The 64,721-nt window shown below is 46.4% G+C and overlaps 2 protein-coding genes across 2 annotated transcripts; one reads left to right on the top strand and one right to left on the bottom strand.

Annotated features, from left to right (window-relative positions):
* The first annotated feature begins 4,370 nt into the window (after nucleotides 1-4,370).
* Nucleotides 4,371-18,663, top strand: LOC138768054 (uncharacterized). Its single transcript, XM_069946062.1, has 8 exons — nucleotides 4,371-4,382; nucleotides 7,508-7,581; nucleotides 7,818-7,981; nucleotides 13,936-14,012; nucleotides 16,961-17,620; nucleotides 17,747-17,884; nucleotides 18,044-18,214; nucleotides 18,472-18,663. The coding sequence occupies exons 1-8, from the start codon at nucleotides 4,371-4,373 to the stop codon at nucleotides 18,661-18,663; spliced, it is 1,488 nt and encodes a 495-aa protein (XP_069802163.1).
* Nucleotides 18,664-22,153: 3,490 nt separating this feature from the next.
* On the bottom strand, nucleotides 22,154-51,988 carry LOC138767127 (acidic mammalian chitinase-like). The gene is made up of 11 exons (XM_069944403.1): nucleotides 51,912-51,988; nucleotides 51,791-51,820; nucleotides 41,617-41,818; nucleotides 38,003-38,059; nucleotides 34,162-34,333; nucleotides 33,589-33,713; nucleotides 33,382-33,505; nucleotides 32,711-32,896; nucleotides 24,629-24,745; nucleotides 24,276-24,417; nucleotides 22,154-22,443 (listed from the first exon to the last, which is right to left on the bottom strand). Exons 1-11 carry the CDS (start codon nucleotides 51,934-51,936, stop codon nucleotides 22,211-22,213), a joined length of 1,413 nt encoding a protein of 470 aa, XP_069800504.1. The 5' UTR covers nucleotides 51,937-51,988; the 3' UTR covers nucleotides 22,154-22,210.
* Between the last annotated feature and the right edge of the window lie 12,733 nt (nucleotides 51,989-64,721).

Raw genomic sequence — 64,721 nt, 5'->3', positions numbered from 1 at the left:
GGGGAGAGTGACCCGAGGCCGGGAGCTGTGAGGGGTGACCCGGGAGCTGTGAGGGGAGAGTGACCCGAGCCCGGGAGCTGTGAGGGGAGAGTGACCCGAGGCCGGGAGCTGTGAGGGGAGAGTGACCCGAGGCCGGGAGCTGTGAGGGGAGAGTGACCCGAGGCCGGGAGCTGTGAGGGGAGAGTGACCCGAGGCTGGGAGCTGTGAGGGGGGAGTGACCCGAGGCCGGGAGCTGTGAGGGGAGAGTGACCCGAGGCCGGGAGCTGTGAGGGGAGAGTGACCCGAGGCCGGGAGCTGTGAGGGGAGAGTGACCCGAGGCCGGGAGCTGTGAGGGGAGAGTGACCCGAGGCCGGGAGCTGTGAGGGGTGACCCGGGAGCTGTGAGGGGAGAGTGACCCGAGGCCGGGAGCTGTGAGGGGTGACCCGGGAGCTGTGAGGGGAGAGTGACCCGAGGCCGGGAGCTGTGAGGGGAGAGTGACCGGAGGCCGGGAGCTGTGAGGGGAGAGTGACCGGAGGCCGGGAGCTGTGAGGGGAGAGTGACCGGAGGCCGGGAGCTGTGAGGGGAGAGTGACCCGAGGCCGGGAGCTGTGAGGGGTGACCCGGGAGCTGTGAGGGGAGAGTGACCCGAGGCCGGGAGCTGTGAGGGGAGAGTGACCGGAGGCCGGGAGCTGTGAGGGGAGAGTGACCGGAGGCCGGGAGCTGTGAGGGGAGAGTGACCGGAGGCCGGGAGCTGTGAGGGGAGAGTGACCGGAGGCTGGGAGCTGTGAGGGGTGCCTGGAGGCCGGGAGCTGTGAGGGGAGAGTGACCCGAGGCCGGGAGCTGTGAGGGGTGACCCGGGAGCTGTGAGGGGAGAGTGACCCGAGGCCGGGAGCTGTGAGGGGAGAGTGACCCGAGGCCGGGAGCTGTGAGGGGAGAGTGACCCGAGGCCGGGAGCTGTGAGGGGAGAGTGACCCGAGGCCGGGAGCTGTGAGGGGAGAGTGACCCGAGGCCGGGAGCTGTGAGGGGAGAGGGACCCGAGGCCGGGAGCTGTGAGGGGAGAGTGACCGGAGGCCGGGAGCTGTGAGGGGAGAGTGACCCGAGGCCGGGAGCTGTGAGGGGAGAGTGACCGGAGGCCGGGAGCTGTGAGGGGAGAGTGACCCGAGGCCGGGAGCTGTGAGGGGAGAGTGACCCGAGGCCGGGAGCTGTGAGGGGAGAGTGACCCGGGAGCTGTGAGGGGAGAGTGACCCGAGGCCGGGAGCTGTGAGGGGTGACCCGGGGAGCTGTGAGGGGAGAGTGACCGGAGGCCGGGAGCTGTGAGGGGAGAGTGACCCGAGGCCGGGAGCTGTGAGGGAGAGGGACCGAGGCCGGGAGCTGTGAGGGGAGAGTGACCCGAGGCCGGGAGCTGTGAGGGGAGAGTGACCCGAGGCCGGGAGCTGTGAGGGGAGAGTGACCCGAGGCCGGGAGCTGTGAGGGGAGAGTGACCCGAGGCCGGGAGCTGTGAGGGGAGAGTGACCCGAGGCCGGGAGCTGTGAGGGGAGAGTGACCCGAGGCCGGGAGCTGTGAGGGGAGAGTGACCCGGGAGCTGTGAGGGGAGAGTGACCCGAGGCCGGGAGCTGTGAGGGGTGACCCGGGAGCTGTGAGGGGAGAGTGACCCGGGAGCTGTGAGGGGAGAGTGACCCGAGGCCGGGAGCTGTGAGGGGAGAGTGACCGGAGGCCGGGAGCTGTGAGGGGAGAGTGACCGGAGGCCGGGAGCTGTGAGGGGAGAGTGACCGGGAGCTGTGAGGGGTGACCCGGGAGCTGTGAGGGGAGAGTGACCCGAGGCCGGGAGCTGTGAGGGGAGAGTGACCCGAGGCCGGGAGCTGTGAGGGGTGACCGGAGGCCGGGAGCTGTGAGGGGAGAGTGACCCGAGGCCGGGAGCTGTGAGGGGTGAACCGAGGCCGGGAGCCGTGAGGGGAGAGTGACCGGAGGCCGGGAGCCGTGAGGGGAGAGTGACCCGAGACCGGGAGCTGTGAGGGGAGAGTGACCGGAGGCCGGGAGCTGTGAGGGGAGAGTGACCCGAGGCCGGGAGCTGTGAGGGGAGAGTGACCCGAGGCCGGGAGCTGTGAGGGGTGACCGGAGGCCGGGAGCTGTGAGGGGAGAGTGACCCGAGGCCAGGAGCTGTGAGGGGTGAACCGAGGCCGGGAGCCGTGAGGGGAGAGTGACCGGAGGCCGGGAGCCGTGAGGGGAGAGTGACCCGAGCCCGGGAGCTGTGAGGGGAGAGTGACCGGAGGCCGGGAGCTGTGAGGGGAGAGTGACCCGAGGCCGGGAGCTGTGAGGGGAGAGTGACCCGAGGCCGGGAGCTGTGAGGGGAGAGTGACCGGAGGTCGGGAGCTGTGAGGGGAGAGTGACCCGAGGCCGGGAGCTATGAGGGGAGAGTGACCCGAGGTCGGGAGCTGTGAGGGGAGAGTGACCCGAGGTCGGGAGCTGTGAGGGGAGAGTGACCGGAGGCCGGGAGCTGTGAGGGGAGAGTGACCCGAGGCCGGGAGCTGTGAGGGATGAGGAGTTACCTGAGGCCGGGAGCTGTGAGGGGAGAGTGACCCGAGGCCGGGAGCTGTGAGGGATGAGGAGTTACCTGAGGCCGGGAGCTGTGAGGGGAGAGTGACCCGAGGCCGGGAGCTGTGAGGGGAGAGTGACCCGAGGCCAGGAGCCGTGAGGGGTGACCCGAGACCGGGAGCTGTGAGAATTAACCAGAGGTCGGGAGCCGTAAGGGGTGACCTGAGGCCGGGAGCTGTGAGGAATGAGGGGTGACCCGAGACTGGGAGCCATGAGGGGTGACCCGAGGGCAGGAGCTGTGAGGGGCAACCCGAGACCGGGAGCCATGAGGAGTGAGAGGGTGACCCAAGGGCAGGAGCTGTGAGGGGTGACCCGAGACCGGGAGCTGTGAGGAGTAACCAGAGGTCGGGAGCCGTTAGGGGTGACCTGAGGCCGGGAGCTGTGAGGAATGAGGGGTGACCCGAGACTGGGAGCCATGAGGGGTGACCCGAGGGCAGGAGCTGTGAGGGGCAACCCGAGACCGGGAGCCATGAGGAGTGACCCAATTCCAGGAACAGTGAGGGGTGACCCGAGGCTGGGAGCTATAAGGAGTGAGGGGGTTACCCAAGACTGGGAGCCGTGAGGGGGTGACCCGAGGCCGTGAGGGGAGAGTATATGATCATATATTTCCATCTGTTTACTTTGTTTTGGCATTAGTTTTGAAAAAAAAATGTACTCAAATTTGAAAACTTACAAAATTAACCCCTTAAGGTCCATTTTATGTTTAAAAGTCCATAGCGCTTGCATTTTTTCACCTAGAGACTTATATGAGCGCTTATTTTTTGGGACACCAATTGTACTTTGTAATGACAGGCATTATTTTTCCATAAAATATGCTGCGAAACTGCTGTCAAATTGAAAAAAAAAAACAATTTGTTTTGATTTCGGGGAGTTTTGCATTTACGCCGTTCGCCCTATGGTAAAACTGACTTGTTATATATGTTCCTCAAGTCGTTACGATTACAATGATATATAACATGTATAACTTTTCTTGTATCTGATGGCCTGTAAAAAATTCAAACCATTGTTACCAAATATATGTTCCTTACAGTCGATCTATTCCCAGGGTTATAGCGCTGTTATCCTTTGGTCTATGGGGCTGTGTGAGGTGTCATGTTTTGCGCCATGGTGCGTTCTTTCTATTGGTACCTTGATTGCGCAAATACGACTTTTTGATCGCTTTTTATTACATTTTTTCTGGATTTGATGCGACCAAAAATGCGCAATTTTGCAAATTTTTTGCGCTTACACCATTTACCGTGCGAGATCAGGAATGTGATTAATTAATAGTTCGGGCGATTACGTGCGCGGCGATAGCAAACATGTTTATTTATTTGTTTATTTATTAATTTATATTTATAAAATGGGAAAAGGGGGGTGATTTGGACTTTTATTAGGGGAGGGGATTTTTTATTAATTAAAACACATTTTTCCTTTTTTTTTTACATAAACTAGAAGCCCCCCTGGGGGACTTGTATATAGAGAGCACTGATCTCTCATAGAGATCAATGCTGTGTATATACACAGCAAAGATCATTGTAATCGGTGATAGATTGCAATGGCCTGCTGCAGGCCATAGCAATCTATTGCCGAGCCGGGATCAGCGTCATTCCGACGCTGAGACCCGGGCCGTCCAGAAGAACTGATCTCCCCCCCGCGATCAGGTTTGACAGCTGCATTGAAGTGCTTAATTAGCCGGCGCGGGTCCTGTTGCCGCGTCGGCTAATAGACGCACTGCCCGGCTGCAGATTGCAGCCGGGATCGGTGCTGTTCAGAGTGGGGTCCCGGCGGGACCCCTCTCTGAACACCCCCCACGGCACTATGACGTACCAGGTACGTCATGGAACGCTAAGGGGTTAACCATACTTTTTAAAAATTTTATTTCCTGCATCAAGCCAAGTTTCAGAGGTTCATATGTGTCAGAACAATAGAAAACCCCCACAAATGACCCCATTTTGGAAACTAGACCCCCTAAGGAATTCATCTAGGGGTAGAGTGAGTATTTTAACCCCACAGTTTTTATTCAAAATTAACGCAAAGCAGGTGAAAGTGACAAAAATATTCTTCTTTTTTCTTCGACGTGTCATTTTAAAGACATGTTATCCATCTTTCACACATAACAATGAGAAAAGGCACCCCCTAATTTATCATTCCATTTCTTCTGAGTTCAAATATATAACTATTGTGGCCCTAAATGTATGGACACACAGCGGGATCCAATGATTTTAGGGCGCCCATTTTGCTTAAAAAAATCTATTAGGCCACATTGTTCACTTGGAGGGGTATAGAGCTGCTAGAACAATAGATTACCTCCAAAAATGACCCCATTTTGGAAATTAAACCCCATAAGGAATGTATTTCGGAAAAAATCCATGCACAACAGGTAAATTAACAAACACATTTTAAAAATCAACAGGTGTAAAAACTGTGAATTCCTATTGGCAACAAAAAGTAGAGAATTAAAGCTGAGTACCCCTAAGGGGGCATGTCCCTAAAACAGCAACTACCTGTAAATATGACCATGTCTTTCCACAGAAGCAAATATCTTGCATTTGTGTCATTCTGATGACATCAAGAAAAACATTCTGGTCTGACATGTAATTAGTTGTAGCAGGAAAAAAAAGTTCTTTAGTGAAGGGAAATATATATAAAATAAATTGAGGCAGATCCAACTGTGTGGAAAACTGGACTTTTTTCCAAAATATGAAAGAACACTTGTAGGGCTATGATGACAAGTATATTACTTTATAGTGACTGGTCATACAACACCTCTGTAGCCACATCAATCCCTATATGAGGAACCAATGTGGTAACACCATAACAGGTCCCTGTCCGGGGAAATTAGGAAACAACCAATCACCTTCAAAATATATAAAGAGACAGTGTCCAAAACCATTCATCTGAACAGTAAAGTATCACTAGTCCCCATAGTGAAAACAGTATTTCAGTATTGTTGGGTCAAAAGTCCAGCCAAAACCCAAACAAAATTGTTAATAAACCCATAGTGTATTGATATTAAACAGCTTTATTATTAGATATCCTTAACCCTTAAGCGACCCTGGACGTACCTGTACGTCCAGGGCCGCCTCCATGTGTTCAGAGCTGCCATGTGACAGCTGCATCCGATTACTTGAATGTAGCCATCCCTGGTGCATCCATCCCTGGTTGATGTCGAGACAACGTCCCGGAGGAGCGATCCACACATCCTTCTCCGTCGGAGCTCAGCGCCGTAATGGCGCTGATCCCGGCTCGGCACTCGATTGCTTCCGGCTGCAGCAGCCGCAAGCAATCAATGTGCCTATCTTATAGATCTATGCTGCATATCTATGCAGCATAGATCTCCATGAGAGATTAGTGCACTTATACTAGAAGTCCCCGAGGGGGAATAACCATAACCCCAGGGGGGAATAACCCTAACCCCAGGGGAAATAACCCTAGCCCCAGGGGGAATAACCCTAACCCCATGGGGGCTTCTAGTATAAGTGTAAAAAAAAAAAGTGTTATTATCAATAAAAAGCCCCCTCCCCTAATAAAAGTTTGAATCACCCCCCTTTTCCCGTGTTATAAATAAAAATAATTAAATAAATATGTTTGCTATCGCCGCGTGCGTAATCGCCCAAACTATTAATTTATCACATTACTGATCTCGCACGGTAAACGGCGTAAGCGCAAAAAAATCCGAAAGTGCAAAATTGCAATTTTTGGTCACATTAAATCTAGAAAAATTGTATTAAAAAGCGATTAAAAAGTCGCATATGCGCAATCAAGATACCGATAGAAAGTAAACATCATGGCGCAGAAAAAAAACAAAGGATAAAAGCGCTATAAGCCTGGGAATGGAGCAATTGTAAGGAACGTATATTTGGTAACAATGGTTTGAATTTTTTACAGGCTAAAATAAAAGGCTAAAGGCTAAAATAAAAGTTATACATGTTATATATCATAGTAATCGTAACGACTTGAGGAACATATATAACAAGTCAGTTTTACCATAGGGCAAACGGCGTAAAAACGAGAAAGCCCCAAATAAAAGAAATGCGTTTTTTTTTTTTTATTTTACCACACATATAATTTTTTTCTGGTTTCGCAGTGTACTTTATGCATTCAGCCTGTCATTGCAAAGTACAATTAGTGACGCAAAAAATAAGGGGTCATGTGGGTTTCTAGGTGAAAAAATGCAAGTGCTATGGCCTTTTAAGCACAAGGAGGAAAGGGTTAAAACAAAAAAAGAAAAAAAATTATCCCAGTATGAGAATCCAGTATTAAGAATGTAAATTACAGACTTCTGTGGGTGGACATAGTCATAAGACCAGTGGAAAGATGATCAAATGATCACAAATGCTACTTTTCCAAAATAATGTTGCCTTTAATTGTAAAAATAAAATATGCTCAATTGGCTGTGCCATCAAAAAGGTGCACTGACATTAGGGGTGTAAGAATTAAGGAATTCAGGAGCGTGATCAATGGGTTCATTTATGTAGGCAATCATAGCCTGGGTCACTTTTTGGGGGTCCCTATGGGCTGTTACTAAAGAGAGTGGGATCAGATTACTGATGACAGTACAGGGATTGTGTGGCCAGCAGTTGGAGTCTAGTAGAAGTGGATAGTTTTTTTTTGTTTGTTTTTTTTTTACAATAATTATTTAAAATTTAATGCCATTTGGACAAAAATATAAGACCTCTCCTGAAAGAATAAACCACAAAATAAAACAGAAGTGATAAAGAAATTTAGTCCTTACAGAGTATCACCCCCACCCTTTTTGGCGTCTCCGAAATAAATTTAATAGTGGGCCACACTTTGATAACTTTTAAAAACGGGGGTAAGCACAGAGGCCTGGTTGGGATGGACACGTGAGGGGAAATAAAAGCGGGAATCACTTTTTTGGGGATACCTTCAGACACCAGTGGCAGGGACCGGGTGTGGGAAGTGGCGCTCTGTGAGTCTGCGCACATCCTCAGACTCAAAGGACTGCTGAGGGGCAGGAGAATCAAACAGGAGACGCTCAATCACCTCCTCCTGAGATTGTAAGAATGTGAGCGCCCCCCTGTGCCTTCTGGTAAACAACAAAAGTGTTGTAGGTGGCAGTCTGTATAAGGTAGACTGCCACCATGGTTGCAGTGTCTGGTCTGACTGGATAATAGGGGTCTTAAAGGGGTATTCCCCCCCCCCCCCCAAATTATTTTTGCATTAATACATTGCCCACCCATAGCTTTCCATGTTTCCAATATAAAGTTATTATTGATTCTGCACAGTTTTGCTCTTATCTAGATGCATTCACCTCCACCGAATGCCTAGAATCATCAAACCTCAGTCCAACCCGACACGCTCCATGCTCCTGGACCGCACCCTCCGAGACGGCATCACATGTCCTTCTTCTCTTCAATGGGTCGGGTTAGCACTTCTAACCCGGCTCATTGAAGTAAGGGAGAACAGTGAGACACTGACAGCTGCTGCAGCTGATCACTGTCTCCCTCCCTCTCTGATAGCAGGCCCCCAACCCCCCCTCCATAGTGTTTGCTCGCCCTCACACGCCCTGCACCCTGTATCCCCCCACCCGAAGCGTACCCACTCTCTCTGCTCACCCGGTGGTCGCTCCTGTGAGTGCAGCTCCCCCCCCCCTCCCCTCAGTACAGCCGGCGCCCCCCCTTCCCCCGGGGGGGCAATCTCCCGGTGGCTGATCGATATAAGCCCTCTGTCCCCCGGCAGTGCGATCTCCCGGTGGCCGCTTCATATCCTGCCCACTATCATCGCCCACTATTGCATCTTTTACACTCACTTTAATATCATTTCTGACATACAGACATACTCCTCCTCCTGCCCGCCCTGTCCTTATACCATACAGACATATTCCTCCTCCGCTTCTGCCCGTCCTGTCCTTATACCATACAGACATATTCCTCCTCCGCTTCTGCCCGTCCTGTCCTTATACCATACAGACATATTCCTCCTCCGCTTCTGCCCGTCCTGTCCTTATACCATACAGACATATTCCTCCTCCGCTTCTGCCCACCCGGTCCCTTCTGAACAATGCAAATCCCTGACTATTGACAGCCCAGTCATGTGAGGAGTCCAGCCATGTCTCAGTCACACCAACCACATCAATGGACTCCTCCAGCACCCAGGCCTCCAGCTCCCCCATCTTGCTGGCTAGACTTCTGGCATTAGTAACCATACACTTTATATTACCATCGAGTTTTCCCGCTACATTATAAGAAATAGGATTTATTACAGTGCTGTGACTACAATCATCCTCACTGTTCATCCGCAACATATGGATCTCCCTATCCACTGCTCTTATCCTCCCCCCACAGGACCCTTCTCCCTATCCACTGCTCTTATCCTCCCCCCACAGGACCCTTCTCCTCCCACCTTAATGTTCTGTCCCCTCTTTAACCTATCCGCCACTATATTACACACTACATTGTCCTCCCTCCACATCCCTAGTTTAAAAACCTCTCCACCCCTTCTAGGATTCTCTCCCCCAGCACAGCGGACCCCCTTTCATTAAGGTGCAAATTATCTGCGGAAAACAGATTGTACCCCAATGAAAATTCAGCCCAGTGCTCTAAAAACCCAAACCCTTCTTCTCTACACCACGACTTGAGCCATGCATTTACCTCCCGCAGCTCCCGCAGTCTTTCCTGCGATGCGCATGGCACAGGCAGTATTCCAGAGAATACCACCTTGGAGGTCCTTCCCTTCAATTTAGCACCTAGTTCTCTAAAATTATTTTTAATAGACCTCCACCTACCTTGTATCCTGTCATTGGTTCCCACATGGACCACGACAGCTGGGTCATCCCCAGCCCCCCCAAGTAATGAAATGGCCTATTTTTTCACGGAATGGATTGGGGATCCGTCAAAACACTGAACATCTGAATAGCCCAATACAAACCAATGGGCTATACATATGTCCGTGCACACAGACAACTTCATGGAACATGTGAATGCAGCGAGCTTGGAAGCTCACAGCTGCATATATGTGGAGATCATAGTGGAACTCACCACTAGAGCCAATTAGCATTTTTTCCTCGTGATATTTGAATTCAGCACATAAAAATCATTAAGAAATGGAGAATTTTATTTCTGAACCAAACAAGTTTTGAAAATTTGTTGACCAGTGTTATTGGCCGTTATGGCCGATAATCATCCCACGTAATAGAAGGCAACGATCAGCCAACATGAAGGATGTCGGCTGATCATTGCTGTCATTTGTCTTTCAACATGTTGAAAGACAAACGACAATGATAGCAGCGATCTGCTGCCGTCGCACCGTGGAATAAATGGAGGCAGACATCTGCTATGGACTGCCCGGACGATCGAGCGATCACCTGGGCAGCTCTCCGCAAAAAGGCTGATTTTACAGCAACCAAAAGGACTGACCAAATGGAACTGTCAGGGGGTGGGCCTGTGATGTCATACTGCTTGTGATGTCATAATGCTATGACATTTCCACCAAAACAGCAAGCACTGCCCAGACAGTAGCAGTGGCATGGTCTGCCTTTATTGACCTTCGACATTTACTACATACCGCATGTACCACTAACATACCCACTACATACCACATGTACCACTAACATACCCACTACATACCATATGTGCCACTAACATACCCACTACATACTATATGTGCCACTAACATACCCACTACATACTATATGTGCCACTAACATAACCACTACATACCATATGTGCCACTAACATACCCACTACATATCATATGTGCCACTAACATAACCACTACATACCATATGTGCCACTAACATACCCACTACATACCATATGTGCCACTAACATACCCACTACATACCATATATGCCACTAACATACCCACTACATACCATATGTACCACTAACATACCCACTACATACCGCATGTACCACTAACATACCCACTACATACCATATGTACCACTAACATACCCACTACATACTGCATGTGCCACTAACATACCCACTACATACCATATATACCACTAACATACCCACTACATACCATATGTACCACTAACATACCCACTACATACCATATGTACCACTAACATACCCACTACATATCTCATGTACCAGTAACATACCCACTACATACCATATGTGCCACTAACATACCCACTACATACCATATGTGCCACTAACATACCCACTACATACTATATGTGCCACTAACATAACCACTACATACCATATGTGCCACTAACATAACCACTACATACCATATGTGCCACTAACATAACCACTAAATACCATATGTGCCACTAACATACCCACTACATACCATATGTACCACTAACATACCCACTACATACCATATGTACCACTAACATACCCACTACATATCTCATGTACCAGTAACATACCCACTACATACCATATGTGCCACTAACATACCCACTACATACCATATGTGCCACTAACATACCCACTACATACTATATGTGCCACTAACATAACCACTACATACCATATGTGCCACTAACATACCCACTACATATCATATGTGCCACTAACATAACCACTACATACCATATGTGCCACTAACATACCATATATGCCACTAACATACCCACTACATACCATATGTACCACTAACATACCCACTACATACCATATGTGCCACTAACATACCCACTACATGCCGCATGTACCACTAACACTAACATACCCACTACATACCATATATACCACTAACATACCCACTACATACCATATGTACCACTAACATACCCACTACATACCATATGTACCACTAACATACCCACTACATACCGCATGTACCAGTAACATACCCACTACATACCATATGTGCCAGTAACATACCCACTACATACCATATGTGCCACTAACATACCCACTACATACCACATGTACCACTAACATACCCACTACATACCATATATGCCACTAACATACCCACTACAAACCATATGTGCCACTAACATACCCACTACATACTATATGTGCCACTAACATACCCACTACATACCACATGTACCACTAACATACCCACTACATACCGCATGTACCAGTAACATATCCACTACATACCGCATTTACCACTAAAATACCCACTACATACTGCATGTACCACTAACATACCCACTACATACCACATGTACCACTAACATACCCACTACATACTGCATGTACCACTAACATACCCACTACATACCATATGTGCCACTAACATAACCACTACATACCATATGTGCCACTAACATACCCACTACATACCATATGTGCCACTAACATACCCACTACATACTGCATGTACCACTAACATACCCACTACATACCATATGTGCCACTAACATACCCACTACATACCATATGTGCCACTAACATACCCACTACAAACCATATGTGCCACTAACATAACCACTACATACCATATGTGCCACTAACATACCCACTACATACCATATGTGCCACTAACATAACCACTACATACCATGTGTGCCACTAACATACCCACTTCATACCATATGTGCCACTAACATACCCACTACATACCATATGTGCCACTAACATACCCACTACATACCATATGTGCCACTAACATACCCACTACATACCATATGTACCACTAACATACCCACTACATACTGCATGTGCCACTAACATACCCACTACATACCATATATACCACTAACATACCCACTACATACCATATGTACCACTAACATACCCACTACATACCATATGTACCACTAACATACCCACTACATACCTCATGTACCAGTAACATACCCACTACATACCATATGTGCCACTAACATACCCACTACATACCATATGTGCCACTAACATACCCACTACATACTATATGTGCCACTAACATAACCACTACATACCATATGTGCCACTAACATACCCACTACATATCATATGTGCCACTAACATAACCACTACATACCATATGTGCCACTAACATACCATATATGCCACTAACATACCCACTACATACCATATGTACCACTAACATACCCACTACATACCATATGTGCCACTAACATACCCACTACATGCCGCATGTACCACTAACACTAACATACCCACTACATACCATATATACCACTAACATACCCACTACATACCCACTACATACCATATGTACCACTAACATACCCACTACATACCGCATGTACCAGTAACATACCCACTACATACCATATGTGCCAGTAACATACCCACTACATACCATATGTGCCACTAACATACCCACTACATACCATATGTACCACTAACATACCCACTACATACCACATGTACCACTAACATACCCACTACATACCATATATGCCACTAACATACCCACTACAAACCATATGTGCCACTAACATACCCACTACATACTATATGTGCCACTAACATACCCACTACATACCATATGTACCACTAACATACCCACTACATACCGCATGTACCAGTAACATATCCACTACATACCGCATTTACCACTAAAATACCCACTACATACTGCATGTACCACTAACATACCCACTACATACCACATGTACCACTAACATACCCACTACATACCATATGTGCCACTAACATACTCACTACATACCATATGTGCCACTAACATACCCACTACATACCATATGTACCACTAACATACCCACTACATACCATATATGCCACTAACATACCCACTACATACCATATGTGCCACTAACATACCCACTACATACCATATGTGCCACTAACATACCCACTACATACTATATGTGCCACTACATACCATATGTGCCACTAACATACCCACTACAAACCATATGTGCCACTAACATACCCACTACATACCATATGTGCCACTAACATACCCACTACATACCATATGTGCCACTAACATACCCACTACATACCATATGTACCACTAACATACCCACTACATACCATATGTGCCACTAACATACCCACTACATACCATATGTGCCACTAACATACCCACTACATACCATATGTACCACTAACATACCCACTACATACCATATGTGCCACTAACATACCCACTACATACCATATGTGCCACTAACATACCCACTACATACCATATGTGCCACTAACATACCCACTACATACCATATGTGCCACTAACATACCCACTACACACCATATGTGCCACTAACATACCCACTACATACCATATGTGCCACTAACATACCCACTACATACCATATGTGCCACTAACATACCCACTACATACCATATGTGCCACTAACATACCCACTACATACCATATGTGCCACTATGGTGAATATAAAGCAGCCATTTTGTGCGATATTGTTGCATTTTCCCGATTATTTCTCCCTTCCATGGTTTTATCTGTATATTAGGCTCTCCATTCCAGGAACTTATTATAACACCTGTGACTTCTACTATAGGTGAACGACTAGAAGAAAGAACGGGCAAGGAGATGGACATTCCCATCAGAAGCTGGAAGGGAAGAATCTCAGGGCAGGTAATTCATATACGTAATATTTATATATATATATATATATATATATATATATATATATATATATATATATATCTGCAGCTATGATAATATGCTCCGGGCCTATGGACAGTCATGTTATTAATGACCTATGCAGCGACCGCCGCGACCAGGCCCGCCACGAAGGGGGGCCCCGCGAGGCCCTCCCAATCAATCACTCTTGTGACCGCAAGCATTGTTTTGCTTGCGGCCACAAGAGTCCGGCTCCGTCTTCCCCCGGCTGCTGCGCGGCTGCCGGGGGTGTTGTGTCTTATCCCCGGCAGCGCGTGCATCCCAGAGCTCCCTGCGCGCCTTGGGCCCTGACTTCCGGTTCCGGCGTGCAGGGAGCTCTGGGATGCGCCCGCTGCCGGGGATAAGACCCAACACCCCCGACAGCCGCGCAGCAGCCAGGGACAGACCAGGAGGAGAGAGGATCAACGTGGGAGCGCGTTGTCAGGTGAGTTAAGTTTTGTTTTGTTTTGTTTTTTATCAGCCTGCACACGGGGGGGGGGGACCATCTATGAGGGTGGGGGGAAAGAGGGGGGCATCCATGAGGGTGGGGGGAAAGAGGGGGGCATCTATGAGGGTGGGGGAAAGAGGGGGCATCTATGAGGGTGGGGGGAAGGAGGGGGCATCTATGAGGGTAGGGGGAAGGAGGGGGGCATCTATGAGGGTGGGGGGAAAGAGGGGACCATCTATGAGGGTGGGGGGAAAGAGGGGGGCATCTATGAGGGTGGGGGGGAAAGAGGGGGGCATCTATGAGGGTGGGGGGAAGGAGGGGGACATCTATGAGGGTGGGGGGAAAGAGGGGCCATCTATGAGGGTGGGGGGGAAAGAGGGGGCCATCTATGAGGGTGGGGGGGAAAGAGGGGGGCATCTGTGAGGGTGGGGGGATAGAGGGGGCTATCTATGAGGGTGGGGGGGAAAGATGGGGCCATCTATGAAGGTGGGGGGGGGGAAGGGGACCATCTATAAGGGAGGGGGGGAAAGGGGACCATCTATAAGGGAGGGTGAGGAGAGAGGGGGCCATCTATAAGGGAGGGGGTAGAGGGGGCCATCTATGAGGGTGGGGGGAAAGAGGGGGCCATCTATGAGGGTGGGGGGGAAAGATGGGGCCATCTATGAAGGTGGGGGGGGGAAGGGGACCATCTATAAGGGAGGGGGTAGAGGGGCCATCTATAAGGAGGGGGAGAGGAAGCCATCTATAAGGGAGGGGGTAGAGGGCGCCATCTATAAGGAGGGGGGAGAGGAGAAGGGACCATCTATAAGGGAGGGGGTAGAGGGGGCCATCTGTAAGGAAGGGGAGAGGAGGCCATCTATAAGGGAGGGGGTAGAGGGGGCCATCTATAAGGAGGGGGGAGAGGAGGCCATCTATAAGGGAGGGGGTAGAGGGGGCCATCTATATGGAGGGGGTAGAGGGGGCCATCTATAAGGAGGGGGGAGAGGAGGCCATCTATAAGGGAGGGTGGGGGGAGAGGGGGCCATCTATAAGGAGGGCAACATGGGGGGAGAGGAGCCATCTATTTGGGGGGCCAACATAGGGGGAGAGGGAATACACAGAGGGGGGCATATACTATTAGGGGGTCACATAGAGTCAGGGCTACCCACTAAATGAGGGAGTAAAGGGGCCAATACAGATGTGCAGTGTGTATATAGATGAGGATGGTGCCGGAGTGAGGAGACTAATATGTCTGTCTGGCAGATTCTGTGGATTCGTGGCTCGAAGAAGTTCTCATAACGGCCCAGGACGGATGGAGAAGATGATGAAAAGGGAAGAACTTTGATCAGAGAAGACGTCTCCTGTGAGTCACCTGATATAACTGCACTGTAATGTATATGGTGTATAGAGCCTGTGTAGAGCTGGGGCCACCTCTATATGACTGGATGAGGTGATTTAGTATACTGGATTTGGTCAGTAACAATATGGTGGTGATGGTAGTGGTTGTGGTGTGGCGGTAATGTTTCCTTCCTATATACTGGTATTACTGGTAATATAGGTCTCAGTATACAGGATTTGGTCGGTAACAGTATGGCAGTAATATGTACGGTGATAATACTTTCTCTTCCAATATGCTGGTGTTATTGGTAATATCTGTCTTGGTGTGTATGTATATATATATATATATATATATATATATATACACCAATAGCATCACTTGGTCGTGAAAGGGGGGGCCCAAGTTGGCCTCTCGCACCAGGGCCCAGGAGACATTAGCTACGCCCCTGGACCTATACCTTCTATGGCCACCTAATATGATAACTTTGACATGAGGGAGGAAGAGAAATGTGGCACCTCTGACTGTTCTCTCCATTCATGATGGTAGTTTGGTAGTGGGACCTGTCGTTCCCTCCCCACTCCAGTCCACACCTTGTGCTCAGGTGCATTCAGGGGCTAATCGCTCCAGAACGATGGAAGCTGTAGGAGTCTGTGCCTGTTCACACACTGCTTGATAAAGGAGCCTGGGGCCTGTTCACACACTGCTTGGTAAAGGAGCCTGGGGCCTGTTCACACACTGCTTGGTAAAGGAGCCTGGGGCCTGTTTACACACTGCTTGGTAAAGGAGCCTGGGGCCTGTTCACACACTGCTTGGTAAAGGAGCATGGGGCCTGTTCACACACTGCTGTTATTTGAGTGAGGTGATAACTCTGTATAGTTAGAGCCCAGCCGGGCAGGTGGTTATTTGTATCCTGCTTTTGCACGGTGTTGCTATGCTTATGTTTGCCGGAACCTTCGTATGCCAACAATAAAGCCAAGTGGGAGTTTTACATTTAAGTGGCTTATGGACAGTGTCACTATATGCTACCCCCTACTGAAGAACCCTACAATTGGTGTTTTGGATGCGGCAGATAATGGTTGCTAGGGGCAACGGTGGAGTAAAATATTGACTGTGTTTGCTGATGCTCTGGGTTAAGCCTGCTGCTGTGTTGCACAGTCAAACACCATAGATGAGCTGGTAAAGCTGTTGCTACAAGCTAGCATACAGCAACAACAGTCTCCAGTAGAGGCTAATGCTCGGCAACAACAGGCTCCAGTAGAGGCTAATGCTCGGCAACAACAGGCTCCAGTAGAGGCTAATGCTCGGCAACAACAGGCTCCAGTAGAGGCTACTGCTCGGCAACAACAGGCTCCAGTAGAGGCTACTGCTCGGCAACAACAGGCTCCAGTAGAGGCTAATGCTCGGCAACAACAGGCTCCAGTAGAGGCTAATGCTCGGCAACAACAGGCTCCAGTAGAGGCTAATGCTCGGCAACAACAGGCTCCAGTAGGGGCTAATGCTCGGCAACAACAGGCTCCAGTAGGGGCTAATGCTCGGCAACAACAGGCTCCAGTAGAGGCTAATGCTCGGCAACAACAGGCTCCAGTAGAGGCTAATGCTCGGCAACAACAGGCTCCAGTAGAGGCTACTGCTCGGCAACAACAGGCTCCAGTAGAGGCTACTGCTCGGCAACAACAGGCTCCAGTAGAGACAAATTCTCGGCAACAACAGGCTCCAGTAGAGGCTAATTCTCGGCAACAACAGGCTCCAGTAGGGGCTAATGCTCGGCAACAACAGGCTCCAGTAGGGGCTAATGCTCGGCAACAACAGGCTCCAGTAGAGGCTAATGCTCTGTAACAACAGGCTCCAGTAGGGGCTAATGCTCGGCAACAACAGGTTCCAGTAGAGGCTAATGCTCGGCAACAACATTCTCCAGTAGGGGCTAATGCTCTGTAACAACAGGCTCCAGTAGAGGCTAATGCTCGGCAACAACAGACTCCAGTAGGGGCTAATGCTCGGCAACAACAGGTTCCAGTAGAGGCTCATGCTCGGCAACAACATTCTCCAGTAGAGGCTAATGCTCGGCAACAACAGGCTCCAGTAGAGGCTAATGCTCTGTAACAACAGGCTCCAGTAGAGGCTAATGCTCGACAACAACAGACTCCAGTAGAGGCTAATGCTCGGCAACAACAGGCTCCAGTAGAGGCTACTGCTCTGTAACACCAGGCTCCAGTAGAGGCTAATGCTCTGTAACAACAGACTCCAGTAGAGGCTAATGCTCGGCAACAACAGGCTCCAGTAGAGGCTAATTCTCGGCAACAACAGGCTCAAGTAGAGGCTAATGCTCGGCAACAACAGACTCCAGTAGAAGCTAATGCTCGGCAACAACAGGCTCCAGTAGAGGCTAATGCTCGGCAACAACAGGCTCCAGTAGAGGCTAATGCTCTGTAACAACAGGCTCCAGTAGAGGCTAATGCTCGACAACAACAGACTCCAGTAGAGGCTAATGCTCGGCAACAACAGGCTCCAGTAGAGGCTAATGCTCTGTAACAACAGGCTCCAGTAGAGGCTAATGCTCGACAACAACAGACTCCAGTAGAGGCTAATGCTCGGCAACACAGGCTCCAGTAGAGGCTACTGCTCTGTAACACCAGGCTCCAGTAGAGGCTAATGCTCTGTAACAACAGACTCCAGTAGAGGCTAATGCTCGGCAACAACAGGCTCCAGTAGAGGCTAATTCTCGGCAACAACAGGCTCAAGTAGAGGCTAATGCTCGGCAACAACAGACTCCAGTAGAAGCTAATGCTCGGCAACAACAGGCTCCAGTAGAGGCTAATGCTCGGCAACAACAGGCTCCAGTAGAGGCTAATGCTCTGTAACAACAGGCTCCAGTAGAGGCTAATGCTCGACAACAACAGACTCCAGTAGAGGCTAATGCTCGGCAACAACAGGCTCCAGTAGAGGCTAATTCTCGGCAACAACAGGCTCCAGTAGAGGCTAATGCTCGGCAACAACAGACTCCAGTAGAGGCTAATGCTCGGCAACAACATGCTCCAGTAGAGACTAATGCTCGGTAGGATAAGACTAATTGTCTGCTTATGGAGCAAATTGCAGCCCTACAGTCAGCAGTTTTGTCTGGTTGTCCACATTGTGTAGGGGATGAAACCTCTGCACCATCCAAAATCAGAAAGGATGTGCGCTGTGCTCTGCGAGAGATGACGGCTGCTGATGATGTTGAGGCCCATCTGATGGTATTTAAGCGGGTGGCCGAGCAAAAGGGGGCAGAGGCCATTGCTCCACAGATGACTGTTGAGCCACAAAAAGCTTGCTATGACCTCGGTGAGCAGGGGGTCAAGGACTATACTAGCTGAAATTGGAGATTCTTGCCTGGTTGGGAGTGACAGCTGCTGTCCGTGCCTGGAGGGGCCACAACTGGGGCTACAGTCTAGACAAGCCAGCCAGGTCCCCGATGTATGACCTCATTCACCTGGCAAGAAAATGGCTGGAGCCAGACAACTCTACTCCTGAACTATCCTGGAGAAGGTCGTAGTGGATACCTCCATGATGTCCCTGCAGCGTCTGCACCTTCTCGGAACGCCAGATCTGTGCCATCAGCAGGTAAGAAACATCTGGGGAGGCGGAGTGCAGTAAAAAGGAAACAGGTTTTAAAGGTGGGCAACATAATAGCGATGGTCCCAAGTGTTTAATTAGCCCCCCTCTAGACTAGAGGAGGACTAGTTAACTAGAATCCCTGCCAATGAGTCCAGGGCAAATCCAGCGTTGTAGATGCCACAAGGAAGGACACATGGCTGCCTATGCCCCCCTTAGCCAGCATCAGCCACTGTTCATGGAACCTGTGTACTATATGTTGCAGTATCAGGACTAGAGATGAGCGAACCGGCCAAGGTTCGGTTTCATATGAACCTGAGCTTAAGGCCTCTAATTCCCGCTGTCTGTCCGCTCCGTGGAGAGGGTGGATACAGCCTGAGGACCGCCTGGAAAACTGGGATATAGCCATAGGCGCAGAAAGCGGGAATCAGAAGCTGAGAGTTCAGGTTCATATGAACGCGAACCTCAGGCCGATTCGCTCATCCCTAATCAGGACTACAGACTGAAACTCGGGTCTTCAACATCAAGTTGAATGACTTTCCTGTCAAGACATTGCTGTACTTAGGTAGCCTGGTGCTGTACTCGGGCAGCCTGGTAACTTTGGTGCATGCCAGGCTAGTGACTTTGTGCCTCAGAAGTGTATGTGGATTAATGGGGTAACCACGGTCTACCCAATTACATGTGGCAGGTTGCAGAATATATCAGGAACTATGAGGTCATAAACTTAATGCACCATGTTATTGTGAGGTGTGAGTTTCCTCTGTTCTGGGAATTGTGGCGAAAACAAAAGTCCTCAGAAACAAGTGAGGAACCCCTTGGTGACAACCAATCACCCCCCAGGAATGATAATCACAATGTGCATTGTGATCCTGGGAGTTGTAGTCTTGCAGCCGGTTTGCGGGTCTCTGCTGTTGGGGGGGTGGTTGAGCTTTAGGGGATCCCATTACCTGTGACTACTCTGCCACATATGAGGACACCACTGTCGTTCCCTATTCTGCGACATGATTGTTATCTCTCATCTATGAGATCACAACCTATATTACCGCTGTGCTGTGACATCACTTGTGTTATGATGCTGTGTGCCTCACTGATCTGTGACATCACTATTGTACCTGCTTTCTGACATTATCCCTGTCCTGTGACATCACTGTATGCATTAACCTCTTCTATGACATCATTGTGTTATCCCTCTGTATAGTGATATACAGTGTGATCATTAACAGCGGGGCATCACTGTGTTTATGACTAGTAATGAGCAAATAGTGAAATATTCGATATTCGTACGAATATCTCCCAGATATTTGAACGTTCGATCGAATATTTGATCCCAATAAAATCTATGTCAACAAGTATTCAATTATTGAAAAACATCTATTCGACCACTTGGAGGTTCACCAAGTCCACAGTGAGACCTCAGGAAAAGGGAAGGGGGATTTGAATGCTTATCGAATATTTATTGAATATTTGGTGTACTATTCGATAATATTCGATACTATCAAATAGCTCACTATTCGATCGAACAGTATTTGCTCAACACTATTTATGACCCATTTGTGTTGGGTTGTTTGTTGCCCCTCTTTATATAGGGGCCATGTTGTGTTGCCCCTCTGTATATATGATATATACAGAGGGGCAACAACATGGCTCATATATACAGAGAGGGGCAACAACATGGCTCATACATACCTCCAGTCAGAGGGGCAATACATTCATAAAGGAACACATAAAATTTCTCCTCTTTTCAAATTCATTCCTAGCATTGGCTTCAAAAATCTGTCCGATATCTGTGTGTGTTAAAGCCCCCTAACATTTTGATAGTCCTGCAATTGGGGGGTGGGGCGCCCAAATCAAATTCCACGCATGATGCCACCTACCCTAAGGCTGGCCCTGGTTAAAATATAGTGATTGATAAATGCCTATACTGTGATTCCGTCTTTTTCTTCTTTCTTCTGATTTTCTGCAATTAATACATCCCAAACCATTGAAATTGGAAAAAACAACAACTTTTTTTTTTCATTTTGGGGGGTTCCGTTTTTATGCTGTCCACCCTATACATTGATCCATAAGATCAGTGGTCCATTACTATGGGCTGCTGGAGCCCAGAGCAATAGAGTGCCAATCCAGAATCAGTTTCATTGCGATGCTAAGGCCCGGCCCTGGCAGAAGAATGAATCGCCCCACTGGACACCAGGGATGGGTCTTTTGAAGACATTTAAATTCAGCCGTCCGTTGGAATGCTAGTTGTGTTTATTATGCTGATTCCATCCTAGGTGGTGAGGATCAGAGCCTTGTCTTGCTGTCTCGTAGGCTGTTTATTAGGATATTGTGACTAATTTGATGGTAATGTTGTTCCTGCCAATAATTCTTGCTCTGTTTTTGTATAAAACCCAAGATAAGTATCTGATCCGTTTCTTTCTATAGAGACGTTAATCGTACAAATGACGTATTATCTAGGGATGGTCCGAACCTGCCGTGGTTCGGGTTCGTACAGCCTGAACTCTCGGCAATGATTCCCGCTGTCTTTCACCTCCGTGGAGAGGGTGGATACAGCCTGAGGACCGCCTGGAAAACTGTGGCCTATGGCTATGGCTGTATCACAGTTTTCCAGGCGGTCCTCAGGCTGTATCCACCCTCTCCACAGAGGTGAAAGACAGCGGGAATCATTGCCGAGAGTTTAGGTTCGTACGAACCCGAACCTCGGCAGGTTCGGACCATCCCTAGTATTATCCTTGAAACAAAAACTAAACCAAACGAGGCGTGTACATTTGATATGTCCGGTCTGTTTATTCCTTGTCAGTAAACCAGTGACTTGTGGCTTTATGCCCAGTTACAGCAAGAGCAGCTGGTGTCAAACACCAGGCCTGACTGGCAGGACTGCTGGTAGGTGTTCCCGTTCAGGCAGTTATAGAACTGACTCTTGTTGGTTGGGCTGGGATAGAGTCCATTGGATTTTCCAACACAGAAGCTGCTGCTGCCCGGCTGTCCGGCCGCGGCGGTGGTTGGTGCTGCTGCTGTGTTTGGTGCCGCTGTTATTGTTGGTGTTTTACAGTCTGCATAGGAAATAAATGTAACGTTAATGCCGCCATATACTATAACAGAAGATATGCATGTATATTCGAGAAAGGGGCGTTCTATTGTGCATGTTATAGGTATTTACGTCCTTTCTCCATGATAATTTTTACAAACAGTGAAGAAGATTCATCCCGAGGGTCACTTACTGAGACTGAACAGTCCCTTCATCTGGTTCTTCATCTGATTTATCAGGGGGTGTTTGGTCTCCATAAAGGACCTATGTAAGGGGTGTTTGTGCGGCGCCCCAGCCATTACCTTCCTGTATTATCACTGATCCTCCTCACACTCGGCTGGACACCAATGGACTAAACATAGTTACATAAAACGCCTCAATATAAAGTCATTCAAACCCTTCAGCACTTTCTCATGTAATTGCTGGTTACTTACTGTCCAACGTGGCGATTATGTCTCCTCAAACAGATGTTTATGCTATTACTATTTAGGGCCCTATTACATGGAGCGATAATCTGCAGGTTATCAGACCCATTCGGCAGATTATCACTTAATGTAATAAAGACAATGATCATCGGCTGATTGTTTCTTTATGTCCGACACCAAAATCCTCGGCAGTCGACCGCACATGTAATAGCGATGCATGGCTGACCGCTAACTATTGAATACTGTCATACATTACCTGTTCACGATACCGGTCTCCTTCCGCCCTCCCCTTGCTTTCTGGCGCTGCGTTTTTTACGGACAGTGATTGGCTGAGCGCCCTTTCAGGCTTGTCTAATAGGAACCTAAGGCTCAGTCTTAGCACTAGGAGCTATAGAAGGGTGAGCTGTCTATGAGCTAATGATGTAGGATGCTCAGCAGAGAGGGGGCACAGTCTGCAGAGCATAACAATGCAGAGACTTAGATTTATAACAACATGGAAGGCGTCTGACTGCTTAGAGATGGTGCCTACTGGCTGTATGGGGCACACCACCACCACCTCTTTCCTCCCCCCTTTCTCCCTGGTTTTCCCACCAGTAAAAGACCAGCTGCTTTTCTCGCCCTCTCTCTCTTGTCTACATAGTTTTTGGATAAGTGTTTTATGGTATTAAGTCACAGCTGGTGTAATGAGGGGCGTAACTACCACTGTAGCAGTCATAGCGGGCGTCCCGGGATCTGCAAATGTCCCTTTATCTGAAAGCACTCCTGATGACTATACTTAAAGGGATTATCCATTGCTACAAAAACATGGCCACTTTTGCACCACTCTTGTCTCCAGATTGGGTGGAGTCAGAAACTCTGTTCCATTGAAGTAAGTGGAGGTTAACTGCAAACCACACCTGACCTGGAGACAAGAGTGGGGCAAAAAGTGTCCATGTTTTTGTAGCGCTGGATAACCCCTTTAACAGCTTAGTGGTCAGTGGGGAAGGGATGGGGGAGCCCAATCAAAAGTTTGCTAGGGGGCCCGGCCGTTTCTAGTTATGCCCCTGGGTGTAATGTAACCTGCTGAGCAGGTGAGGGGTGGTAGGGTGGGCTTGTGCGGCAGGAGTCTGCCATGGCATGGCCCTTACTACCTCACTCCAGAGTTCGGCACTGAGAAGGAGTATTTAAGGAGCAAAAGTGGGACAAAAAGGTAAGTATACATGTTTACAAGGTATATAGGTACTAAGCTTTAGGATTAGTTGTTATATTGCTTATGTTATATGAGTCTGTGGTATTCTTTAAAGCTTTTCATTCAGACTCCATATAACAAGTCCTAAAGAGACGTTTGTAGTCTTTGAATTGACTAGCTGCATGATAAAAGGCACGTCCTAGGCCAAGGTACGGTCCACCATTGTCTGTAGTCTTGGGGTGCACACAAAGTTACAACACTTACTTGGAAAAGAGATGCCCAGAGCAGATTTCAGTGTGCTCATGAGGGGATATTTGCCTTGACCACAGAATGTCCCACTAAAGTCATCCAAAGGAAGAGCCCACACCATTGCACCTCCAAAGTTATTTTTCAGTAGCCATTCAGCCTAGCAAAAATATACAGCACATACAGCAGCTGATAAGTACTGTAAGTAAACTACAGAACTATACAACTTCCTGACCATGGCTGATTTGAAAGAGAAAGAGTAATGCTGATTGTTGCTTAAGGTTATTCCAAAATATAATAGAATAGAAAATGTGGTAAAATAGTAAGAATTCTATAAGCAGCTGGCAGCAAAGAGTCAGATGTCTTCACACCTTGATTTGGAAACTCTTCTGGTTGTCGTATCCAATCCATTCGCTTCCTTTGTAGGCATAGGGGACGGCTTGTGGGCTGTTCCAAACCTCTGTAGCTCCGGTCAAGAAACTACATATCTGAAAGAAACATTAGGAACATATTTAGCTTCAACCATTTTAGCTTCTTGCATCAAGTGAACAGCAAGTAAAGAACCTCAGAGACTTTCTTCCTAAGATGAAACATGGAGCACTCCTCCATTATTCTGCCAGATTATTATTATTTTTTTAAATTTTAATTCTTTTTTCACAGGATGTGTACATAGTACTAAAATATTACAAAAAATGAAAGAAAAGAGCATTTTACATTTTATCCCCTACCCACCCCACCCAACCAGGACAGAGGTGAGAAACCAGGAAAAAAAGAAAAAAAGACCCAATTTCTGAGGATCACCAGCCTCGCATAGAACACCACCCTTACAATAGGCGTCTCATATTTTTTAATCTTACTTGAGTCACCAAGAATTAAGGTTAACGGATTCCTGGGAACACTATAGTTCAGCCTATAATCAAGTGCATTGCATACTTCACCCCAATAACTACCAATACTGCCACACAACCAAAGCATGTGTATAAGGTCGACATCCTCCTGCTCACATTTCGGACAACAGGATTTTTCTGGGAAACCCATTTTCCCTAACTGTTTTGGGGAGTAATAAGCACAATGCAATAGTTTAAACTGGATGAATTTGTGAGCCTCACTCAATGAAACCCTATTTAAGTTCCCAAGGATCCGCTCCCGACTATCCTCTCCTATTTCACCCAAGTGGTTGCTCCATCTGGACCAGCATCTATCCATACTCTTGCATGGAACCGCCGGCACCAGAGACCTATAAACGTATGAGAGGGACTTCTTACATGCCGAATCAGCGATCAATTTATTAAACAAAGCCGGACTTAAAATTCTAAATCTTTGCTCCTCTCCAGTGTGTAGTTTTGCAAACTCTAATTGTTTATAATAAAACCAGTGATTCACTTCCAAACCATAAACCTCCCTTAGTCTTTCAAATTTTATAAGTGAACCATTTTCACATATCTGACCCACCCGTGTGATTCCTTTCCCAATCCAGAATTGTCTGCTGGGTATTTTCATAAACTGCTGCAAAAAAGAATTATTCCAAAGCGGAGTGAATTGTGAGCTACCCACTATCCCACATTTATCTTTAATATATACCCATACTTTCTCAATAAGTGTACAGAACGAAAAACTCTTAAATATCCCTTGCATCAAATTCCCTGATTCTAAAAACTCAAAAGAATTATCGTGTTTACTCAAAAACAATAAATGTGCGAAAACCTCGTTACTTTACCCGTTTAAGGATACGTACAAAATGGCTGGCCACAAAATATAGTCGAAGATTCGGCATGCTGAAGCCCCCCCTACTACTTGGAGCGGCAAAAGCTAAATATTTCCTGCCCCAAATGAGGCTTCCCAGCTTCACCTCAATCCGGCAGATCCATGCAATGCTGATCCAAATTGGAGCAGCACCAAAAAGAAAAAGAAGCTGTCATGATCGCGCCTGAAAAGGCATCAGTGCCACCCTCTGCTGCGAAGATTAGACCTCTGCGCCAAAGACTGCGATTTTGGCCATAATCTTCCATTTATTCTGTGTTTTGTTTGCCTTGTTTTTGCCCTGTCTGAACTGTGTCTTATTTCTTCTGGTCTGCTAATTGTTTTCCCTGCCCCACCCGTGTCTGTGCTTCTAAGCTTCCCTGGTCATGTAACGGTTAACCTGCCTTTGCCTCAGTGATTGACAGCTGGTCCCTCCTATCATCTTCTGGACTTGGTTCCTGGTGTCCTATTTAAGATTTCAGCTTCTGCCTGTGCCTGTCCGGTTATTGACTTAGTCTCTGCCTGCTTGTGGATTCTGTTTCTTTGCATCTCCTGACTACTGCTTTGTACCTCTGACCTCCCTTGCTTGCTGCCTGCCCCTGATCATATTGCCTGTTTTCTGATTACGCCTTTGGATCCTGATTTTGTACTTTTGCTGCCCGACTGTTGTGACCCGGCTTGTGGACTATTCTTTATTGTGTTTGTCTGTTTTGTATTTGTGTTTCACCTAGCCAGTGCAGGGACTGCCGCCCAGTTGCTCGCCGCCATCTTAGGGCGGATAGTGGCAAGTAGGTAGAGGACAGTGGGCGGGGCTGAGCTTAGGGCTCACTGTCTTGTCTTGTCCTGCTGTCCGGTTCCTAACAGAAGCTGAGGCAATACAACTAATTTAATAACTGCGGCCCTGTCCACAGTAGCAATTGGGAGCTTCCTCCATATTTTAATACGCTTCCCTAGGTTGCGTTCAAAAGATGTTAAATTAGTTGAAACAAATTTCCCTGGGTCTCTGGTTATCTGTACCCCTAGATATTGCAATGAATCAGATTGTTTCAAGATCCTAACTTTCCCCAAAGGAGAAGTTATTTCTTCATCCAGGGGGAGCAGGTAGGATTTTCCCCAATTTATTTCCAATCCCGAAAAGCTGCCATATTTCTCAAGTGCAGAGACAACACCCGGCAAAACTCTCACGGGATCTCTCATTAACAACAAAATGTTGTCTGCATACAACAAAATTTTATTTGCAGCACCTAGCAGGCCGAAGCCTTGGAATTCTGAGTGGTGTCTTGCCCATTCCGCCAGAGGCTCCATATAGACTGCAAACAATAAGGGGGAGAGGGGGGCACCCCTGACGAGTTTCCCTAGATAAATCAAAAGAGTGTGAAAGAGAACCATTAAGAATCAGTCTCGCTGATGGGCCCCCGATACAATAACTTGTCCCACTCCAGAAAATGCCCGCCCAGACCCATTTTTTCCATTACTGGCCATAAGAAGCCCCACTCCACCCTGTCAAATGTTTTAGTAGCATCAAGAGACAGGATGGAGCGGGGCCCGGGACAATCCGCCTGAATAGCAGCAAATACCTTTTGAATGTTGTCATGGACAGTTTTACTTGGCATAAAACCTCCTTGCTCCTCCCCTATAAGGTTAGTTATTACAGATTTTAATCTCAAGGCCAGGATTTTAGCCAGTAGTTTGACGTCCGTATTCAGGAGGGATATAGGGCGATAAGATAAAATCTCAACGGGGTCCTTGCCCCTCTTTTTAATTAACACTATATGGGCTTCTCTCATTGTCTGCGGTAGCATCCCTCCCCTAAAGGATTCATTAAAAACGTCCAGGAGAATGGGCAAGACGACACCAGAAAAATTCCTATAGAATTGAAAAGGGAGTCCATCGGCCCCAGGAGAAGAATTGCCTACAAAGGTACTAAGAGACTCACTAAGTTCAGCCAGGGTGATGTCCCCACACAAGAGCTCCCTCTGTTCCCGAGTCAGCTCTGGTAAGGCAAGTTTACTCAAAAAAAAGAGTATGTTTATTGGCACCAACCGGTGCCTCAGAGCTATATAATGAGGAGAAGAAGGAGACAATTTCCTCCTTTATCTTTACATCCACATTTGTTACCATCCCACCCTGGGTTTTGATGGCAGAAATAGAAGTCTTTTCTTGATTACCCTTAAGAATATTTGCAAGAATTTTATTTGGTTTGCCCCCTGCAATAAACTTTCTTTGGCCCTGAAAAATTTTTTTGTTGTTGTGCCTTTTCTTTTAAAATAGCCTCATATTTATTCTGGGCTTCTTGTAGTGCTGCCCAAGACTCTTGGGAGTTGCATTGTTCATACACTAATTTTTTAGCTTCCACTTCAACAACTGCTTCCAGAATATCCTTAAAAAAGACCCCACTCATATAAGCCTTCATGGCATCCCAGGCAATTATAACCGAAGTGGAAGATTTATTAGCTGACCAAAACCATAATATTTCCCTACAAAACTCTTCATTCTTATTTAATACCGTGAACCAATGCGAATTTATCTTAAATGGACCAGAGACCCGGGATTTATGAAAAAGTTATTTCTAGGGAGATCGGGGAGTGGTCAGAAACCGATCTAGGTTCCACCCTAATTTTCTTTATATAGGACACAGAGTTTTCATCACAGATCACTAAATCTATCCTAGAGGCCGCTTGATGGAAAGCACTAAAGCAGGTAAAACCCCTCGTAGAAGGATACAACTTTTGCCATGCATCGACCCAGCCCGTCTCAGAGCAAAACCTCTTGAGAGGGGTTGGGTCAAGGCCCCACCCAGAGCGCCTCCCTCTACGATCTTTTTGACTATCCCATACACCATTATAGTCGCCCATTGAATAGAGGGCAACATAATCCTTGTTACTCGCAAACCCAACCAAGGCTTCCAAAACTTCCAATACTCCACTTAGCTTGCCATAAAGAAAAACATAGCGGCCCTCTAGATCAATTTTCTTACAATAAAGATCGAAGTCGACCATTTTATGCACATAAACTGAGACGCCCGAGGAATAAGATGACAGGGTAGAGTGAAATTCATATTTGGCCCACCTTTTGCTAACAATTTCAATATCCCTAGGAATATGGGTCTCAACCAGAGCAACTATTGCAGGAAGATGTCTTATGATTACACCCATAATTGCATGTTTCTTAACCCTGTCAGCCATTCCCCTGACGTTCCAGGTCAAAATTCGAACGATAGACATTCAATGAGAAAAAAAAGAAAGAAAAAAAAAAAAAAAAGGGAGAAATCAGAAAAAAAAAACCTCCTCCGTCCAGGACCCCCCCCCCTCCAATGTTGCCAAAGTACATAGCAACTCATCCTATACCAATAACACCCTACCTCCCCCCCCCTCCACTGAGAATTACATCACAAAGATTTAATAATACATGGTAATTCATGATCCCTGATAGGAAAAGGCTATTATCATTTTATGCCCTCTGCCTCAATCCAATCATTCACCTCCCCAGAGGAGGCAAAGAAGTGGAGGGAGTTCTTATTCACCACCTGAAGACGGGCCAGGAACAACAGAGAGAAAGAAAGTCCAGTGTCAGACAAACGTTTTTTGACCTCCCTATAGGAGGCGCTCTTAGCTTGCGTGTTTCTGGAGAAGTCTGGGTAAAAAAAATTTTTTGAACCATTCCAAGAAACGTCCCCCTTTACTCTTGCTAACTTTAGAAGGGCATCCCTGTCAGAGGAGCAGAGGATTTTGATTAACATTGTACGGGGAGAACTCCCCGCAGGAGGTTTCTTTCCTGGAATCCTGTGGGCTTTCCAACCCAAACAGAGGTGAAAAAGAATCTGCTCCAAATAAATCAGTTAGCCATTTCTGACAAAAGTCAACTGGGGATTCCCCCTCCGGTAATCCCACTATACGGACATTAGATCTGCGGGATCGATCCTCCAAGTCATTCAGCTTATCCTTTAGACCCACATTATCCTTCTTTAATATATTCATCTCCTTATGAACCTGGACCTTAGAGCTCTCCAATGGGAAGATTTGTTTTTCCATCACAGCCATTTTGTCACGAATGTTGGAAAGGTCTTGCCGTACCAGCATTATATCAGATGATACTGTCCCCATCTGGGTGGTTAGCAATGCTATAGCCTGACTGCATTTGGAGATTTCTGCCAGGATCTCCTTTAAAACTGCTGGGTCCGTACCGACTCTATGACCTGGGTCCCCATCAGATAAATCAGGCTGGAGTGCAGAGGTCCAGAGGTGATTATATACTTAGCCGAAGGCCGTATACTTTACAGTCTTTCCGGACCAATGGGTGGGAGGGGGGGGCGCTACCAATCTCAACCACACAGGAGATTTTCACCAAGCCCGCCGAGGAGGTAGAAGAAGAGAGAGTGCCCACGGGTCACCTCACCGAGGTCCACAAATCAGTAGGTCTTCGGGCATAAACCTTAAAGGGAGCAATTCAGAGAGGGACAAGCAATAAGCTCCAGATCGGAGAGCATAAACAGGCGAGACACATCAGCAGTCTTTTAAAAAAAACAATGAAGAGGACTTTACATATCATAGACCAAGTTTGCTTATTATATCTGCCGCCAACCAGTCACTCGGGACAACCACAGGGAGCCAAGCGCACAATACCTTGGCAGGATTAATGTCCGGGGTACGAGCCGAGAACCAGAGCTGCGCTGCTCCACTGCCGCGCTCACCACATACTGCAACGTCTCAGACCTCCCTTCAATGACCCCCGGTGGATTCAACGCTGATGCCGTCCTCGACTCTCATAGGTGCCGTGAGTCAGCTGACACAGTCCCGTGTCACCACACGTGACCGCCAGCGGGCTCCATAGGCGTGCGAGTCCACAGTTCCCCCATCAGCTGGCACCAGAGGCATCTCCGCCACCGGAGGACACCACCACCTCCATTCCGGGCTCCCTCAATACATCCCGGGCAGCATTTCCACAGGCAAGTCGGGCACCAGGGATCAGACCTCCTCGTGGAGGAGAGGGGAGGGGCCCGGACGTGTGGCTCCTACGTCATGCCGCTGGTCCGCCCTCCCCAAAAATGCCTGCCAGATTATTACAGATCACCACATTTCACTAGGGTGTGAACGGCCGCTGACAGGGGCCAGAGTGTTTATCTCTGCCTGGTCCTCCTTGCCTGAGCATTGTAGGATCCTCCTGTTCCTGAGCAAAGATGTGTTCCAGCTGTTATCTTCTTTTAAGGCTTAAGACCTACAGGGCACTTTGACTCCGCTCTCTGGTGTGACCCAAAGCCAAATCAGTTTGGTATCAAAGTGTCCACATCTGCTGTCCATTACAATACATGAAAAAAGGCAGCTAATATATATTATTCAGCAAGCCCCAAAACTGCATTCCAGGAATCTTTCACATAAAATGGAGGGGTTCATCCAACCAAACCCCTTGACTTACTGATACGGACAATAGTGGAAATTGGTTGTTTTCTTAGAACACCATCCATTGATGATTATTCCCACACCACCAGTGATTGGGTTGCGTTTAGCACTGGGCCATAAAAGCAAAAACAATTTTTTTCTTATACATAGGGGTATAAGCACCCCAGAATCTGTTCTGCACTTTCTCCTAAGTACGTCAGTACCCCATGTGACCAGTGGGCCTATAGCAGGGCTCGGAAGGATAGGGGTGCCATTAATAGTTTGGATATTGCTGGGATGGTTTTAGGGTACCTTATCACATATACACAACCCCCGATATACCAGTACAGTGGGAAACCCTGACAGGAGACCCCATTTTGTAATTTACACCCCTCAAGCAATTCAGGGGTCTACTAGAACTTAACTTATTGTCATCAAAAAACTTTGCAGAAATCAGTAGTTTTTCAGTTCTCTATACAATGTCCGAAATCATCTGCAAATCGCAAGAAAATCACTAAAAAACTACGGAACTTGTAAATGCGTTCTTATGTTCACACGCTGTAAAATAAAGACCGCCATTGTAATTTAAAATACTGTTTGTTCATGATTTCCATTGAAGTCTGTGGAAACAACGGCTGTTGGTTCACACAATGTATAGAATAACGGCCGCTGTTTGCCATGTCAATAATTTGCTACCAATATTAAACTTATTCCCACCCAAAGGGATCATCATGAACCTGAAATAGAATAATGTACCAATTATTGCAGCTTCTTTGTTATGCTGGGAGGGCTAATCTGAGGACAAGTTACTGATGATCTCACAGTGATTATCCCTCCCGGCATCACAGAGTGCAGGAACAGCCGGCCAGGGACTTGTTTACATCAGCCGTCTCAGAAGGGAGGAGGGGGAGACAGAGAAAAGCTCACACACAGATTTTTGTGTCTTCAGCAGAAAGCAGCAGCTGAGAACTGGGGAAAGGAGACTGGATAGATAATAACAAGTATGGAAGAAATTGTTAGACAGGCTGAATCATCCCCCCTCTTGCAGACTTCTACCTGAGTTGATTACCCCTTTAACATCACTCGGATCCTTACATTTTCCCTATTTTCTGTTTCTAACCCGTTATATTCAACTGAATTGATTTGCATTTAAGTTTCCATTTGCTGCCATATATCCCACCCTCTGACCGCCGCCATTACCATCCAGTGGTCTTAATATTATGGCTGATCAGTGTAGATAAAACTTAAGATTCAAGATGATCAGTGCCGCCTTCTATTCAACATATAAAATGTAAAAGAAAGGAGAGTACAGCAAACATATTGTCATACTGGGGTTACCTCAAAATAAGCCATAAATCCGGCCTCCTGAGTGTAGGGGGCCGCGGGACCTCCACCAGAAGTGGGAGCGCCAAGCCCATTGTTTGAGGGGTCCGAGAGTACAAAGGTTCGTCCATAGGCTGGAAATCCCACCATCAGCTTTTCTGGGTCAGCTCCATTATTCTTCCAGTAATTCATGGCGTAATCCTGAAATCAGAACAGAAAAAATCTGCCAATTCAGTTTGTAAGCGTTGACGGCTCTGTTGTCGCTATATAACTATCAATAATACTATTCTTCTTCTTCTTCTTCTTATTATTATTATTATTATTATTATTATTATTATTATGAAACACGAACTGGAGAGAATGGAACGGCTGCACATCCCATTTTTTTTCCCTGAACCGCATTATTATTATTATTATTATTATTATTATTATTTTCACATTGCTGAATATGCAGAGACTTCAAGCAGATTCCGCTGTGCAGCCTCCGCTTCAAGTTCCGCCTGTCCCATAGACTCAATGTTGTTCCACCGTCTGCCCAAAGAATTGACAATTGACGTTAGCAAATATCATAGAGTCTATGGGACGGGCAGAACTTGAAGCGGAGGCTGCGCGGCAGAATCTGCTTGAACCTTAACTTTATTATTTATGGGTTGTTACTAAATATACAGAAGGTAAAGGGAACCTACCACATTGAAATAGATATAGCCGCCCTGATCGGCTGGCCCCTGATACAGAGGGCTATCTTCTCCTGTAAATCCTTCCCATGAACCCCGTAAATCATACGTCATTACATTTATAAGGTCCAAGTACCTAGAGATGAATCAGAAAATGTTAGTGAAATAACTGGTTAATCCCATAGAGCTCGGTGAGACGTCCCAGTGAAATAGACCCACTGAGAGAGCTGTGGAATCTGATAGGCGTTCTCGATGGTGGACTTCCCAGCAGACACTGCAGCCGACATTAGAAGACGAGGCTTATTGGTTTGACTGGCTTCCTGCACGAATGCCTCATGCATTTCCTACAACACACAATGGTAGATACATTAGATCATTGGTAACGCGTCGTATTTTCACTACTTTGTGCATTTATTAGGCCATTTGCACAGTGGCAGTGTATGTCTGTGATGGGCTCCAAAAAATCTCCCAATCTTTGTGTCAAACACTTTCCTAGACACCAAGAAGGGCAAAAGTCCTCTGGCCACAGCATCATCCCTTCAATAGGAGTCTATGGGTGAGCTATGCTGCGGGATGCATCCATTATATGCTGGGTAATGCTCCTGACTCCGGAAAGGGGTACTCCGGTGGAAAAGGAAATTATTTCAAATCTATTTCTAAATTTGTAGATTACTTATTTATAAAAACATCAAATCAATTTTTTTTTTTTTTTGCAGGAGTACCTCTTTAACAGTCACTGCAGAACGCACGTTGAAACTAGCCTTATAATACTTATTCAGAGAATCCTTTCACCTGCAGCAGGACAGAGAATTGTTGCTGAGTTTGTGGGGGGCTCCCTCTGTCCGAGTCCCCAGGATACTCCCAGTCAATGTCCAATCCATCAAACCCATACTGTCTCAGAAACGTAATGACAGAGGTGATAAACGTCTGACGGTTTGCAGGACTCGATACCATGGTGTTAAACCTGCAGGAAATAAGAGAGAGATTGTACATTCACATCATTCTATACAGGGATCAATAACACGGTCACTCTGCCCATCTAAGGTGTGTGTACGTATAATATCACATGGGGGGAGGTTTAAATGTCACATGGGGATGTGTGTGTATATATTGCTGTGGCACAGGGCACTGGATACTGGTGTTAAACCAGCCAGTGCGCTCTGGTGTTTTGGGGCGACTTGTCATGGTGGCCAGGAGTGGTAACACCCCACCCCAGGACACACGGGCATCGGACCTTTGGTACTAGTGTGAGGTGTGGCAACAGAGGTGACACTTAAACATTGCTCAATGGAGAAGTCCGCTGAAAATTTTTATTTTTGTAGTGCCAACAAAAAGTTATACAAATCCCCAATATACACTTATTATGGGAAATGCTTATTACAGGCTTTTTTCCCTGCACTTACTACTGCATCAAGGCTTCACTTCCTGGATAACATGGTGATGTCACTTCCTGGATAGCATGGTGACGTCACTTCCTGGATAACATGGTGATGTCACTTCCTGGATAACATGGTGACGTCACTTCCTGGATAACATGGTGATCTTACGACCCGACTCCCAGAGCTGTGCAGGCTGTGGCTGCTGGAGAGGATGATGGCAGAGGGATGCTGAGGGACACAGGGCACTGGAGGGACACTGAGCATCCCCCTGCCATCATCCTCTCCAGCAGCCACAGCCCGCACAGCTCTGGGAGTCGTGACATCACCATGTTATCTAGGAAGTGACGTCGCCATGTTATCCAGGAAGTGACGTCGCCATGTCATCCAGGAAGTGACGCCGCCATGTTATCCAGGAAGTGACGTCACCATGTTATCCAGGAAGTGACGTCGCCATGTTATGCAGGAAGTGACATCACCATGCTATCCAGGAAGTGACGTCACCATGCTATCCAGGAAGTGACGTCGCCATGCTATCCAGGAAGTGACATCGCCATGTTCTCCAGGAAGTGACGTCACCATGTTATCCAGGAAGTGACATCACCATGTTATCCAGGAAGTGACGTCACCATGCTATCCAGGAAGTGACATCACCATGTTATCCAGGAAGTGAAGCCTTGATGCAGTAGTAAGTGCAGGGAAAAAGCCCTTTATATGCATTTCTCGTAATAAATGTATATTGGGAATTTGTATACCTTTTTTTGGGGGGGGGGAGGGGGGGTTAATACTTTTTCGCCAGACTTCTCCTTCAATTTTACTTGAAAATCTTGTCAGTGCAATACAGAAGCATATAGCAGTGCGATATGAAATGATATAGCGGTGCAATACAGAAGGATGTAACAGTGCGATACAGAAGGATATAATAGTGCTCTGGTACTGCAATAATCAGTACCAATAACAGCAGTTTGAGGTGAAGTAGAATAAGTAAGAAGAAGCTGTAGCAATAGATAGGGGCTGGAAAGGAGGTCTTGCCTAAATAGTCTTGTGCTCTGCCGGGATGTGCGTGAAGTGTGTGACTTGAAGAACGCCTCGTACTTGCATTTAGATAACTGTTGTGTATCTGACAGCCTTCTGCCACTCAGTATCGGTGACCGCCCTGATAGGTAGTACAAGGCCCAGGTCTCTGTCTCTGGGTGCAGATAACCAGTAGTTTCCTTCCTACGTAGTCGAGCGTAGTCAGTAGAGTGGCTAACCTGTATCTACTTCTCTACTGTGATTCAGCCCTTTTTTTCCTCCTCTTTCTCAAGGGGGTGACTGTCCTGAAATAAGGAATCCTCGGCGTAGGAAAGGGGGTTATTCCTGTAACTTCGGTTACCCTAGGGTTGGGTTCAGCAGTGAATCACTGCTGTAGTCTCTAGAACTGGAGAAAACAGGTCTTTACTCCTCTCTGTCTAAACCACAACTCAACTAAACTTGGGAAGGAAGTGGGGTGTGTGTGTGTGTGTGTGTCTGCACTAACTGAGACACCTGACAGAACTACTTTTACCTGGGTGTGTTAAAATAGAAGATACCCATAGTAGGACACTGCAATATCATATAGGAGGAGGGGTATATATCACATAGGGGGGCAGGTGGCAACATCCCTGGCTTGTACACATGATAAAAGTGCAGACTGGAATAATATTGGATAAAGGAATAGCTATTGATAGGCCTGCTTTATCCATAGGGTAGATGGTGCATTTGCATCCTGTGGTGTAGCTACAGCAGACACCTCACTATTTTACCTGGTTTGCACAGTTGCTTGCATACATAGGTCACACAGACCCATGGATACAGGCTGCTGCTTTATGGTATGCGCCAGAGCGGGGTGGGGGCCTGAGGCCTATCCCCAGTATGTCTGACATTCTGCCCGGATGCTCTAGCTGTAGTCTGCTGGGCCAAGGCCCCTCCCCTGGCCAAGTCAGAGATCCCCATTGTGGTGTCCCACCACGGGTGTTGCTAATATTTTACACCCCTCACAAAAGTCTCTATTTTAAGTCAAAGTGGTAATGAAGTAGTACCTAGGTTTTGCCACAAGATGTCGCTACTGTATGTAACTGTACTTGTATATTGCACTGCTGTAGTAACTAATGGTTTATTGTTTGTTATGATCTGTGCACCAATGAGAGCCGCCTTTTCTTCTCTGCCTATCTCTGTGCTCATTTCTCTTTATACTTTCTTCTCCACCACTCACAGGAGACATTACACCTCCTGTAGGAAGTCGTCACATGGGGAGGGGAAGTACACACCCACACTATTCGCTGGTAGTGGATAGACGCACATGTGAGACGCAGACACCAGTTTCTTGAAAGCAGCACTTCTACACACAGTGTTAAGCTACTTGAGAGGGGACAAGGGGACATGCCGAGAACACGTCTAAAAGTGCAGGACAGTATCCTGATAACAAGAGGAACTTATCCGGATAGAGCAAAGTTGCTAGAAGCCTACGTACTCTATCTTGCATTATCAGAAAATCCTGACCACTCTGCTCATCCCAGGTAACAAGGTCTGGGGCTTTTGCTGCCACCCTAATAGGACGGGTCACCCGACACTGTAGGACAAAAAGGTGGTACACGACAACAAAGGTCGAAACACGGGCACAAGTATACTACTTCCAAGTCTTCAGTTTTTTACTTCTACTTCTTCTAAAGTTCCAGCAGAGCACACTTCTACATTGGGTTGGGACTCTTACGGTAAACCTTCTCTCCACTGTTCTGAACTTGCAGCACAAACTCCTCTCCACTGTTCTCAGCTCACTCTGCTTCTCAGCGCATAGCCAAGTCAGTTCAGCTCAAGTCAGTACAGATTCTGTTCAGTCATGTCTACCGTCTATGGTCAACTATTGTATAAAGTGTTCTCACAGTAAAGATTTATTTATGGTAACAGGACTTGCGCAGTAGATACACCATCCTTGGGTCATCTCTCCTTTCTGTGGGTGGCGGCACCGATAGTCCGGATGGGTCACAACTCCATTCCGGATGACTGTGATAAGTACCCAAGGGACCCCCTCCTAGCTTGGCAGGTCACCGACCACAGGGCAAAGGGTATAGCCAGCCTCCCTAAAATAAAAGCAGGTGTGCCCAACTGGCACTGGCATCGTGACAGTACAACTATAGGCTGAGCTATTCTCCGACCAACCACCACATATCTGGCAAGTAACCAGCCGAATGCCCACGCGGCCGTTATGACATGGGGATTACTGTATGTTGTGCTATTACCCTGAGGTCCCGTAGTTCCAGCCTCCGACAGAGAGAAGGGTTTTCAGTTCACTATTACTGTAAAAAAAAACAGCAAGAGGTTACATAAATTTATTAATGCCGGATCATGTAAGTGCAAATAATAGTTATTATTAAAGGGTAACTATGTTTTGTGGGCGGTAGGATACGCTGTGAGAAAACCTGACAATTGTCATCAAAAGCTGCTGGAAGAAATCCGTACCTGCCTGCATGGGGAGCGCGGCGGGAGCGGTGCAGCAGGTTTACTCACAGCGGGTCCTGACGCTCACAAAAAATTATAGTTACTCTAGATACAGCATATACGGAATGATAAAACAATGATGAGTATATGCTTATGCAGATGTATAATAATACACAACACTAAGGAGACCTTTATGCTTTGTGCACTATAAACATGCTGCCCGAAAATCTCCAGTCCATGCCCGAAGGTTATCATTAGGTGCACGGCCTTCATAGATCTTGTGCAGATTGTGCACTGGAGTACTGCTGCGCAATTCTTTCTGTAAAAGCTAAAAAATGGCACATGATAAATCTAACTAATAAAGTAACTAACGTGAAACAACGACCCCACCATGCCCCTTCAAGTGAAAAATGGCAAAAATGGCACGAGCCGCGTAAACAGCTCAAAAATGGCGCAAACATCTTGATAAATGTTACTTAAAAGTTTATGCTGGTGCAAAAATTTCAAATTAGCAAAAATAATAACACAAAGACAACAAACAAATGTGCTTCTAAACGGCTGAAAAATGACAACAGTTTAGGCTAGCGCTCTGCGGCTGCTCCCTTGCAGAATTTTGGGCCGTTGTTTTAAGCCTTAAAGGCCTTAAAAAAACAGACAAAAAGGCAAAAAACCTGATATAAACACCAGCTGCCTTTCTGCTCTTGTTTCATTTCTCCCAACTGGTTCAAATAACAGCGGATAAAACAGGTGTGTGCAACGATCAGCCGAATTCCACCTGTCACTTAGGACCCTAGTACACGGGACAGTTATCGTGCAAATTATCGTTATATTGTTCAAATTGAAACTGTAATCATTCAGTGTAAAGGCAGGCAACGGTCCAACAACGTTTGTTTGGTGGTGCTGACACCAAAATCCTCATTGTTTATCATTCGCTGTAATTCCGCATCCGTTCGCTAATCATTCAGTGTAATTCCGCATCCGTTTGCTAATCATTCAGTGTAATTCCGCATCCGTCCGCTAATCATTCAGTGTAATTCCGCATCCGTCCGCTAATCATTCAGTGTAATTCCGCATCCTTTTGCTAATCATTCGCTGTAATCCCGCATCCGTCCGCTAATCATTCAGTGTAATCCCGCATCCGTTCGCTAATCATTCAGTGTAATTCTGCATCCGTTCGCTAATCATTCAGTGTAATTCTGCATCCGTTCGCTAATCATTCAGTGTAATTCTGCATCCGTTCGCTAATCATTCAGTGTAATTCTGCATCCGTTCGCTAATCATTCAGTGTAATCCCGCATCCGTTTGCTAATCATTCAGTGTAATTCCGCATCCGTCCGCTAATCATTCAGTGTAATCCTGCATCCGTTTGCTAATCATTCAGTGTAATTCCGCATCCGTTTGCTAATCATTCAGTGTAATTCCGCATCCGTCCGCTAATCATTCACTGTAATTCCGCATCTGTTCGCTAATCATTCAGTGTAATTCCGCATCCGTCCGCTAATCATTCAGTGTAATTCCGCATCCGTTTGCTAATCATTCAGTGTAATTCCGCATCCGTTTGCTAATCATTCAGTGTAATTCCGCATCCGTCCGCTAATCATTCAGTGTAATTCCGCATCCGTTTGCTAATCATTCAGTGTAATCCCGCATCCGTTTGCTAATCATTCAGTGTAATTCCGCATCCGTTTGCTAATCATTCAGTGTAATTCCGCATCCGTCCGCTAATCATTCGCTGTAATTCCGCATCCGTTCGCTAATCATTCAGTGTAATTCCGCATCCGTTTGCTAATTATTCAGTGTAATTCCGCATCCGTTTGCTAATCATTCAGTGTAATTTCGTATCCGTTTGCTAATCATTCAGTGTAATCCCGCATCCGTCCGCTAATCATTCAGTGTAATTCCGCATCCGTTTGCTGATCATTCAGTGTAATTCCTCATCCGTTTGCTAATCATTCAGTGTAATTTCGTATCCGTTTGCTAATCATTCAGTGTAATCCCACATCCGTTTGCTAATCATTCAGTGTAATTCCGCATCCGTCCGCTAATCATTCGCTGTAATTCCGCATCCGTTCGCTAATCATTCACTGTAATTCCGCATCCGTTTGCTAATCATTCAGTGTAATTCCGCATCCGTTTGCTAATCATTCAGTGTAATTCTGCATTGTTCCTCCATTTGCCGGGATGAGACGGGGTAAACGATCGTAGTAACTAACGACTATCTGTCTGTGTAATATGGGGAAGCATTTCGGTTTCATGATAAACCATCTCGTTTATCATTACAAATCGCTTTGTCTAATAGGACCCTTAGTATTCGGCGTAAGCCCATCCCTGTTTAGTCTAATGGTGTGTTTACACAGACAGATTTATTTGACAGATTTTTGAAGCCAAAGCCAGGCATGGATTTGAAAAGAGGAGAAATTTCATTGTTTCCTTTATGACCTGCTCCCTGTCTATAGTCTGTTCCTGGCTTTGGCTTCATAAACCTGTCTGTGTAAACGTGCCTTAACACTGATAGAAAACTTGTCTCTGATAGAAGAGTCTAGTTGCTGATAGAATTGTATGGAAGAATACATTGTGTATGGGCATCATACAGAGCCGCTGTTAGGTGACGGCACATTTGCACACTATGATGCCATCACTGTAAGGCTGCACCCCGTTTGCCCCGTGTTGGGGGATTCCCATAAATAAGATCTTTCTTTTCTGTTCCATAATATGAAACCTAATAACATAAACACATGATCCCAATTGGTGGTACTTTCTGTTAACAAGACTGGAGTGCTATCAGTAGTAACTATAGTATTTCTCATAGGGTGATACCAATGGTAATAATAATAATAATAATAATAATAATAATCTTTACCCCATTGGGTTTTCCTTTTATGAATGGGTCTTATATATTATCCAGTGATTCATTTCTTAACCCTTTTTAGGCCTACGGTGATATTACTCCTCACACTCTGTAAATCGCGTGAAGCTGCAGGCGCTATCTAGAACTCCCTTCACAATCGCCTTCCGAGAGCCATAACTATTTTTTTTTTTCGTTGATGTTGATGAGGTTCTTTTTTTTCTCTGGGGTGGATTTTGATGTAACTGACTGATAAGTAGTAGTTATAGCAGGTGCCCGGCTATCATACTGATCCTGAGCACCTCCATATTCTGATGTTGGCGTAAAAAGGCAAAAATGTGGACAGATGTGGCCCCATTCATTTCTATGGCCCTATACACACGTCAGTATCTTTTCCACGTATGTGTTGTAAGTTGGAAATAATTGACAAATCTGTATAACTTTCTGACATTGGTTAAGTTAAAAACCTTTTATTTTTTTTATTCCCGGAGTACCCCTTTAATAAGGTAGTAATAGGGTAGTTAAGTAGAGGAACTAAGTAAATGAGAGTAATAGAATAAATGTACTTACTAGTTCTTGAGGGCGTTAAAGGAAGCATAGAGAGTTGGATCGTTCCATTCAAACGTCTGGATCTGGTTGTTGGTCATGGTGGCAAACGCGTAAATCAGGTGAGTGCACATGCAGGGGTCCACATCATCTGGCATGTACTTGGCTGCACCAGGGTAATACTGAGCCCAGTTGGTAAAGTAACAAACCAACTTGACAGAAGAGCCTACAAGCAGAATGTTAGAAAAATGAATAAAATATTAAGGACAAAACCTCAAAATGCTGAGTATGTGTATACAGCTAAATGTACAGAAGTGCATCTGTATACCTATATACACCTGGTCACTCTGAGCATGAGGTCCTGCTGCAAGGGGATTAGAACTTGAGGAAAGTGGCATGTACACGTGTGTGATAGTATAGCGGCATGTACACGTCTGTGATAGTATAGCGGCATGTACACGTCAGTGATAGTATAGCGGCATGTACACGTGTGTGATAGTATAGCGGCATGTACACGTCTGTGATAGTATAGCGGCATGTACACGTGTGTGATAGTATAGCGGCATGTACACGTGTGTGATAGTATAGGGGCATGTACACGTGTGTCATAGTATAGCAGCATGTACACGTGTGTCATAGTATAGCGGCATGTATACATGTGTGTCATAGTATATATGCATCTGTATACCTACATACACCTGGTCACTCTGAGCATGAGGTCCTGCTGCAAGGGGTTTGGAACTTGAGGAAAGTGGCATGTACACGTGTGTGATAGTATAGCGGCATGTACACGTGTGTGATAGTATAGCGGCATGTATACGTGTGTGATAGTATAGCGGCATGTACACGTGTGTGATAGTATAGCGGCATGTACACGTGTGTGATAGTATAGCATCATGTACACGTCTGTGAAAGTATAGCGGCATGTACAAGTGTGTGATAGTATAGCGGCATGTACACGTGTGTGATAGTATAGCGGCATGTAGATGTGTCTGTGATAGTATAGCGGCATGTACACGTGTGTGATAGTATAGCGGCATGTAGATGTGTCTGTGATAGTATAGCGGCATGTACACGTCTGTGATAGTATAGCGGCATGTAGATGTGTCTGTGATAGTATAGCGGCATGTACACGTGTGTGATAGTATAACGGCATGTACAGGTGTGTGATAGTATAGCGGCATGTACACGTGTGTGATAGTATAGCGGCATGTACACGTGTGTGATAGTATAGCGGCATGTACACGTGTGTGATAGTATAGCGGCATGTACACGTGTGTGATAGTATAGCGGCATGTACAGGTGTGTGATAGTATAGCAGCATGTACACGTCTGTGATAGTATAGCGGCATGTACACGTGTGTGATAGTATAGCGGCATGTACACGTGTGTGATAGTATAGCGGCATGTACACGTGTGTGATAGTATAGCGGCATGTATACGTGTGTGTGATAGTATAGCGGCATGTACACGTGTGTGATAGTATAGCGGCATGTACAGGTGTGTGATAGTATAGCGGCATGTACACGTGTGTGATAGTATAGCGGCATGTACACGTCTGTGATAGTATAGCAGCATGTACACGTGTGTGATAGTATAGCGGCATGTACACGTGTGTGATAGTATAGCGGCATGTACACGTGTGTGATAGTATAGCGGCATGTACACGTGTGTGATAGTATAGCGGCACGTACACGTCTGTGATAGTATAGCGGCATGTACACGTGTGTGATAGTATAGCGGCATGTATACGTGTGTGATAGTATAGCGGCATGTACACGTCAGTGATAGTATAGCGGCATGTACACGTGTGTGATAGTATAGCGGCATGTACACGTGTGTGATAGTATAGCGGCATGTACAGGTGTGTGATAGTATAGCGGCATGTACAGGTGTGTGATAGTATAGCGGCATGTACACGTGTGTGATAGTATAGCGGCATGTATACGTGTGTGATAGTATAGCGGCATGTACAGGTGTGTGATAGTATAGCAGCATGTACACGTGTGTGATAGTATAGCGGCATGTACAAGTGTGTGATAGTATAGCGGCATGTACACGTGTGTGATAGTATAGCGGCATGTACACGTGTGTGATAGTATAGCGGCATGTACACGTTTGTGATAGTATAGCGGCATGTACACGTGTGTGATAGTATAGCGGCATGTACACGTGTGTCATAGTATAGCGGCATGTATACATGTGTGTCATAGTATATATGCATCTGTATACCTACATACACCTGGTCACTCTGAGCATGAGGTCCTGCTGCAAGGGGTTTAGAACTTGAGGAAAGTGGCATGTACACGTCTGTGATAGTATAGCGGCATGTACACGTGTGTGATAGTATAGCGGCATGTATACGTGTGTGATAGTATAGCGGCATGTACACGTGTGTGATAGTATAGCGGCATGTATACGTGTGTGATAGTATAGCGGCATGTACACGTGTGTGATAGTATAGCGGCATGTACACGTGTGTGATAGTATAGCGGCATGTACACGTGTGTGATAGTATAGCGGCATGTACACGTCTGTGATAGTATAGCGGCATGTACACGTGTGTGATAGTATAGCGGCATGTAGATGTGTGTGATAGTATAGCGGCATGTACACGTGTGTGATAGTATAGCGGCATGTATACGTGTGTGATAGTATAGCGGCATGTACACGTGTGTGATAGTATAGCGGCATGTACACGTGTGTGATAGTATAGCGGCATGTAGATGTGTGTGATAGTATAGCGGCATGTACACGTGTGTGATAGTATAGCGGCATGTATACGTGTGTGATAGTATAGCGGCATGTACACGTGTGTGATAGTATAGCGGCATGTACACGTGTGTGATAGTATAGCGGCATGTACACGTGTGTGATAGTATAGCGGCATGTACATGTGTGTCATAGTATAGCGGCATGTACAGGTGTGTGATAGTATAGCGGCATGTACACGTGTGTGACAGTATAGCGGCATGTACACGTGTGTGATAGTATAGCGGCATGTATACGTGTGATAGTATAGCGGCATGTACATGTGTGTCATAGTATAGCGGCATGTACAGGTGTGTGATAGTATAGCGGCATGTACACGTGTGTGACAGTATAGCGGCATGTACACGTCCGATAGTATAGCGGCATGTACACGTGTGTGATAGTATAGCGGCATGTACACGTGTGTGATAGTATAGCGGCATGTACACATCTGATAGTATAGCGGCATGTACACGTGTGTGATAGTATAGCGGCATGTACACGTCTGTGATAGTATAGCGGCATGTACAGGTCTGTGATAGTATAGCGGCATGTACAGGTGTGTGATAGTATAGCGGCATGTACACGTGTGTGATAGTATAGCGGCATGTACACGTGTGTGATAGTATAGCGGCATGTACACGTGTGTGATAGTATAGCGGCATGTACAGGTGTGTGATAGTATAGCGGCATGTACACGTGTGTGATAGTATAGCGGCATGTACACGTGTGTGATAGTATAGCGGCATGTATACGTTTGTGTGATAGTATAGCGGCATGTACACGTCAGTGATAGTATAGCGGCATGTACACGTGTGTGATAGTATAGGGGCATGTACACGTGTGTCATAGTATAGCGGCATGTACACGTGTGTCATAGTATAGCGGCATGTATACATGTGTGTCATAGTATATATGCATCTGTATACCTACATACACCTGGTCACTCTGAGCATGAGGTCCTGCTGCAAGGGGTTTAGAACTTGAGGAAAGTGGCATGTACACGTGTGTGATAGTATAGCGGCATGTACACGTGTGTGATTAGTATAGCGGCATGTACACGTGTGTGATAGTATAGCGGCATGTACACGTGTGTGATAGTATAGCGGCATGTACACGTGTGTGATAGTATAGCGGCATGTACAGGTGTGTGATAGTATAGCGGCATGTACACGTGTGTGATAGTATAGCGGCATGTACACGTGTGTGATAGTATAGCGGCATGTACACGTGTGTGATAGTATAGCGGCATGTATACGTTTGTGTGATAGTATAGCGGCATGTACACGTCAGTGATAGTATAGCGGCATGTACACGTGTGTGATAGTATAGCGGCATGTACACGTCTGTGATAGTATAGCGGCATGTACACGTGTGTGATAGTATAGCGGCATGTACACGTGTGTGATAGTATAGGGGCATGTACACGTGTGTCATAGTATAGCGGCATGTACACGTGTGTCATAGTATAGCGGCATGTATACATGTGTGTCATAGTATATATGCATCTGTATACCTACATACACCTGGTCACTCTGAGCATGAGGTCCTGCTGCAAGGGGTTTGGAACTTGAGGAAAGTGGCATGTACACGTGTGTGATAGTATAGCGGCATGTACACGTGTGTGATAGTATAGCGGCATGTATACGTGTGTGACAGTATAGCGGCATGTACACGTGTGTGATAGTATAGCGGCATGTACACGTGTGTGATAGTATAGCGGCATGTATACGTGTGTGATAGTATAGCGGCATGTACACGTCAGTGATAGTATAGCGGCATGTACACGTGTGTGATAGTATAGCGGCATGTACACGTGTGTGATAGTATAGCGGCATGTACACGTGTGTGATAGTATAGCGGCATGTACAGGTGTGTGATAGTATAGCGGCATGTACAGGTGTGTGATAGTATAGCGGCATGTACACGTGTGTGATAGTATAGCGGCATGTATACGTGTGTGATAGTATAGCGGCATGTACAGGTGTGTGATAGTATAGCAGCATGTACACGTGTGTGATAGTATAGCGGCATGTACAAGTGTGTGATAGTATAGCGGCATGTACACGTGTGTGATAGTATAGCGGCATGTACACGTATGTGATAGTATAGCGGCATGTACACGTTTGTGATAGTATAGCGGCATGTACACGTGTGTGATAGTATAGCGGCATGTACACGTGTGTCATAGTATAGCGGCATGTATACATGTGTGTCATAGTATATATGCATCTGTATACCTACATACACCTGGTCACTCTGAGCATGAGGTCCTGCTGCAAGGGGTTTAGAACTTGAGGAAAGTGGCATGTACACGTCTGTGATAGTATAGCGGCATGTACACGTGTGTGATAGTATAGCGGCATGTATACGTGTGTGATAGTATAGCGGCATGTACACGTGTGTGATAGTATAGCGGCATGTATACGTGTGTGATAGTATAGCGGCATGTACACGTGTGTGATAGTATAGCGGCATGTACACGTGTGTGATAGTATAGCGGCATGTACACGTGTGTGATAGTATAGCGGCATGTACATGTGTGTCATAGTATAGCGGCATGTACAGGTGTGTGATAGTATAGCGGCATGTACACGTGTGTGACAGTATAGCGGCATGTACACGTGTGTGATAGTATAGCGGCATGTATACGTGTGATAGTATAGCGGCATGTACATGTGTGTCATAGTATAGCGGCATGTACAGGTGTGTGATAGTATAGCGGCATGTACACGTGTGTGACAGTATAGCGGCATGTACACGTCCGATAGTATAGCGGCATGTACACGTGTGTGATAGTATAGCGGCATGTACACGTGTGTGATAGTATAGCGGCATGTACACATCTGATAGTATAGCGGCATGTACACGTGTGTGATAGTATAGCGGCATGTACACGTCTGTGATAGTATAGCGGCATGTACAGGTCTGTGATAGTATAGCGGCATGTACAGGTGTGTGATAGTATAGCGGCATGTACACGTGTGTGATAGTATAGCGGCATGTACACGTGTGTGATAGTATAGCGGCATGTACACGTGTGTGATAGTATAGCGGCATGTACAGGTGTGTGATAGTATAGCGGCATGTACACGTGTGTGATAGTATAGCGGCATGTACACGTGTGTGATAGTATAGCGGCATGTATACGTTTGTGTGATAGTATAGCGGCATGTACACGTCTGTGATAGTATAGCGGCATGTACAGGTCTGTGATAGTATAGCGGCATGTACACGTGTGTGATAGTATAGCGGCATGTATACGTGTGTGATAGTATAGCGGCATGTACAGGTGTGTGATAGTATAGCAGCATGTACACGTGTGTGATAGTATAGCGGCATGTACAAGTGTGTGATAGTATAGCGGCATGTACACGTGTGTGATAGTATAGCGGCATGTACACGTATGTGATAGTATAGCGGCATGTACACGTTTGTGATAGTATAGCGGCATGTACACGTGTGTCATAGTATAGCGGCATGTACACGTGTGTCATAGTATAGCGGCATGTATACATGTGTGTCATAGTATATATGCATCTGTATACCTACATACACCTGGTCACTCTGAGCATGAGGTCCTGCTGCAAGGGGTTTAGAACTTGAGGAAAGTGGCATGTACACGTGTGTGATAGTATAGCGGCATGTACACGTGTGTGATTAGTATAGCGGCATGTACACGTGTGTGATAGTATAGCGGCATGTACACGTGTGTGATAGTATAGCGGCATGTACACGTGTGTGATAGTATAGCGGCATGTACAGGTGTGTGATAGTATAGCGGCATGTACACGTGTGTGATAGTATAGCGGCATGTACACGTGTGTGATAGTATAGCGGCATGTACACGTGTGTGATAGTATAGCGGCATGTATACGTTTGTGTGATAGTATAGCGGCATGTACACGTCAGTGATAGTATAGCGGCATGTACACGTGTGTGATAGTATAGCGGCATGTACACGTCTGTGATAGTATAGCGGCATGTACACGTGTGTGATAGTATAGCGGCATGTACACGTGTGTGATAGTATAGGGGCATGTACACGTGTGTCATAGTATAGCGGCATGTACACGTGTGTCATAGTATAGCGGCATGTATACATGTGTGTCATAGTATATATGCATCTGTATACCTACATACACCTGGTCACTCTGAGCATGAGGTCCTGCTGCAAGGGGTTTGGAACTTGAGGAAAGTGGCATGTACACGTGTGTGATAGTATAGCGGCATGTACACGTGTGTGATAGTATAGCGGCATGTATACGTGTGTGACAGTATAGCGGCATGTACACGTGTGTGATAGTATAGCGGCATGTACACGTGTGTGATAGTATAGCATCATGTACACGTCTGTGAAAGTATAGCGGCATGTACAAGTGTGTGATAGTATAGCGGCATGTACACGTGTGTGATAGTATAGCGGCATGTAGATGTGTCTGTGATAGTATAGCGGCATGTACACGTGTGTGATAGTATAGCGGCATGTAGATGTGTCTGTGATAGTATAGCGGCATGTACACGTGTGTGATAGTATAACGGCATGTACAGGTGTGTGATAGTATAGCGGCATGTACACGTGTGTGATAGTATAGCGGCATGTACAGGTGTGTGATAGTATAGCGGCATGTACACGTGTGTGATAGTATAGCGGCATGTACACGTGTGTGATAGTATAGCGGCATGTACAGGTGTGTGATAGTATAGCAGCATGTACACGTCTGTGATAGTATAGCGGCATGTACACGTGTGTGATAGTATAGCGGCATGTACACGTGTGTGATAGTATAGCGGCATGTACACGTGTGTGATAGTATAGCGGCATGTATACGTGTGTGTGATAGTATAGCGGCATGTACACGTGTGTGATAGTATAGCGGCATGTACAGGTGTGTGATAGTATAGCGGCATGTACACGTGTGTGATAGTATAGCGGCATGTACACGTCTGTGATAGTATAGCGGCATGTACACGTGTGTGATAGTATAGCGGCATGTACACGTGTGTGATAGTATAGCGGCATGTACACGTGTGTGATAGTATAGCGGCATGTACACGTGTGTGATAGTATAGCGGCACGTACACGTCTGTGATAGTATAGCGGCATGTACACGTGTGTGATAGTATAGCGGCATGTACACGTGTGTGATAGTATAGCGGCATGTAGATGTGTCTGTGATAGTATAGCGGCATGTACACGTGTGTGATAGTATAGCGGCATGTACACGTCTGTGATAGTATAGCGGCATGTACATGTGTGTGATAGTATAGCGGCATGTACATGTGTGTGATAGTATAGCGGCATGTACACGTGTGTGATAGTATAGCGGCATGTACACGTCAGTGATAGTATAGCGGCATGTACACGTGTGTGATAGTATAGCGGCATGTACACGTGTGTGATAGTATAGCGGCATGTACAGGTGTGTGATAGTATAGCAGCATGTACACGTGTGTGATAGTATAGCGGCATGTACACGTGTGTGATAGTAGAGCGGCATGTACACGTGTGTGATAGTATAGCGGCATGTACAGGTGTGTGATAGTATAGCAGCATGTACACGTGTGTGATAGTATAGCGGCATGTACAAGTGTGTGATAGTATAGCGGCATGTACACGTGTGTGATAGTATAGCGGCATGTACACGTATGTGATAGTATAGCGGCATGTACACGTTTGTGATAGTATAGCGGCATGTACACGTGTGTGATAGTATAGCGGCATGTACACGTGTGTCATAGTATAGCGGCATGTATACATGTGTGTCATAGTATATATGCATCTGTATACCTACATACACCTGGTCACTCTGAGCATGAGGTCCTGCTGCAAGGGGTTTAGAACTTGAGGAAAGTGGCATGTACACGTCTGTGATAGTATAGCGGCACGTACACGTGTGTGATAGTATAGCGGCATGTACACGTGTGTGATAGTATAGCGGCATGTACACGTGTGTGATAGTATAGCGGCATGTATACGTGTGTGATAGTATAGCTGCCCCTATATACAGGAAGAGGAGACCACTACAGAGCGCTGCCCCTATATACAGGAAGAGGAGACCACTACAGAGTACTGCCCCTATATACAGGAAGAGGAGACCACTACAGAGCGCTGCCCCTATATACAGGAAGAGGAGACCACTACAGAGCGCTGCCCCTATATACAGGAAGAGGAGACCACTACAGAGCGCTGCCCCTATATACAGGAAGAGGAGACCACTACAGAGCGCTGCCCCTATATACAGGAAAAGGAGACCACTACAGAGCGCTGCCCCTATATACAGGAAGAGGAGATCACTACAGAGTGCTGCCCCTATATACAGGAAGAGGAGACCACTACAGAGCGCTGCCCCTATATACAGGAAGAGGAGATCACTACAGAGTGCTGCCCCTATATACAGGAAGAGGAGACCACTACAGAGCGCTGCCCCTATATACAGGAAGAGGAGATCACTACAGAGCGCTGCCCCTATATACAGGAAGAGGAGACCACTACAGAGCGCTGCCCCTATATACAGGAAGAGGACCCCACTACAGAGCGCTGCCCCTATATACAGGAAGAGGAGATCACTACAGAGTACTGCCCCTATATACAGGAAGAGGAGACCACTACAGAGCGCTGCCCCTATATACAGGAAGAGGACCCCACTACAGAGCGCTGCCCCTATATACAGGAAGAGGAGACCACTACAGAGCGCTGCCCCTATATACAGGAAAAGGAGACCACTACAGAGTGCTGCCCCTATATACAGGAAGAGGAGATCACTACAGAGTACTGCCCCTATATACAGGAAGAGGAGACCACTACAGAGCGCTGCCCCTATATACAGGAAGAGGACCCCACTACAGAGCGCTGCCCCTATATATAGGAAAAGGAGACCACTACAGAGTACTGCCCCTATATACAGGAAGAAAAACCTGTGGAGCCTCATCAAAGAGTCTCGAAACACAGGACTAGCCAGATATCCCTCTGGGAAGGACCCAGCCAAGTCGTGGCTCATGTTAGTAAACCACCTAAACCACCATATTAAGTGGTCCTATAAGTCAATGTAATGACAAAGGATAAACCAAGGCAGGAAACCATCCACATACAGCTGTTTCAGGGTGTTGCCCCTCATCAGTGTGGAGCAGGATTCTGGCTAGGTGGGAGCAATGCCTGGTAGAGCCATAAGAGAAACATCACTGAACTCAGGGAGACCAGCCAAACGACAACACCGCCGGCTGCTAGTGAAAGCACCTAATGCAGTGACATCCTAGGTGCATTGCCCCCTGGGAAACATGAATTTTGCATATTCATGCAAAATTCACTCGCCCCCCCCCCCCCCCCCAATGCTATGACTGGCCAGGGCCCTGGTAAGGCTCTGAATCACATTCATTCTCAGCGTTCCATGCGCTGCAGGTGATGTGGAATTACAAGAGTGTGGTTTAGGGAATGGGGTGTACTCACCTATCTGCACATGCAGTAGGTAGGTCAGACCTGTAAGAAATAGATGGGGCATGGTGAGATCTAGAATAAGGCATAGGAAGCATACATGACGGCACGTCTGCTCAAAGGGATAGGAACTCACATGTGACAAGAAGGAACTTGTTCATCTTGATTCGTGGAGTAGACTCAGTAAGGTGACGTGTAGCCGACTTATATAGGGATCTGTCACCTCCACCGTGTCCCAGACACACTCCACACCAAGCCATTGCTGATATCAAAGATAAAGAAAAGCTACAAATACTTCTCGTGTAACAACGACTCCATTGTATCTCATATCATAAAGTCACTTGGAATTTAACTTGGATCTGTCCCAAAACAAATCGCATCTTGATGAAAGGTATTTGAGTTACTAATATTAGGAAGAAAGCAATCCTTACCCTTCAAGGACTGGGCCGGACTCCATGTATGATGCCAGGGATAGGCTCGGGGTCCTGCCTGCCCTCACCACTCTAAGGGCCCAATAAACAGGAAGATTATCGGGTGGAAAATTGTTATAGTGTTCAAATTTAAACAATAATTGTAAATATGCAACAAACGATCTAAAAATCCTTTGTGTCTCATTGATCACATCTTTTGAGCTGAGACAAAACCGGACCAGAAATGGACCAAAGACGGCCGTATAGTGAAAGCTAAAAGAATTTTATAAAAGGGAATCTGTCAGCACTGGTATCGGAGCCGAGGGGCTGACAGTGTGTGCGTGTCCTTTTGTGTATAAGGGTCCTATTACACTGAGCGATTATCGTTTAAATTCGAACGATTTAACGATTTTTTGCACGATAATGGTCCCGTGTAATATGGCCCTAATAGCTTTCTTGAAGCCATCCGTTCAGTAGATTTGTCCAGGTGTTACAGAGGAGTAGTGGCTTGGCTTTGTGCAGCACTTCAGCACGCCTAACCACTACTTCCTCCTCCCTAATTCTGCTGCATATTTACCTCCTGCTCCACCCCGGTGTCACCACCTTCTGCGCATGAACTCTTGCTGGTGACTGCAGCGCGCTGACTTGCCAGTTTGCATTTGCCACTGAGCTCTCAGTTGCGTCCCCCAGTAATTGCGATCACACATGCGCCTGAAGAGCGGCGTGCATTTTACATCCCAACTGAGGACATTGGCCTCAGGCCCTCAGCGTACATGCACCACACCTCTAACACATGTGCTATTGTGGTTATCAGGGCGTGAACGAGAGCTCAATGCCACAGGGGCGGACAGGCAAGTCGGAACATGCGTGAACTGCCAGCTACATCGCATGTGCGGAAGAATATGACGCCAGGGTGGAACAGGAGGCTGGACACCGGTAAATATGCAGCAGAATTAGGGAAGAGGAAGTAGTGGTTAGGCATGCAGAAGTGCAGCGCAAAACCAAACCACGTTGGTTTTAGGTGTGAATCAGCGCCAATCAGGTGTTCTGTGTGTAGCATTTCATCCCCTTTGTTCCTTGTCCCTCCTCTTCCTATTCTCATTTAGAATGTTTGTATAAATAGAAGTGCATAGAGTTATGTACAATATGCCATGATTAAGGATTTTTTCAGAAACACGTTGGCGTTATTTCTGTACTGCTGTACAATTTTTTAATATGCTGAAATAAAAGAAACAGATTTTATCATCTGGAGCTGGAGACTACCCTTTGTACATTTATATCGGGAGTCGGCCGGCTTTCCTCCGTGCTTCATGCTGCGTGGTGCTTGTTACCTGCGTATACAGGGTGAGCTGATTTTTCTTTTTTGTATACATGCTCTATACAAAAGGACATACACATCTAGGCTAGGTTCAGACTATGTAACTGTGCGGCTGTATTTTTTATGCGGCTGTAAATGTGCGGATGAAACTACGGCCGTGGGAAAAAATAGACATGCGGCTGAAAACATACGGTCATTTACTTGGAAATCTGGTTCAACTAAAAATAACAAATAAAATCTTAAGAAAGTGATGGAAACACCTCTGGATGCATCTGGGAAAGCAGGGAAACAGTTTACAGGAATCGCTATTACCGGGGTTTGCGATCCTCTGCAGTATGCCGATGTCTCTCATGGTTAATCTATTAAAATAATAAAACACATTTTCGTTGTAATAAAGTCCCTTTCATTGTTCAATAATTAAATTTAAACTAATCCATCATTTTGCAATTAAATATACTGTTAAAAATAAAAAAATTTTTTTAATTATTTATTTATTTAAAAAAAAAAAAAAAGCATAGGGTCCCCCCTATTTTTATAACCAGCCGGGTTAAAAACCAAACGACAGCAGCCTGGTAACACCAGGGTGGGAAGAGCCATTGGTTTAGGCCCTCCCCAGCCTAAATCTTACCAGCCTGCTGCCGCCCGGTCCAGGAGCGCCAATTTTGACGCTCCGGGACCACTGGCACCCGGCTCTTCCCAGTACCCCTGGTGGCATTGGGTACTGGGGTAATAATAGGGGGTTAGTGTTAGCCATTTTATACCGGCTAACACTAGGCCCCGACTTAGTAATGGATTCCGTCTATTAGACGGCTTCAACTACTAAGTCTATAAAGTAAAGAAATAAAGACAAAAATTTTTTTATTCAAATAAAAACACCCCCACACCCCTCATTGACCATTTTATTAAAAAAAAACAAAAAAATAAACGCTGGTCATCGACGTAGTCCACGTAATCCGACGTAATCCACAGGATACCGATATCTGAAAAACAAAAAGGGAGAAACACACAAAAAACACACAAACAGGAGCACAACACCCATCATTGTGAGCGGTGTTGTGCTCCTTACAGTATGCAGCATCTTTACAGATCGCTGCTTACAGTCTGGCACCCAAGGGGATAAGGGAGGATGTATTGCATCCCCCTTAACCCCTTGGGGGCCAGACTGATGTCAGACTGCACCCATCCCAGCAAGGAAGGGGTTAAGTGACCCCCCTTCCTTGCTGGGAGGGGTGCAGTGCTGGGGAGGGGGTGGGGAGAGCTCTATACTCACCCCGATGTGTCCTCTTCGCTGGTCCGCAGCACAATGAAGTCACTGTGCTGCGGACCGGCTTTTTATATGTGCGCTGAGCCGATCAGCCAATCAGCTGAGCGCACATAAAATTCTAAATGTTTCTTCTAATAATGCTATTGTCATAACATAATTAGAAGAAACATTTGATGTTTTCATTAAAGTAAAGTGATGATTAGTACAGAAAGCTCTATTACCGGCAATATGAATTAATGGCTTATGGAGCTTCCTGTACTAATTAATATTTAATTAATAAAACACATTTTCGTTTAAATAAATTCAGTTTCGTTGTTCAATAATTTAATTCTAACGAATCCATCATTGTGCAATTAAATATACTGTCAAAAAAAAAATATATATATAAATATACATTTATTTATATATATATTTATTTTAACAGTATATTTAATTGCACAATGATGGATTCGTTAGAATTAAATTATTGACCAACGAAAGGGACATTATTACAAAGAAAATGTGTTTTATTAATTTAATATATTAACTATTAGAGGCATCGGCATTCGGCATCATTGCCGGCTATTTTTGAAGTACTCTGTACGGACCGCCTGTCAATCCACGGCCGCGTTTATAGCCGCAAACAATGGTCTTGTTCATTTTTTACGGGTCCGTTTACGATAGGGCCGTAGATTCATACATAGTGTACACTGTGCAGCCGTATATCGTATACTTTCCAGCGTACGCATGAACCACCAAAAATACCGCCGCACAATTACAGCCGCAAATACAGCCGCACAGTTACATAGTCTGAACCTAGCCCTATACTACACTGTCAGCACTCAGTTCTGGTCAAGGTGCTGACAGATTCCCTTTAAATCACATCATATAAAGCACTAATAAGTCACAAATACACACAAAATCTAAGAAAAGGGTGTGGTTTGGGCTGTGTATGATGAGCAGATTGTTCAGGACCTTGTATGTGCCAAGTTTGGCAGGTAATGTTCACCTAATCGCTCCCTGTTTGAGGACTACAATGATCGGGTCCATTATGGAGATCTGCGTGACAATATATGATGAGTCATTTGTTTCTTCACTGTTTTTGTGTCTTTTTATCACACTGAAGTGCCACATGCTGGTCGGCTTCTCACCCCTTTGTTTTCCTTATTCTGTTGTCATCACGCTACCAGTTTATTTATTTTTTTAATGTGATTTCTTTGATATATATTTTTTGTCTGTTTGTGACTTATACATGTTTTTATATGACGCGATTTAAGAAACATTCCTTTAGCCTTTCCTATACGTCCATCTTTGGTCCGATTTGCGTTTGGTTTGGAGGTGGGAGGTTTACTGTTCTCTATGGTGGGCTTTTTTAGTTTCATGTTTTTGAGTTACCTCAAAAATCATCGTTAATCGTTCACTGTAATTCCACATTTGTGGGGCTCAACTTCAAAGATAACAGATGCTTGATCATAATATGTGCATGGAAATCCAAAAAAAAAAAAAAAGTTCTTTACTTTATTCCAATATCAGCGTTACAGGTAGAGAATACAGTGCTGTGCGGTGTTACAGGTAGAGAATACAGTGCTGTGTGGTGTTACAGGTAGAGAATACAGTGCTGTGCGGTGTTACAGGTAGAGAATACAGTGCTGTGTGGTGTTACAGGTAGAGAATACAGCGTGCTGTGTGGTGTTACAGGTAGAGAATACAGTGTACTGTGTGGTGTTACAGGTAGAGAATACAGCGTGCTGTGTGGTGTTACAGGTAGAGAATACAGTGTGCTGTGTGGTGTTACAGGTAGAGAATACAGCGTGCTGTGTGGTGTTACAGGTAGAGAATACAGCGTGCTGTGTGATGTTACAGGTAGAGAATACAGCGTGCTGTGTGGTGTTACAGGTAGAGAATACAGTACTGTGTGATGTTACAGGTAGAGAATACAGTGTGCTGTGTGGTGTTACAGGTAGGGAATACAGTGCTGTGTGGTGTTACAGGTAGAGAATACAGCGTGCTGTGCGGTGTTACAGGTAGAGAATACAGCGTGCTGTGTGGTGTTACAGGTAGAGAATACAGTGTGCTGTGTGGTGTTACAGGTAGAGAATACAGCGTGCTGTGTGGTGTTACAGGTAGAGAATACAGCGTGCTGTGTGATGTTACAGGTAGAGAATACAGCGTGCTGTGTGGTGTTACAGGGAGAGAATACAGTGTGGTGTTACAGGTAGAGAATACAGTGCTGTGTGGTGTTACAGGTAGAGAATACAGTGCTGTGTGGTGTTACAGGTAGAGAATACAGTGCTGTGTGGTGTTACAGGTAGAGAATACAGTGCTGTGCGGTGTTACAGGTAGAGAATACAGCGTGCTGTGTGGTGTTACAGGTAGAGAAAACAGTGTACTGTGTGGTGTTACAGGTAGAGAATACAGCGTGCTGTGTGGTGTTACAGGTAGAGAATACAGCGTGCTGTGTGATGTTACAGGTAGAGAATACAGCGTGCTGTGTGGTGTTACAGGTAGAGAATACAGTACTGTGTGATGTTACAGGTAGAGAATACAGTGTGCTGTGTGGTGTTACAGGTAGGGAATACAGTGCTGTGTGGTGTTACAGGTAGAGAATACAGCGTGCTGTGCGGTGTTACAGGTAGAGAATACAGCGTGCTGTGTGGTGTTACAGGTAGAGAATACAGTGCTGTGTGGTGTTACAGGTAGAGCAACAAAACACAACAATCACTGAACTCAGGGAGAACAGTGAAAAATTCCAATGGAGTACTCATTTAGGAGTCTCCATTGATTGTCCCATACAAAATTTAAATATGCAAAAAAGGGGTCCGTGGAGCCTCAGTTACGAGTCTCAAAACACGGGAATAGCCAGATATCCCTCTCTCCAGAGAAGGAAGCCCATTGCCAAGGGGTGCCTCCTAGTGGGGAGAGCACCAAACCACCCTGATACGTAGTCCCTCAGGTCCTCACTCATGTTGCGAGCTTTAGGACCTAAATAGGGAAACACCAGGGTGGCCCCTGTGAGTCAAAGTCTAACTCTGTGGTGAGTATAACGACATAAGACAAGGGTTACCAAGGCTAGGCATCCATCCACAGACTGCAGTTTCGGGGTATTGCCCCTCATCAGTGTGGAGCAGGATTCTGGCTACTGGGGCAATGATAAATAGACCAACAAAACACAACAATCACTGAACTCAGGGAGAACAGTGAAAAATTCCAATGGAGTACTCATTTAGGAGTCTCCATTGATTGTCCCATACAAAATTTAAATATGCAAAAAAGGGGTCCGTGGAGCCTCAGTTACGAGTCTCAAAACACGGGAATAGCCAGATATCCCTCTCTCCAGAGAAGGAAGCCCATTGCCAAGGGGTGCCTCCTAGTGGGGAGAGCACCAAACCACCCTGATACGTAGTCCCTCAGGTCCTCACTCATGTTGCGAGCTTTAGGACCTAAATAGGGAAACACCAGGGTGGCCCCTGTGAGTCAAAGTCTAACTCTGTGGCGAGTATAACGACATAAGATAAGGGTTACCAAGGCTAGGCATCCATCCACAGACTGCAGTTTCGGGGTATTGCCCCTCATCAGTGTGGAGCAGGATTCTGGCTACTGGGGCAATGATAAATAGACCAACAAAACACAACAATCACTGAACTCAGGGAGAACAGTGAAAAATTGCAATGGAGTACTCATTTAGGCGTCTCCATTGATTGTCCCATACAAAATTTTAATATTTTAAATTTTTCACTGTTCTCCCTGAGTTCAGTGATTGTTGTGTTTTGTTGGTCTATTTATCATTGCCCCAGTAGCCAGAATCCTGCTCCACACTGACGAGGGGCAATACCCCGAAACTGCAGTCTGTGGATGGATGCCTAGCCTTGGTAACCCTTGTCTTATGTCGTTATACTCGCCACAGAGTTAGACTTTGACTCACAGGGGCCACCCTGGTGTTTCCCTATTTAGGTCCTAAAGCTCGCAACATGAGTGAGGACCTGAGGGACTACGTATCAGGGTGGTTTGGTGCTCTCCCCACTAGGAGGCACCCCTTGGCAATGGGCTTCCTTCTCTGGAGAGAGGGATATCTGGCTATTCCCGTGTTTTGAGACTCGTAACTGAGGCTCCACTGACCCCTTTTTTGCATATTTAAATTTTGTATGGGACAATCAATGGAGACTCCTAAATGAGTACTCCATTGGAATTTTTCACTGTTCTCCCTGAGTTCAGTGATTGTTGTGTTTTGTTGGTCTATTTATCATTGCCCCAGTAGCCAGAATCCTGCTCCACACTGACGAGGGGCAATACCCCAAAACTGCAGTCTGTGGATGGATGCCTAGCCTTGGTAACCCTTGTCTTATGTCGTTATACTCGCCACAGAGTTAGACTTTGACTCACAGGGGCCACCCTGGTGTTTCCCTATTTAGGTCCTAAAGCTCGCAACATGAGTGAGGACCTGAGGGACTACGTATCAGGGTGGTTTGGTGCTCTCCCCACTAGGAGGCACCCATTGGCAATGGGCTTCCTTCTCTGGAGAGAGGGATATCTGGCTATTCCCGTGTTTTGAGACTCGTAACTGAGGCTCCACGGACCCCTTTTTTGCATATTTAAATTTTGTATGGGACAATCAATGGAGACTCCTAAATGAGTACTCCATTGGAATTTTTCACTGTTCTCCCTGAGTTCAGTGATTGTTGTGTTTTGTTGGTCTATTTATCATTGCCCCAGTAGCCAGAATCCTGCTCCACACTGACAAGGGGCAATACCCCGAAACTGCAGTCTGTGGATGGATGCCTAGCCTTGGTAACCCTTGTCTTATGTCGTTATACTCGCCACAGAGTTAGACTTTGACTCACAGGGGCCACCCTGGTGTTTCCCTATTTAGGTCCTAAAGCTCGCAACATGAGTGAGGACCTGAGGGACTACGTATCAGGGTGGTTTGGTGCTCTCCCCACTAGGAGGCACCCCCTTGGCAATGGGCTTCCTTCTCTGGAGAGAGGGATATCTGGCTATTCCCGTGTTTTGAGACTCGTAACTGAGGCTCCACGGACCCCTTTTTTGCATATTTAAATTTTGTATGGGACAATCAATGGAGACTCCTAAATGAGTACTCCATTGGAATTTTTCACTGTTCTCCCTGAGTTCAGTGATTGTTGTGTTTTGTTGGTCTATTTATCATTGCCCCAGTAGCCAGAATCCTGCTCCACACTGACGAGGGGCAATACCCCGAAACTGCAGTCTGTGGATGGATGCCTAGCCTTGGTAACCCTTGTCTTATGTCGTTATACTCGCCACAGAGTTAGACTTTGACTCACAGGGGCCACCCTGGTGTTTCCCTATTTAGGTCCTAAAGCTCGCAACATGAGTGAGGACCTGAGGGACTACGTATCAGGGTGGTTTGGTGCTCTCCCCACTAGGAGGCACCCCTTGGCAATGGGCTTCCTTCTCTGGAGAGAGGGATATCTGGCTATTCCCGTGTTTTGAGACTCGTAACTGAGGCTCCACGGACCCCTTTTTTGCATATTTAAATTTTGTATGGGACAATCAATGGAGACTCCTAAATGAGTACTCCATTGGAATTTTCACTGTTCTCCCTGAGTTCAGTGATTGTTGTGTTTTGTTGGTCTATTTATCATTGCCCCAGTAGCCAGAATCCTGCTCCACACTGACGAGGGGCAATACCCCGAAAACTGCAGTCTGTGGATGGATGCCTAGCCTTGGTAACCCTTGTCTTATGTCGTTATACTCGCCACAGAGTTAGACTTTGACTCACAGGGGCCACCCTGGTGTTTCCCTATTTAGGTCCTAAAGCTCGCAACATGAGTGAGGACCTGAGGGACTACGTATCAGGGTGGTTTGGTGCTCTCCCCACTAGGAGGCACCCCTTGGCAATGGGCTTCCTTCTCTGGAGAGAGGGATATCTGGCTATTCCCATGTTTTGAGACTCGTAACTGAGGCTCCACGGACCCCTTTTTTGCATATTTAAATTTTGTATGGGACAATCAATGAAGACTCCTAAATGAGTACTCCATTGGAATTTTTCACTGTTCTCCCTGAGTTCAGTGATTGTTGTGTTTTGTTGGTCTATTTATCATTGCCCCAGTAGCCAGAATCCTGCTCCACACTGACGAGGGGCAATACCCCGAAACTGCAGTCTGTGGATGGATGCCTAGCCTTGGTAACCCTTGTCTTATGTCGTTATACTCGCCACAGAGTTAGACTTTGACTCACAGGGGCCACCCTGGTGTTTCCCTATTTAGGTCCTAAAGCTCGCAACATGAGTGAGGACCTGAGGGACTACGTATCAGGGTGGTTTGGTGCTCTCCCCACTAGGAGGCACCCCTTGGCAATGGGCTTCCTTCTCTGGAGAGAGGGATATCTGGCTATTCCCGTGTTTTGAGACTCGTAACTGAGGCTCCACGGACCCCTTTTTTGCATATTTAAATTTTGTATGGGACAATCAATGGAGACTCCTAAATGAGTACTCCATTGGAATTTTTCACTGTTCTCCCTGAGTTCAGTGATTGTTGTGTTTTGTTGGTCTATTTATCATTGCCCCAGTAGCCAGAATCCTGCTCCACACTGACGAGGGGCAATACCCCGAAACTGCAGTCTGTGGATGGATGCCTAGCCTTGGTAACCCTTGTCTTATGTCGTTATACTCGCCACAGAGTTAGACTTTGACTCACAGGGGCCACCCTGGTGTTTCCCTATTTAGGTCCTAAAGCTCGCAACATGAGTGAGGACCTGAGGGACTACGTATCAGGGTGGTTTGGTGCTCTCCCCACTAGGAGGCACCCCTTGGCAATGGGCTTCCTTCTCTGGAGAGAGGGATATCTGGCTATTCCCATGTTTTGAGACTCGTAACTGAGGCTCCACGGACCCCTTTTTTGCATATTTAAATTTTGTATGGGACAATCAATGAAGACTCCTAAATGAGTACTCCATTGGAATTTTTCACTGTTCTCCCTGAGTTCAGTGATTGTTGTGTTTTGTTGGTCTATTTATCATTGCCCCAGTAGCCAGAATCCTGCTCCACACTGACGAGGGGCAATACCCCGAAACTGCAGTCTGTGGATGGATGCCTAGCCTTGGTAACCCTTGTCTTATGTCGTTATACTCACCACAGAGTTAGACTTTGACTCACAGGGGCCACCCTGGTGTTTCCCTATTTAGGTCCTAAAGCTCGCAACATGAGTGAGGACCTGAGGGACTACGTATCAGGGTGGTTTGGTGCTCTCCCCACTAGGAGGCACCCCTTGGCAATGGGCTTCCTTCTCTGGAGAGAGGGATATCTGGCTATTCCCGTGTTTTGAGACTCGTAACTGAGGCTCCACGGACCCCTTTTTTGCGTGTTACAGGTAGAGAATACAGTGCTGTGTGGTGTTACAGGTAGAGAATACAGTGCTGTGTGGTGTTACAGGTAGAGAATACAGTGTGCTGTGTGATGTTACAGGTAGAGAATACAGCGTGCTGTGTGGTGTTACAGGTAGAGAATACAGTGCTGTGTGGTGTTACAGGTAGAGAATACAGTGCTGTGTGGTGTTACAGGTAGAGAATACAGTGCTGTGTGGTGTTACAGGTAGAGAATACAGTGCTGTAAGGTGTTACAGGTAGAGAATACAGCGTGCTGTGTGGTGTTACAGGTAGAGAATACAGTGCTGTGTGGTGTTACAGGTAGAGAATACAGCGTGCTGTGTGGTGTTACAGGTAGAGAATACAGTGCTGTGTGGTGTTACAGGTAGAGAATACAGCGTGCTGTGTGGTGTTACAGGTAGAGAATACAGTGCTGTGCGGTGTTACAGGTAGAGAATACAGTGTGCTGTGTGGTGTTACAGGTAGCGAATACAGTGTGCTGTGCGGTGTTACAGGTAGAGAATACAGTGTGCTGTGCGGTGTTACAGGTAGAGAATGCAGCGTGCTGTGTGATGTTACAGGTAGAGAATACAGTGTGCTGTGTGGTGTTACAGGTAGAGAATACAGTGCTGTGTGGTGTTACTGGTAGAGAATACAGTGTGCTGTGTGGTGTTACAGGTAGAGAATACAGTGCTGTGTGGTGTTACAGGTAGAGAATACAGCGTGCACTGTGGTGTTACAGGTAGAGAGTACAGCGTGCTGTGTGGTGTTACAGGTAGAGAATACAGTGCTGTGTGGTGTTACAGGTAGAGAATACAGTGCTGTGCGGTGTTACAGGTAGAGAATACAGCGTGCTGTGTGATGTTACAGGTAGAGAATACAGCGTGCTGTGTGGTGTTACAGATAGAGAATACAGCCCGCTGTGTGGTGTTACAGGTAGAGAATACAGCGTGCTGTGTGGTGTTACAGGTAGAGAATACAGTGTGCTGTGTGGTGTTACAGGTAGAGAATACAATGTGCTGTGTGGTGTTACAGGTAGAGAATACAGTGTGCTGTGTGGTGTTACAGGTAGAGAATACAGTGTGCTGTGTGGTGTTACAGGTAGAGAATACAGCGTGCTGTGTGGTGTTACAGGTAGAGAATACAGTGCTGTGTGGTGTTACAGGTTGAGAATACAGTGCTGTGTGATGTTACAGGTCAGGGAATACAGCGTGCTGTGTGGTGTTACAGGTAGAGAATACAGTGTGCTGTGTGGTGTTACAGGTAGAGAATACAGTGTGCTGTGTGGTGTTACAGGTAGAGAATACAATGTGCTGTGTGGTGTTACAGGTAGAGAATACAGTGTGCTGTGTGGTGTTACAGGTTGAGAATACAGTGCTGTGTGGTGTTACAGGTAGAGAATACAGCGTGCTGTGTGGTGTTACTGGTAGAGAATACAGTGTGCTGTGTGGTGTTACAGGTAGAGAATACAGTGCTGTGTGGTGTTACAGGTAGAGAATACAGTGTGCTGTGTGGTGTTACAGGTAGAGAATACAGCGTGCTGTGTGGTGTTACAGGTAGAGAATACAGCGTGCTGTGTGGTGTTACAGGTAGAGAATACAGTGTGCTGTGTGGTGTTACAGGTAGAGAATACAGGGTGCTGTGTGGTGTTACAGGTAGAGAATACAGTGCTGTGTGGTGTTACAGGTAGAGAATACAGCGTGCTGTGTGGTGTTACAGGTAGAGAATACAGCGTGCTGTGTGGTGTTACAGGTAGAGAATACAGTGCTGTGTGTTGTTACAGGTAGAGAATACAGTGCTGTGTGGTGTTACAGGTAGAGAATACAGCGTGCTGTGTGGTGTTACTGGTAGAGAATACAGAGTGCTGTGTGGTGTTACAGGTAGAGAATACAGTGCTGTGTGGTGTTACAGGTAGAGAATACAGTGTGCTGTGTGGTGTTACAGGTAGAGAATACAGCGTGCTGTGTGGTGTTACAGGTAGAGAATACAGCGTGCTGTGTGGTGTTACAGGTAGAGAATACAGTGTGCTGTGTGGTGTTACAGGTAGAGAATACAGGGTGCTGTGTGGTGTTACAGGTAGAGAATACAGTGCTGTGTGGTGTTACAGGTAGAGAATACAGCGTGCTGTGTGGTGTTACAGGTAGAGAATACAGCGTGCTGTGTGGTGTTACAGGTAGAGAATACAGTGCTGTGTGTTGTTACAGGTAGAGAATACAGTGCTGTGTGGTGTTACAGGTAGAGAATACAGCGTGCTGTGTGGTGTTACTGGTAGAGAATACAGAGTGCTGTGTGGTGTTACAGGTACAGAATACAGTGCTGTGTGGTGTTACAGGTAGAGAATACAGCGTGCTGTGTGGTGTTACAGGTAGAGAATACAGCCTGCTGTGTGGTGTTACAGGTAGAGTATACAGTGTGCTGTGTGGTGTTACAGGTAGAGAATACAGTGCTGTGTGGTGTTACAGGTAGAGAATACAGTGCTGTGTGGTGTTACAGGTAGAGAATACAGTGTGCTGTGTGGTGTTACAGGTAGAGAATACAGTGCTGTGTGGTGTTACAGGTAGAGAATACAGCGCTGTGTGGTGTTGCAGGTAGAAAATACAGTGCTGTGTGGTGTTACAGATAGAGAATACAGTGTTG

The sequence above is a fragment of the Dendropsophus ebraccatus genome, chromosome 11 (assembly GCF_027789765.1).
Source record: "Dendropsophus ebraccatus isolate aDenEbr1 chromosome 11, aDenEbr1.pat, whole genome shotgun sequence".
Classification (NCBI taxonomy): Eukaryota; Metazoa; Chordata; class Amphibia; order Anura; family Hylidae; genus Dendropsophus; species Dendropsophus ebraccatus.
Note: the sequence above shows the minus strand (reverse complement) of the source record. Positions and strands in the feature narration are given on the sequence as shown.

Coding starts and splice junctions, on each gene's coding strand:
- LOC138768054 (XM_069946062.1), top strand. Junction 7,982..13,935: donor CATTGAAGTAAGGGAGAACA/GTGAGACACTGA, acceptor CTTCTACTATAG/GTGAACGACTAGAAGAAAGA. Junction 18,215..18,471: donor CTCGGCAACAACAGGCTCCA/GTAGAGGCTAAT, acceptor CTGTAACAACAG/ACTCCAGTAGAGGCTAATGC.
- LOC138767127 (XM_069944403.1), bottom strand. CDS start 51,936: ATGAACAAGTTCCTTCTTGTCACAT. Junction 41,819..51,790: donor CCTACTGCATGTGCAGATAG/GTGAGTACACCC, acceptor TTCTGCTTGTAG/GCTCTTCTGTCAAGTTGGTT. Junction 22,444..24,275: donor TCTGGGCATCTCTTTTCCAA/GTAAGTGTTGTA, acceptor TTTCCTATGCAG/ACTGTAAAACACCAACAATA.